The 71134-nt window shown below is 38.7% G+C and overlaps 6 protein-coding genes, 4 long non-coding RNA genes and 1 other non-coding gene across 11 annotated transcripts; 2 read left to right on the top strand and 9 right to left on the bottom strand.

The window, feature by feature from the left end:
• Positions 1-3254: 3254 nt before the first annotated feature.
• LOC112167268 lies at positions 3255-3938 on the top strand. The gene is made up of 2 exons (XM_024304273.1): positions 3255-3304; positions 3479-3938. The coding sequence occupies exons 1-2, from the start codon at positions 3255-3257 to the stop codon at positions 3936-3938; spliced, it is 510 nt and encodes a 169-aa protein (XP_024160041.1).
• A 10558-nt stretch (positions 3939-14496) lies between these two features.
• Positions 14497-15896, bottom strand: LOC121049427 (DNA repair protein RAD51 homolog 3-like). The gene is made up of 3 exons (XM_040506774.1): positions 15730-15896; positions 14982-15080; positions 14497-14624 (listed from the first exon to the last, which is right to left on the bottom strand). Exons 1-3 carry the CDS (start codon positions 15839-15841, stop codon positions 14497-14499), a joined length of 339 nt encoding a protein of 112 aa, XP_040362708.1. The 5' UTR covers positions 15842-15896.
• A 3100-nt stretch (positions 15897-18996) lies between these two features.
• On the bottom strand, positions 18997-19851 carry LOC121052517. The gene is made up of 3 exons (XR_005809309.1): positions 19739-19851; positions 19126-19225; positions 18997-19035 (listed from the first exon to the last, which is right to left on the bottom strand). It is a non-coding gene; the product is annotated as an uncharacterized LOC121052517 (long non-coding RNA).
• A 308-nt stretch (positions 19852-20159) lies between these two features.
• LOC112190501 (isocitrate dehydrogenase [NADP]) lies at positions 20160-22189 on the bottom strand. The gene is made up of 9 exons (XM_040517720.1): positions 22106-22189; positions 21914-22023; positions 21384-21421; positions 21173-21250; positions 21033-21086; positions 20859-20960; positions 20662-20753; positions 20449-20552; positions 20160-20280 (listed from the first exon to the last, which is right to left on the bottom strand). Exons 1-9 carry the CDS (start codon positions 22172-22174, stop codon positions 20187-20189), a joined length of 741 nt encoding a protein of 246 aa, XP_040373654.1. The 5' UTR covers positions 22175-22189; the 3' UTR covers positions 20160-20186.
• Positions 22190-22629: 440 nt separating this feature from the next.
• LOC112167252 (probable tRNA N6-adenosine threonylcarbamoyltransferase, mitochondrial) lies at positions 22630-29677 on the bottom strand. Its single transcript, XM_040506773.1, has 6 exons — positions 29528-29677; positions 28966-29041; positions 28764-28847; positions 24353-24508; positions 22886-22957; positions 22630-22737 (listed from the first exon to the last, which is right to left on the bottom strand). Exons 1-6 carry the CDS (start codon positions 29548-29550, stop codon positions 22630-22632), a joined length of 519 nt encoding a protein of 172 aa, XP_040362707.1. The 5' UTR covers positions 29551-29677.
• A 733-nt stretch (positions 29678-30410) lies between these two features.
• LOC121048957 lies at positions 30411-31364 on the bottom strand. The gene is made up of 3 exons (XR_005809320.1): positions 31269-31364; positions 30779-30849; positions 30411-30470 (listed from the first exon to the last, which is right to left on the bottom strand). It is a non-coding gene; the product is annotated as an uncharacterized LOC121048957 (long non-coding RNA).
• A 5972-nt stretch (positions 31365-37336) lies between these two features.
• Positions 37337-46981, top strand: LOC121052513. Its single transcript, XM_040517719.1, has 2 exons — positions 37337-39380; positions 46035-46981. The coding sequence occupies exons 1-2, from the start codon at positions 37629-37631 to the stop codon at positions 46035-46037; spliced, it is 1755 nt and encodes a 584-aa protein (XP_040373653.1). The 5' UTR covers positions 37337-37628; the 3' UTR covers positions 46038-46981.
• Positions 38112-38218, bottom strand: LOC112183171. The gene has a single exon (XR_002929762.1). It is a non-coding gene; the product is annotated as a small nucleolar RNA R71 (small nucleolar RNA).
• A 1927-nt stretch (positions 46982-48908) lies between the features above and the next one.
• On the bottom strand, positions 48909-50305 carry LOC121052516. The gene is made up of 4 exons (XR_005809304.1): positions 49906-50305; positions 49592-49664; positions 49238-49307; positions 48909-49063 (listed from the first exon to the last, which is right to left on the bottom strand). It is a non-coding gene; the product is annotated as an uncharacterized LOC121052516 (long non-coding RNA).
• Positions 50306-50342: 37 nt separating this feature from the next.
• On the bottom strand, positions 50343-51503 carry LOC121052519. Its single transcript, XR_005809323.1, has 3 exons — positions 51361-51503; positions 50946-51270; positions 50343-50508 (listed from the first exon to the last, which is right to left on the bottom strand). It is a non-coding gene; the product is annotated as an uncharacterized LOC121052519 (long non-coding RNA).
• Positions 51504-56524: 5021 nt separating this feature from the next.
• LOC112167241 (E3 ubiquitin-protein ligase SIS3-like) lies at positions 56525-56938 on the bottom strand. Its single transcript, XM_024304237.1, has one exon. It carries the CDS (start codon positions 56936-56938, stop codon positions 56525-56527), a length of 414 nt encoding a protein of 137 aa, XP_024160005.1.
• Positions 56939-71134: the final 14196 nt, after the last annotated feature.

Raw genomic sequence — 71134 nt, 5'->3', positions numbered from 1 at the left:
AGATGTTTCATTGGATGTGAACAACGGACGCGTCTGATTAATCACACCAATGTTATACTCATTCCTAAGGTAAAAGATATGGAGTTAGTAACTCAATTACGGCTGATATCGCTTTGCAATGTTATTTACAAGGTTGGTTCTAAGGTATTGGCAAATCGGTTGAAGCCTCTGCTAGACAATATTATTTCACCTTTTCAGAGTGCCTTCGTCCTGGGGAGGCTTATCTCTGATAATTCCCTTGTTGCTTTTGAACTTTCGCATTTTCTAAAGCGACGGCGGAGGGGGAACATGGGTTATGGAGCTTTAAAACTTGACATGAGTAAAGCATATGATAGAGTTGAATGGAGTTTTCTGAGATATGTGCTTCTGGGATTTGGCTTCAGCCTTGTTTGGACGCAGTGGATAATGTGTTGTGTGGAAACAGTATCTTACTCATTCATGCTTAATGGGGGGTCCAGAGGGCATCTCATTCCTTCTAGGGGTTTGAGACAAGGAGACTCAATTTCACCCTATCTTTTCCTGATTTGTGCGGAAGTGCTTACAAGACTTATTTTCCGAGCAGAGAGTGATGACTTATTACATGGAATCAAGATTTGCACAGGTGCGCCTTGTATTTCCCATCTTTTCTTCGCTGATGATTCATTTATGTTTTTCAAGGTAGAATTGAAGGATGCACTTGTGTTAAAAGATATTCTGGAAGTGTATGAGGGTTTGTCAGGTCAGAGGGTGAATTACCAAAAAAGTAGTATCGCTTTCAGCAAAAACGTGTGTAGTGATATGCAAGACCATATTGCTTTGCTTCTGCATGTGGAGCGGGTACAGAAGCATGACAAGTAGTCTTCCCATTGAAATCGGTTTTTCCAAAATGGAAGCTTTTAGTTTTCTAAATGAACGTATAAAGAAGAGGACTAAGGGTTGCGTGAAAAGATGCTTAGTGCAGCGGGCAAGGAGCTTCTTATTAAGGTCGTAGCTCAATCTATTCCTAGGGGTGGGTTCGGTTCGGTACCGGACATTCAAGACCAATACCATCTACCGTACCAGACACTCTTGGTACACAAAATAGGCTACCATTACCAGCCACAAAAGTCGGTATACCAACTTCTCGGTATCGGTTGGTATCGGTTGGTTGGGCCTCCAACCGAGTTTAAGATTGGGCCAGCTTTCAGCTATGGCCCAACTGAAATTATAAAGGCTCAAACCTGTCAGCAATTTCCAAACAAAGGCCCAACCATAAGCAAAAAACTGTCATACATAACTTCAGTTCATTAGTTCAGTTCATCTCATCAATCATTCATCACTTCATAGTTCATATAAATTATAATTCAATAATTCACAGTTCATCTCATCAATTCACAGTTCATCTCATCAATTCACAGTTCAATAATTCACAGTTCATGAAACCATGAAACCCGGAATAAATTGGTAAAGAAACTAAGAAACTAAGAAAGAGTCCCAACTCACAGGTTTAGAACTCACATATACAAGTAAATAATCAAGATTCCACTTCAAAGAGACTGATTCCACTTGAGATTAAGTGATTAACTGCAGCAAGATGCAAAAAAAGTAAAACCATTACAATTTTAGAGATTACTCAGTCTAGAATCCAAAGATTAACCAAAGAGAAAACTCAAATCTACCAAAAATTGATACGAGAGAGAAAACTCACCGGCCGTAGGCCATGAATCGAACGAATTGATACGAGATTTCTGGGTTTGAAGATTTGAATCGAATCGAACTTCAAAGAAGAGGTCGAGAGGCGAAGAGTTCTGGGTTAGAATCGAATCGAACTTCGGCCTTAGGCCATGAATCTCTGATTAGATACGAGATTTTCTGGGTTTGAAGCTTTGAATCGAATCGAACTTCAAGCCGTCGATGCCTCGAATCGAAGAGTTCTGGGTTTGAAGCTTTGAATCGAATCGAACTTCAAGCCTTCGAGGCCTCGAATGAAATCGAAGAGTTCTGGGTTTGAATCGATTCGAGAGGCGGAGAGGGTTTGAGTGATTGAGTCTGAGAGAAAGGGCTCGGTTCGAGCCTCAAGCCTTCGAGGCCTCGAGGGGCTGAGGGAAAGAGTGGCTGAGCAGTCTGGGACTCTGGTCTCTGGGTGGAGTGGTGGGTAGTAGTCGTATTACCCCTTCAGGGTTTGGAGAGTTTGAGTCTAATCAACGGTTATAATTTAATATGAAATAAAACTATTAATAATCAACGGTTTAGATCTATAGATATAAAATATATTTAAATATATAAATAATATATACAATATACGGTACGGTACGGTATACCGTATTTATCTTCAAATCAGTACCAGTACCGTACCAATATGTTCCTCTCGGTTCGGCACTACCGTACCAATACTTCGGTAGCCGACATTTTCGGTAACCAACATTTTTGGTTCGGTTGGTACTCGGTTGGTTGGTTTGTCTCGGGAGGATTTGCCAGCCCTATCTATTCCTACATACATTATGAGTTGTTTTGAAGTTCCGATCCACCTGTGTAATGAGATGCATAGCCTAATGGCTAAGTTTTGGTGGGGCTCTACCGAAGAGGACAAGAAGATACATTGGCTTTCATGGGACAGGTTGTGTTGCTCAAAAGCTGAAGGAGGTTTGGGCTTCCGTAATATGCATCATTTTAATCTTGCCCCGTTGGCAAAGCAAGGTTGGAGGCTTATTCAAAATCCTGATTCAATTATTTTGCATCTTCTAAAATCACGGTATTACCCCAACACTGATTTCATGCAGGCTTCAATTGCTGGGGATGTTTCGTTTACTTGGAGAAGCATTATTAAGGGTCAGGAGGTGCTAAGTAGGGGACTGCGATACCAAGTGGGGAATGGCAAGGCTATTAGGGTGTGGGATGACCCCTGGATTCCATTACCATTCAGTTTCAAAGCATACTCTTCCCCTATGGTTGGTCTAGAAGATATGCTTGTCGAAGAGCTAATTGATCAAGAGGAGAAAGAATGGGCAATCTCGTTTATGAATGAAATTTTCTATCCAAAGGAGGTGGGGATTATTGCCGGTATTCTGCTAAGTGTACGTGAGCCTAATCACAAATGGATGTGGCATTATAGTAAAAAAGGTGTCTATAGTGTCTGCAGTGGATATCATGTTTTCAGATGCACCGAAAACATGTCACGTCGGGCATCATCGTCTGGAAGTTTGGGTTTGGAAACTGAAAAGTACTGGAAGAGTATTTGGAAGGCCCGTATGCCACCCAAGGTTCGTACTTTCGTATAGAGTTTGCATAGGGGAATTATGCCGACCCAGGCTGCTCTGGCTAAGAAGTATGTGCCTGTGGATACAAGGTGAGTGTTATGTGACTCTTTTGTGGAGGATGATTTGCATTTATTTAGGAATTGTAAGGTGGTGGAAGAATTTTGGCTATCATGTCCATTAGCTATTAAGGTACGTACACATAATGCTATGAATGTTTCTGCATGGATAATGCATGTGTGTGAGCTCTTACCCAATCATCAAAGGGAGCTTTTCTACATGCTATTATGGGCCTTATGGGTGGAACACAATGCCACAGTCTGGAGGGGGTCTACTTTCAGACCTTTGAACACAGCGGCCTGGGCGTCGAAATTATTGAGTGACTATCAAGCAGTGCATCCGACTCATGTGAAGAGGAAGATGAGACAAAGGACCAAATGGCTGCTTCCACCGAGTGGGAGACTCAAACTGAATACGAATGGAGTGTACCATGGCTCAACTGGACAAGGAGGAATTGGTGCTGTTACCAGAGATGAGTTTGGTGTGTGTTTAGCTGCAATTGCACGGCCCTTTTCCCATGTTAGCTCGGCTTTCCAGATGGAGTTGGAGGCTATGAGAGCGTGTCTTCTACTAATTATTCACCAAGGCATGGATGGTGTGGACATTGAGACCGACTATGCCACGGTGGTTACAGCACTTAAAGGAAATATGGAAGATCTTTCATAGGTAGGTTGTATTGTGGAGGATTGCAAAGATTATATGAGTGCAATTCCCTCCTACACTTTACGATCTATTTACAGGGAAGCAAATGGTGTCGCTCATAGATTGGCGCACCTTGCTAGTGTTAATTATTTAGATGATTATTGGTTAGATGAGACTCTTGTGATTATCCAGGATGTACTCTATGAGGATTCTTGTACTAGTACTCGAGGTATAGGTATTACGTCCCCCTCGCTATACAATCATCCTTCTACTATTATTAATAATAACGGGCGTGAGGCTGAGCCTCCCGGTTAGGTTGGGTTCCAAACCCCTTTTCAAAAAAAATAAAAAATATTACAATGTTTTCCTTATATATCTTGATTGTGGGACGGCTAGCTATACTGACTTGCCTATCAAAATCATTTTCTTTGATTGGTTTTAGCAAGTAAATAAATGGGGCCTTTATATATTATCAGTGAGTATATATAATCAGCACGTTTGAAAAAAATGATGAAAGTAAGGTATTGTTTCACATACAATTGCTAGCTATTCATCTGTGCTAGGACGGGCTTCTGTTCTTATACGTAATCTATTTGATTATATCCAGTTCATGTTTTATGTGCTAATGCATTTGTTGCCTTCTCATGATCTACATATATTTATATATACATCATCGCAAATTGCGACGTTCCTTATTGATCTGATCATGATAGATCGATTTGACGATATAATAGCCAATTTTGGCACACAAATAGTTTAGCTGTGGGTGTTGTGAAATCATGATAAACTGGTGATTCACCAAGTCCTGCTCTCAATTGTTTTAAGATCAAGACCAGAAGATCTTGATTCCTATTATACCATGAGCTGGGAATATTGGAGGCCAATTCACTGAGAGACAGTGTAATGCTTATATGAGAGCGATAGCTTAATGCACCATGTAGAGTGTAGCTTAGTTTCCACAATACGGTATTTTATATATATATATATATATATATATATATATATATATATATATATACACAATTGTTGCAAGAGCATCTCAATTGAATTTTTTTTTTAATCATTTTTCAGTATTTTTACTGGGTAGTATAACTACTATATATACCATTTTCATATTGGCTTTTGTTATATAGATCTGATTATGTATCTCTGTTCCATATATTCGTTTTGTAAGTGTTCATAACACCCCTTATGTTTGATAATGATTTCTGAAACTTTCAGTAGATTTAGACATCTTGACCTTATTGCCTATTCAAGGACAGATCAATATTTGTGTGGGCATATATAGTACACTTTTTGTCAACAAAAACTATATCGATGTACCTATTTGATACTGTCGTATGCATATAAATTGTTTGCCTTTATAGTTTTGTGGGCAATTTGATGTCTGATATTGTATATATCGATTACTATGAATATATGCAGCTTATCTGTGGATGATCACCTAGTTTTCATATTTTTTTTTCTTATGGCAATCAAAACTTTTGCCAGAATGAGATTAACAATCTGGAATAACACTACTAAAAAAACATGATTTAAAGACATTGAAACTGTGTCCTTAAATACATGCAAGGACACTAGAAATGTGTCCTCTTATCTATACGAGGACACAGTTTATGTGTCCTAATAGCTTTGGACGTGGTGTCCTTATATCCATAAGAGGACACCTAAATTGCATCCTTATATTATCAAATAAGTGTCATCTTTTCTATACGAGGACACAGAAAGTGTGTCCTAATAGGTCTGGAGATGAAGTCCTTAAATTTATAAGAGGACACAAAAATTACTTTATATATGTGTCATCTTTTCCATACTAGGACACACAATTTGTATCCTAAAAAATCTGGAGATGGAGTCCTTTAGTCCATAAGAAGACACAAAGAGTACATTCCCATATGTGTCCTCTTTTCTATAAGAGGACACAAAGTATGTCCTCAAAGTTATGGAAATAGTCATCCAATAAATATCCAATATCCAAAATAAGTAATCTTCAAATACCACAAGTCCATCTCATTAAAGGAGAATAAAGATCCAAAATGTACTACAACTACTATTTTGACAAATTTAATTCAAAGTTGCTAGCTGCTACACTAAGTAGACTTCAAATTTATATAACTTCATAGTACCACAAATAAGAAATCTGCATATGCATGCTAATCTTGGATATATCCATCAATCCCTTCTTGAGTGTAAATCCCTTGAACTGAAATGATCAATAGATATATATCACATGCATTATAGTGGATATTACACTAAAAAAAGAAGCAGCCCAGTAAGCATGCACAACTAAGAAAAAATACTAGGGTAAAATCCTCATATAGTACCCGAATTATCACGAAATGCACTTTTTGGTACCTATAAATTTTGAAGGAGTCCAGTGATACCTGTACTATCCCTCCGTTAGCCCTTATAGTACATCCGTCTATTATTCCGTTAAAACTGCCTACGTGGCGGTCATGTGACACTCATGTGAGTAAAATAGTAAGGGTAAAATAGTCTTTTCATTCATATTTATAATTATAGAATTTAATTTATTGAATATCTATAATTAAAAAATATATTGATACATAATAATAATAATAATAATAATAATAATAATAATAATAATAATAATAATAATAATAATAATAATACCCAACTTATTCTCCACTACTATTGGGATACTTGGGTCAATTAAGTTAAGTATTTTTATTTTTTTATAGTTTTTTATTACTTTATGAAAATTTAATATATATTAAGTTAGCTAGACATAACTTTTTTCTCAAACAATTAATAGGATTGATCAATAGAGATGGTAGGTAAATCTAGATATTCACTAAATTCAATTATAGGTCTTTCTTTTAACCTAGTCTAATTTATTTTAATTTAGTTTAATCAAATTTGTAAAAGAAATATGAAAAATAGGTGTTTTACGATTTTACCCATACTTTAACGGAATAATTAACGGAAGTACTAAAACGGCTCACGGAGGGATAATACAAGTACCACTAGACTCTCTAAAAATTTGTAGGTACCAAAAAGTGCATTTCGTAATAGTTCAGGTACCATATAAAGATTTTACCCAAAATACTATTACATGTAATTGAGCCCAGTATTCATGTATTATGTATACATGTGTATCTAAATTTAATATGTTTATTTGAAAGATAAAACTTTCTAACATTTTCAGTCAAAATAATGTCACTTCATAGTTTTCGACCCTATAGACTCAACGTCTCAGAATTTCCAGCCCTCTCCTTCCCTTGCAACAAGATTGAACTTGAACCTCCCATCACCTTGCAATCATATAATACATCATCAGAAAGACAATCTCATAAACGAAGATTTAACAAATATATTCAACTCTAAACCTACTAACTAAAACACTAATATCATTTTGCAAGGGTAATCTACTAGTTGAGAAATTGACAAAACAATTGTAGTTTAAGTCAAGACACAAGCGTATGAGAAATCAATACAAGAAACTAACGATCTAACATACAAGCAAACTAACATAACTGAAAGTCTAAAACTAATATCCTAACCTGCAGAGTTCAAACATGTACGAACAAATCTCTAGTGCTCCTCCAGGCCTAAAGAAATGGAATTAAAAAAAAAAAATGCTTATTCCATATTTGCAAATGGATTGAGTTCTACAGGTCAAGTAAGAGAAAATGAATGAAGAAAAACCGGTAAAAGAACCAATAGATATCCAGCAGTCATTAGATATGTAACTACTATACTAATTTTCTCATTAGATATGTTCAATCAACCTTCAACATATCTAGAGTTGTAGGAACTCGAATGATTTGTCCTTGCCAAAATCAGAACCTAAACAAACAAGCCAATAAACAGAAATTTAGATAATTGATACAATGTATCTGCACTAAAAAACAAAAGCAGGATCGAGGTGCAAAACTAATAGTGCTAATCTACTACATTTCTAATATGCCACTACCAGCAATACTTATGTTTCCTTTCTCTACTGCAACCATAAAGGCATTGTACAGTTATGGGGGAATCTGAACTACAAAGTAGTTCTCAGATGAGTTCAATTCAATCATATCGGTATGTGTATCAAGTTTAAACTAATCAAGTCAACAAAATTATTTGGAAGGAATGAAAGATAACTGAGGAAAACTGATCAAAGGTCTCCCAAAATGACATGTCCATGAAAACAGCAATACTATATGATGCAGCCTCTGTATGAAAACAATCTCACTACTAATATTACGTGCAACCAATAACAAATAGCAAAAATCGATCAGTGGAAAAACATCTACAGTTTAAGACGATGCAGGGAGTAAAGCAATTACCTGCAGTAAAAAAATCCACAAGATAGTCAGTGTACTTAAACCAAAATCCTGCAACCAAAAAATAAAAAATTCAATCCTGCAACATGGAAATCAGTTACAAAAGCAGGCCATTGTAAGCAAAAATTAAATATATAACTCAATAGACAACACAAAATAAAACTAGGACTAGTCCCTATACCAATTTCCAACAGTAGCTCTTGAGGGGAAAAGCTCTGAATTTGATAAAAATAGAACATGCTTATTGCTTGATGATGCAAGAAAAGCAAGGTTTATGTCCCTAAAGGCTAGAAGTAAAAACATCTTACAGGGTTCCTTTGTAGAAGGGCATTGGTTTCACCCATTGCACGCAGATGTTTGATGAGATCCACAGCTATACCAAAATAAAAAATTGAAAAGAAGAAAAAAGAATCAAATTTAAAAGTTAGGCACGAGTTGGAAAATGAGATCATGTGTATTCTCCAATAAGCTAGACTTCAAGCATGTCAAGATCTAATTAAAAAGTTGTATGTCAAAACAGAATCAGACCCCCAGCGTGTGCAAGTGGTGTCATGGGTGAGGTCGATCGTCTATTGTTGATCCTAGTTATATACAAATCTGTGCATTATTAATAGTAGCCTATAAACCCATGACTTCACACAGATAAGTAATTACTGGAAAAAAAAAAAATCAAAGGGTCATCATTTCAAGATTCATGATTTGACTCAACAGTTCATATTGCTCTAAACAGACCACGAGGAGTTAGATCAAGTTTACATGCCACTTTAACTGCCACATAAATTAAATCAGGTCTAAAAATATGTAGTCTTATTTAGCATTCACTTAAATGGGATATAAGGATACCTACACCTATATGGTCTAATTGCTATATTAAAAACAAAATCAAGAAATCATTTATGCAGATTATATACCAAATAGAATGCAAGATTTAAACAATGCAAAACGATAAAAGTTAGAAAAACCTTTAACAATATGGTCGAGTCTAGAACTTGGTTCTATGTCCTTAAGACGAAATTGCCTCCTCGTTGGTGCTTGAAGGGTTTTAATGGCAAACGTCTCCCAGGATACAACGACCTTTGGCAGTAGCACTCCAAACCTCCAGAACAGCGAACTTAGATTGTGTATGAACTCTCTATTGAAAAGACTCAATTGATTTTCAAGACATTAGGAAAGACTCATATGTAAAGGAGAAGAGGAAAGGTGAATTCAAGAAGATATATACTGAATATGGTGTAGCAAGTGTTTTATAGATGTAAGGTGACTTTTGGAGGAGAGATGACTTTTCACTAAAAGTTATCTTTTGTGATCAGCCATGACTTCTCATTGCATAGTCATTTACATTTATTTAACTTCACACATTTTCACTATATTATTCATCCACAAATTATGGAAAATAAAATATTTAATATTAAATTTTCCAACAATCCCCCACATGGATGAAATAATCAGTTAGAAAGAAAAATTTCAAAAGACGACGCACGCGGACATATGAAAGAGTTTGGTTGAAAGGATACCGCATCGGGATAGGTAGCTTTTGGCCTTGAACCTTCCGTAGTGAAATACCATCGGATTTACTAGCTAATTAGTGAACGTGATGTCTTGAACTATTCAGTCATTTATGTAAACCAAGACTAGTATTCACACAATACCTTTTTATACACATCTAGTTCTACGGTTGTGTCGTTCCGGCCATGGACAACACCCGGTATTCATGAGTGCTTTAGAGAATTCAGCCTTCAAAATTCTCATAGAAACAGACTCGATCATTTCACACTCATATATGTGGCTTCCTATGAAGAGTATCCTTCTATACTCCACTTGAAAATTAAAGCTATATATAGGAACCATTAAAAGCAAAGCTTACCCTAACTCATTATGCATTGTTTCCACAATGCTACTTCAAAATCATCCACCATTTAGTTGTCCCTTTGAACCTAGATCTTGGGATCTCCAGTCAACTAGGTTGGGTATCCATGATGGCGACTTTATGTTTTAGGTTATATCTCATTCCTTTCGATGATCAACTTACTCTCTAGTTAAACTTCAATACAAGTAATTTGGGCCTACTTGTTTAATTATAACTCTATTGCAAATCAAATTCAATATATAAACTAATTTTATTGAGAGTAGTTGTTACCAACTCAAGTCTTCAATATACTAATCGAGACTTACTAATTACATCAACTAAAACAGAAAACGTTTAATTTAGACACCCCCACATTTAAAGGGCATTTAAAGGAAAGCCTCTAATATTTCCATACCTTACGATATGTTCCACTAGAAGAGAATAGGGCAAAGAATTCTATCATGGTGAGAATTCTATCATGGTGCTTCTGAAATCTTCGTTGATGCTTATAATCCTTATCACCAAATTATTCATCATCATTGTTCTTTTCTCCCATAAAGAAAAATTATATTCCTTCTTCTTTTTCTTCATTTAACTATATATACATGGGCTTGTACACTGAGTTGGGTACCAACCCCCAGATTCTCTCATAACCATACTTACAGGAACCCTGTATTTTCCCTTTGAATTGATCAAGAACACCATGACTCATGGTCATATCAACTTCATTTGTTCTTATCATGATTAACATTGTTGATGAAAAACTCATTTCGGTGATTCACTGACAGCACTTGTCACTTTCTTTGATCAAAGCTAGAGTAAATAATTGATCAACATAAATTTCTTTATAAGCGCTATTGCACAGTAAACATGTATATGTAGTCCTCGGTTCTGATAATGAATGAACCCAATTCAATAAAGTCAGAACTACAATGAAGGATTGTTAAACAGACTCAATCTCCTCCTTCAATCACTCCCAGAATCTCCTCCATTGATTAGTTTGTCTAAATAGTTTGTATACTATTGATTTACCGTTCCCTAGGATTATGCATCAGTTTTGATCCTATTGTTAACGTAATATTTGTAACTATCAAATACTCACAGCTATATAATACATAGAATGTAATAGCTTAAATTAACCAAGAGAATATCAATTTCTACATGGTATCAGCCTAGGTCTAGGATCCTTACCTCTCTCCTTTTTCTTCTATTTTGCCTCTTCGTGTCCAGTCACTCATTCTCTGGTTTCATGGCTTCCACCTCTTCAACCCCTCCCTCCCAAAACACTGCCCAATTTACCAAACTCACAGAAACAAACTACCTGGTTTGGCTTCGTCAGATCAAACCCTATCTTCATGGTGCCAAGCTTTGGGGCTATGTTGATGGATCAATTCCTCAACCGTCTCCCACCACCACAACTCCTGCCACGGAAGGCAAATCTACCACCACCGTCCCCAATCCTGAGTATGACAGTTGGTTTACCATCGACCAACAAATTGTCAGTATCCTCACCACCTCGCTCACTGAAAATGTGGCTCGTCTTACCATTGGGTTGGTCCCTAAGTCAATTGGATGTGAAGAAAGCTTTTCTTCATGGCATTCTCAAAGAAGATGTCTACATGGTTCAACCTCCAGGTTTCATTGATCCGGCACGGCCTTCTCATGTCTGCAAGCTCAACAAAGCTTTTTACGGACTGAAGCAGGCTCCCCGTGCCTGGTTTCATCGGATGAGTACCTTCCTTTTATCTGTTGGCTTCTTTCAAAGCCTTGTTGATCCCTCCTTGTTCATTTATCGTCACGGGCTTCACACAATATATTTTCTCCTCTATGTTGATGATATTGTGTTGATGAGTAGCAATGACCAGCTTCTCCAAACTTTTATTGATACTCTTGGACGTGGCTTTGATATCAAGGATTTAGGTCCTCTCCACTATTTTCTTGGCTTACAAGTCACACCTCACTCTCAAGGGCTGCATATCAATCAAATCAAGTATGCTCATGATCTTCTCTCCAAGCATGATCTCCTATTCAGCAAGCTTATGAGTACTCCTATGTCCGCTAAGTCTGACCTCAATGCCACTGATGGTGTCGCCCTTGAGAATCCTACATCATTTCGTGAAATTGTTGGGTCCTTGCAATATCTCACCATCACACGCCCTGACATCGTCTTTGCAGTAAACACAGTTTCACAGTTTATGAGCCACCCACGTGTATCTCATCTTGTTGCAGCCAAACGCATCCTCCGTTACATCAAATGCACTCTTGATCATGGTTTACTGTTCAGCAACATCGTCAACCGGTAACTCTATCTGCTTACTCTGATGCTGATTGGGTCGGCTGCCCCATTACTTGTCGCTCTACATCTGGCTATCTTGTCTACCTCGGTTCTAATCTCATCTCTTGATGTTCTAAAAAGCAGCCTACCATTGCTTGCTCTAGTGCCGAGTCCGAGTATCGCTATCTTGCCCACGCTAGTGTTGAAACAACTTGGTTGGGCTATTTACTATATGAGCTTGGTGCCCGGATTCAGTTCCCCATTTTGCTACATTGTGATAATTTGAGTGCCACCTATATGGCATCCAATCCTGTTTTCCATGCACGCACCAAGCATATTGAGCTTGATTACCACTACGTTCATGAGAAGGTTGCCCGTGGCAGTCATCGAGTCTGTTTCATTCCATCCAAGGATCAGCCGGCAGATTTACTCACTAAACCACTTCATAAATCTCGCCATATTCTCTTTTTCGGCAAACTTGTCCGTCCAGCACCGCCAAGTTCGAGGGGGCTGTTAAACAGACTCAATCTCCTCCTTCAATCACTCCCAGAATCTCCTCCATTGATTAGTTTGTCTAAATAGTTTCTCTACTGTTGATTTACCGTTCCCTAGGATTATGCATCAGTTTTGATCATGTTGTTAATGTAATACTTGTAACTGTCAGATACTCACAGTTATATAATACATAGAATGTAATAGCTTAAATTAACCAAGAGAATATCAATTTCTACAAGGATCATAAAACTTAACAATAAAAATATAAAACATTAGATCAAACACAGTAGTAGTTGCAGATATGCACATGACTTAATCGAACAAAACTAAAATGGCAGTTACAAGGCTTAATTATATTTGTACGAAGAAGCAGATATTGCATCTTTTAAGATTTACCAACCATTATGACTGTTCAGAAAGTCAAACCCAGGTTGTGTCTATTTGTATGATCAAATGCATATCTGTAAACATATTTAGCAGTTGACATTGATTGAATGAGTATATAAAATGCAGCAGTAACAGTTACATATCTTGTGGTCGAGACTACCATGAATGTCCAGAGAAGTAAACCATTCAATTTAAAAGACTACTGACATGTTTTCATGTAGACCATGCAATTCAAATCAGCATATAAAAAATTGCATATACATTAAAATCCTTTGAACTGCATATTCTATATCCACTTATATAACTGCAGATATCGAAACATAGATATAGCAAAAGACCAAACAAATAATTTCGTCTTAAGATTGTTGGACACCTATATGGTCTAATTGCTATATTAAAAACAAAATCAAGAAATCATTTATGCAGATTATATACCAAATAGAATGCAAGATTTAAACAATGCAAAACGATAAAAGTTAGAAAAACCTTTAACAATATGGTCGAGTCTAGAACTTGGTTCTATGTCCTTAAGACGAAATTGTCTCCTCATTGGTGCTTGAAGGGTTTTAATGGCAAATGTCTCCTAGGATACAACGACCTTCTTCTTGTGGTAGTAGCACTCCAAACCTCAAGAACAGCGAACTTAGATTGTGTATGAACTCTCTTGAAAAGACGCAATTGATTTTCAAGACATTAGGAAAGACTCATATGTAAAGGAGAAGAGGAAAGATGAATTCAAGAAGATATATACAGAGTATGGTGTAGCAAGTGTTTTATAGATGTAAGGTGACTTTTAGAGGAGAGATGACTTTTCACTAAAAGTTATCTTTTGTGATCAGCCATGACTTCTCATTGCATAGTCATTTACATTTATTTAACTTCACACATTTTCACTAATAATCCACAAATTATGGAAAATAAAATATTTAATATTAAATTTTCCAACAGCATTCACTTAAAAGTTTAGTTATTAACAACGCTCATCTCCTGACCAATAAAAGGACTCCTGCATAACATTTTATCAAAAGGAGTATGCATTCAATGCCCTGGAGAACAATAAAAGGAGTATACACATAGATTGGGAAAAAAAAAAACACCCATACCCAAGCTGTGTTTTACCAATGCCTGGAACTCCACCTAAAAATCAGGGGAAAAAAACAAAGAAAATCATCTCCTGACCAATTAAAAGCTTGCCACAGTTTTGTACTCATAAAAATGAAGACAAAGTACACAAATGTATTGCCCCAACATACAGCATACTCCAATAAATGATTAGGAATTGATAGACTAACCAATTTCAGTAACTTCTTTACAATTAATTCCCCCACCGAGAATTTTGTCTAGATCGGCACAAGATGTAGTAATGCGCGTTAACAACTTCTCCTCATTGAGGATATCCCAAGCAGTTTGTGCACCTACAGGAGACAGGATCAGAGTTACTTCTGATACTTTGCGCTCAAATGTAAGTCTTCCTCAGAGAGTGCGGTTAGTAGCAGAAAAATGTCGCATCTTCTTTTTGTGCCTATAGCATTGTGTTTACAACACATTGTACAAAGAAAGAAATTGTGTGGCCAGCTACTTAGCTGGGTTTTTTATTATGCATGTCAAGTGTTTGTACTTTCCCTCTAGTGAGCTTCCTACTGAAGTCATGCAAAGTCGATAAAAAGAGGACACTAGAATTTCACATTTTACATTATTCTGAACAAATGCATTTGATTTACAGAAATTCATATCATATGTTTACATATTGGTTAAACAAAGAATGTCATTACCATTGACAATGGCCGTATGTTTATCTGGCTGTTCCAACCCACAACCAAGTTTTGCAACCTTGAGCATTTCGAAAGCTTCACTCTCTGGAACTTTTAAATCTGTTAAACAATAAAGAATGCTACAAAAATTCAATCATCGTATCCCAAATTTTATCAGAATCAATATGGATTTCCTTGAGAAAACGGAGAAAATAACTTTAACATAAGATCCATAATGAAGGTAACAACAGTGAGATAAAAACCATTGTGGAGAAAAACCTACACAAACACATATTTATTTCATGTGCTGCAGTAACACTCAAAATCTTGTCATTGAAAGGTATCTAGAAACGGCCGACTCGAATACAACTTCATGTTGCAAAATGCAAACTCGGGTCACCCGAGCCATCATATCAGAGTTCCAACAACATCGAAAATACCTCCCAATTTCCTATCTTTTCCAATTGGTAAACCATCATTTGTTACAATTAGGACAGTCATGTGAAGAATCCTTCAATTACCCACAAACCAAGTCCTTTAATTTCTCAAGAATCCAGTTCTATTTCATCACTACTCTTGCAAGCTTTCTAAGAATGATATATAACCGTAAACCAAAATCAAATACCAAACCTAGCAAAACAAAGCTATGCAAACTGGAAAGCACTGAGAGTAATTACATCAGATATTTGGCGATTGATACATAAGTTATGAATTTGAGGGAAACCTAGCTGAGAAAAGTGAGAAAATGAGAGAGAAGAGCGATGATTACCTCGAGCGAGGTCGGAGGGAGAGATGGATGAGAGCGAAGCTAGAGTAGTATAGCCCGCTGATATGAGCTTGCCTCTGTGTGATGCTGAGAGCGGTAACCTGGCCACTTCCATTGTTGTGTTCTAGAGACCCAAGATGAGAGCGGCTTTGCTGCCTCTTCAATTTTGAGTGCAGATATGGATGCCAACAGGGTAACTGAAAAGTGGAGGGAAAAAATTTTGGGCACAATACTCATCACTATTTTCATGTTTTTGCAATTTACCCCCGACTTTTCAATTTTAATGAACTTCACCATATTTTTCTTAATTTTTGCAGATTTATCATCTGTCGGCAATTTTAATGAACTTCACCATTCTCAGCTCGTAAGAGCTCATGAGCAGTTTGTACCAAGTTACGGGACAATTCGAACTGAGTTGGATGAGAATATACTTTTATTAGTTTGTAAATTTCACATGCGAGAAGGTTTTGCATATTTTAGATTTTTAGATGGCGGAAAGGTTACGAGTTCGGACGAGCTAAAAACGTGCTGAATTCAATCCGAACTTGAACCGTGTCGAATGAATTACAACCCTCATTTTAAGTAAATTTACCGTAAAGTAAACCTGTAAATGGATCGGATTTGGATCGGATCAACTTAAATCCAAACCTGTTACTTAAAAAAAAATCGATCCAAACCCGCTCCGTTAACCCAGCGGATCATTGATTGCTTGATCCAAATCTGTACCGCCAGATTAACCGATACCCGATCCGCTAATCCGACCCGTTTATAATTTTTAATTATTTAAAAATTTTGAATAGTAATATTAAATTTATATCATGATACCTCATAAGATATTAATAAAATATTAAAACAACATGAAAAGTATCACCAAAAATAGAATTACATTATCAAAATTCTTAATGCTTCTTGGAATCTTAGGTGATGGACTTTCCCTTAGATTTATGCAAAAAATATGTATTAGAAATTCTTCATATTTTATATTTTATATTTTAAAATAATAATAATATATTAATATAAAAAATATATATTTTATTATTAAAAAAACGGGCCTGATCATTAACGGATCGGATCGACCTAAATCCGTATTTGATCCGTTAAATAAACGGGTTAACGGATTCGGATCAGTAACGGATCAACGGATCAAAATTTTCGATCCAAACCCGTCCAATAGCCATGGATTTAGAGCAGGTCCGAATCAAAATCTGGTCCATTTATAGGTCTACCGTTAAGTTCACCAAGCTCACTTTACGTGCCTTTCTTATTTTCCATTCCATTAAGATAACTGTGTATTTGACAATGATAAAACGTCCATAAACCATCCAGCTATCACATTGTTGAGATTAAATGAAATTTTTTTTTAATGGTTTAATCTCAACCATTAAATTTAAATCTCGAAATAGATGACCAAGTGAACGATACTCATATAACAACAATCGTTGTGTATTTAAGGAGAAAGTTATTATTCAAAAAGAAAAAGAAGAAGAAGAAAGTATTGGACCTATAGGTTTGACAGCATCTGCTAAAAATGTTTTAACACCCTTTTTATTACATGTACAAAATGAATAAGAATTAATTTGACACAATCTTCCATATATTACATGGGAAAGTTACGTACGTTCTCGCAAGGTTTTAAGCACCACATTGTATGGTATCCAGGGCAGCATTACACTGATCACAACATTCCTACAACATTTGCTTGATCCCAATCGTGTTGTTTAGCCAGTGCCATACTGGTGGTGACCAGGGAATCCAATATCTTCTTCTGATACATAATGAAGCATTAACGCATTTTTCAAATATCACTGGAGTGATGGCTTATGGTAATAACAAGGAACTAGGAAATATTAAGTTCTTTTCTTCCTATCAATGGCTTTTTCTTTTTGGTGGCAAAAGTAAGAAGTTGAAAATACCAAGCCACACTACAGCAAATGAAAGAAGGAAGTCTCAATCAGTGAGAGTTGCACAGGTAAAAATTAAATAAAAAGAGATCCGGATATAGTAAATAAACAACTGAAGAGAAACTTGATGAAAAGCAATCATAGGGATCAAAGTTTTTTAACAAACCTCAATATCTTCAGGTTCATCTGCAGGTGGTGGTGGATCAAATCTTCCCATACAAAAGTTCTCAATGCCAGTCCATGCCACCATTACACCTAGTCAGTTTAAAATCTAAGGATTAGTCTTCACTTTAGACAAGCAATAAATATGGGGATCTGTGTATATAAAGGGAAACATGTTAACATGTAGGAATTAGTCTTCACCAATAGGCACACTACTACAATAAGTTAATCAGACGACGGGTATTTGTAGTTGTGTGATGACCAGCCTCACTGTGGTCTAAACGAGTGTTGTGTGATTGAAAAATCAGACAACGGTGATTTCACCGTTGTGTGACAATACTTTGCTCAACAGAATATCTGTTTCCGTTGTGTGAATTATGCGCAGGCATGTGCCTAGCATGGCATGCACGGGGATGTGTCGGTACAATCAGACAACAGAAGAAGGAATTCACCGTTGTGTGAGATTCATAACACACAACAGATATAACTCATTCTTTGTTGTCTGAGGTTCATAACACACAACAGATATTACTCATTCTTTGTTGTCTGCGATATGTAACACACAGCAGATATTACTCATCCTTTGTTGTCTGATATTAATAACACACAACTGAAGTGAAATGATCTCCCTTGTCTGTTGATTACTCAGACAACAGAGATGATTTCATTTCTGTTGTGTGTTATGAATCTCACACAATAGAACTTTGTTTTCTTTTGTTGTTGGTTGTTAGTTCACACAACCAATATATTTGGTTAGCTGTGGTGTGAATATTGTAATAAGATTGGCTAATAGCCAATTACTGTTGTAGGAGAAGCCTTAATTTTAAACTCGTTTACAATCATACAATACATTGTTTTGTATTGTGTTGTATGAGATCAATGCTAGGTGAAATCATACAAAATCAATGCTAGAGATTATTACCAATGAACAATAATTTTATATTAATGCTAAAAGTAACTTAGATACATAAAAACAAACTCCAATCGATTCACTATATACAATTTTATAAGCATTTAAACATTTCATTGAACGAAGCCTTCCAATTTCATAAGTTATACAAGACTGTGTTCGATCCTCACCCACAAGCAATGTTGCAATACGAGCAATCCAATTTACATCTTGTGCAGCATATGTAGCATATGTTCGATCCTCCAAGAATGATCCTTCGCCTATCAAATTCAGGTAACCTCCCCGGCAAACTTGACTGCCGCACAAACAATCTAATGCTTCATATTCTTCCTTACTCTGTAAAAAAAAATAGACTTCAATTGTCAAATACAGTCATGTAAATTGCAATCGAGTAACACATGAGACCCATAGGCAAAAGAGTCAGACCTCCTTAATAGAGTTGTAGTCCAATGTGATCTCTTCACCGTATTGAATCTTACGTACAGTGTAGATTCCAATCTGGTAACGATCATCTACAGCAGTAACTCTGCATTAACGAAAGTGTAAATGTTTATAGAACTAGTAGTCAAAGTTTGGCCAGACTAAATTCTAGGATTAGGATGCCATTGATTACTATAGGTACTTGTGTATATATAAGACATAAAGAACTGCTAATAACACATATCTTGATAGCATACATCAATCTAATTTGTATTTCCGGCGTTCTTAACCACAGTGCTATAATACTTACTGAAATGGCAATCTAAAACTGCATATTCAAAAAATAAATATTCTAAAATGGAAAGTTGTTCTTACACCAAAGTATAAAATAATCTAAACATCATAAAGTATGAAAGCTCTAAGTACGTACAAGCCAAAAGGTAACCGTAAAACATAAGTAGCAACAAATAACTTTTAACTAGATGCAGCACCATATATCATGGGGATGTAACAATTACTAGTCAAAATCACAACTTCGTACTGCTCTGTAAAATTCCCTATATGCATGGTGGGACGAGGATGGTACGATGACTAACAGAACAAATTTAATAGAACTTACTTTGCTTCACAATTAGGTCGGCACGAGTGACAAATTCTACTTGCATAGGTTGCTTTATGCATGGCATCAACAACAACTAAATCATACCCATCAGCATCACCCTGCCAAACAACAATCAATGATAGGCACAAATCAGTAGAGCAAACAGTAACTACCTATGAACTTGGGCAACAATAAAGTACCTTGAACTCTTTAATCAAGCTTCAATCTCAAACCTTGAGCACTTGATTGAGCCCATGGATATGTCAATTTCAATCATATTTTCTTCCTCATTGATCTCAGCTAAGAACTCAAATAAAGTATGCTGTTGGAAAATGGCCTTCTGTGACAAACCTGACATTTTCTGTTGCAGACTAAAGATGGACTCTTCTTCCTTGTCATGGCCAACATAATATCCGTCAGGGAGGGATATTTCGATGAGGCTTCAAATCTGGATCTCCAATGAGTTTCATAAACTTCCTGGAAGATGTCCTTGAATCTTCATTATAATCCGAGTGTAAGAAAATGACATAAGCAAGAAAAAAGTTGTGTAGTGCAACATCCTACTGACCCATAATGTAACATAGGTAATTAGTTTTGTCTTGCATATGTAGGACTCTGCACTCCTATGCTAAGGTGCATGAGGGGTTTTAGTGGTTATTTTCCAATGGTAAAAAATAGGACAATAGATTACATAACAAAAGAAGAAAGGAAACACTGCACTGGCATACCTTCCATCATATTTCTTGAGAATAGTATTTTTAGTGCTAAGATAAAGTGGCCACTTTTTCTGGTAGGCAGTATTCATAGATGCATCCGCAAAGGATCGGATAGACTGCTCAGACAGATTAAAACATAAACAATAGCTATTAGAATTGTCTAGCAACTCATTTATGCCTGTAATAGACATTGGAGGAAAAAAAAAAAGAAGAGTAAGTTTCAACCTCATCAGTGTTATACATTGACAGAGCTACCCCTCCAGCACCAGTAAAGTTGAAAACCTCATATTCTTGCTTCTCATTGGACCCATCAGGTACTGCAAATCACGTAACCCATAAACACTAAATTTCAACTCCTTTGCAAGAAGTGTCAAAATCAAAACTCAGAAATTTTGAGCCTCTTAACGCAGATAATCTATTACCAAAAACTGATTTAAGTTTCCCAGGTCCTTTTATGATTGCATCAGTTGCTCGGTACTGATCACCGAAAGCATGCCTCCCAATGCATATTGGCCTCGTCCAACCTAAAAGAACACAAAACTATTAGCTTTTGCTTTGTTATGGAGGCAAATTTAGAGGAAAAGACTACAGCAAACCTGGAACAAGGCGGGGAACATTTCTGCAGATAATAGGTTCTCTAAAAACAGTACCTGAAAAGGACAGAAAATGCATTTGCTACTTAGAACTGATCAAACACACAACAAAGTTTGTTAATATTAGGGAAAAGTCTACTGACCATTTAAAATGTTCCGGATTGTCCCATTTGGACTCCTCCACATCTGTTTCAAGTTGAACTCCTTAACACGAGTTTCATCTATTGAGATCCCAATAAAATGATTCAGATCGTCAGAATAGTATGTTAGCCAATGATTGTCCATGGAGAAGGATATATATGTAAGTATATAGGCCCGTTCTAGAGAGGACCTCCTCAAACTTGAAGATCATACCAGGAGTTATAGTTGCACACTTGATTGCTACATTGTACCTACAATGACAAGAAACATAGAAAATAAATTATGCAAAGACGATTGATCAACATCTTTTCATGATAAAAAATTAGTTTAACGAATATGAAATGGTCATATAAAATTATGGCAATATCTGCCTTGGCAACCCATGAGCCCTGTCATTCTGGTCAAGTATAACAGAACATAGACAACAATGTCATGCTTAACATATTAGCACATGTCATACGCATGCCGTCTAACCAATTTTACATTGCAGTTTATTCAATTCAATACCAACTTACTTCAATATTTATGATAACCAGAACTACATAGTTCATACAGGAATAAGGTATTAAATGAAACAAGACCAAAATCGAAGCTTTATTTTGTGATTTCTTAAGCAGACTATATCAGTCAACATCAGAGAAAAAGAAAGAGAAAGAAATCAAAAGAAGATAGAGAACATTAGTTTTCTTCAACAGTACTGTAGTCTAGCAAAGGTAACATGAAGGCAGAATGATAAGGCATACTTAAGAGTAGCTTCTGCACTTTCAATTGTGACTCTATCACTGGTGGCATCACGATTAGGGAGGCCAAGATCAAAGTACTTGATATCCAGTTCCAGAAAGGGAAAAATAAGCTGTGAAACATGGAAACAAGTTGCAGATTCATTAAGAACATGAAATGATGAAATCACCTGATGCCATGAATATCACAATTACCTTATCTTTTATAGATTTCCAGAAAATTCGAGTCATTTCATCTCCTGAATCATGGAAACAATGCATCATTGCCACACAAGTAGACAGAGATAACAAGTCTGCCTCAGTTCTTAACTATATATAGATTAGCCATATTGTGATGGGCATTTCCATAATAAGCGTATACACTACCAACGCAGGCAAATGGTATACAATCTCAATTTGGATCTTCGGCCTAACTCCAAATGACGTGCTGGACACACATTCTGGTTTACATGAACAAAATAGGATCGAAACCATTTAAACATATTTGAAAAAAGGTCCAAGTTAAACACACCATAGCAGTGATAAGTAAAACTGGAAGATGCCCTTAAAGTAGCCTAACTGTGTAATAGCTAAAGTGATCAAATTTGGTTAAAGAAGTACGTTGACTTTGTGAATTGAACTCAAAGATACATACTTTTAACTTGATGAATGTCTGTTCAAGAAAAAGATATACACTCTTTCTGATTTTCAGATAATCTTGACAAGAGGACGTTCAATTTTCACTCTTTCTGCTTCTCTAAAGCAAAGAAGAGAGCAATTGCAAGCAAGTAAGGTAATTTTTCCCCCAACTGCAAAGCCAAAGCAAAACCTAATTGAGATCTGCAAACCTAAATTCCATAGAATCATTTAACTATGCACACACGCACACACTGTTCTCAAAGTAAATAAATTGAAAGGGTGCCAAGGACCAACCAGAGCTGTAGAGGCCATGGCCGACGAAGAAAATCAACCAAACAACAAGACGAATATAAATACCGCAATAGGGAATGAGATCTGGCGGTTCTGTTTCAGTGGAGCCCGTGCTTCACTGCCATTGCTAATCGATACCTGGAATTCAATCAGCTTCAATAGAAAGGAAAAAAAAAAAAGGGATTCATTCCCTATTGGATAGAGCGATGTGGTGGTCAGAGAATCAGAATCCATCAGTAAAGTAAAACATGAGTGAACCCAGGTGGAGGAGATGTGGGGATTTGGGTCGGTATATCGGGGAAGAAAGTGGAGTGAACCAGATGGAAGACTGAGAGAAAGGTTTCACGAGAGAGAGAGAGAGAGAGAGAGAGAGAGAGAGAGAGAGAGAGAGAGAGAGTGAGTGTGTCGAGAAACCATAGATTGCAGATTGATGATATCGAATACGCCATTGCTAAACCTCCAGGGAAAAACCTCTAACTGAACACTACCTTCAGAGAGAATGGGCTAGGATTGGGGGTTAGGGTTATGAGGTAGAAGGTCTTGGGGGACTGTTTGGGGGAGAGGTCGATTCTCGGAGAATGTATGGGATTTAGAGAAATTGAAGTTCTTTCGGGGCCAGATCCATGGTTGATTCAAGATAGGTCGAAGCTTTAGGGCCAAAGATCGAAAATTGTGGGGAGATTTGGAGAGAGAGAGAGAGAGAGAGAGAGAGAGAGAGAGAGGGACAGAAAGAGGGATATTAGGAACGGAAGAAAGATAGTAGAAGAAGAAGACGAATAAGAGGTGGCATAAGAAAGGTGGAGTGAACCTTGATCGAGAGTATTGATTTCAATAAAGGCTACATAAGTTGTTTAGCACTTTAGTGGGAGACTTCAAGTTTCTCCAACAACAGAAAATTAACGGACCGTTGTATGAGTATATGATTACAAAACAGGCTGAGAGGGAAAATTTTCCTCCTGTGACTCGTTTCATTTGAGTTAAATTAATTTTGCCGCGCTGTGCAATTTGCTTCCATGCTCAGACAACAGAACTATGACAATCTATTGTGTAAATTTGTGCAACTTGCACTAGGTGTACCTAGAGGATTTCTCAAGGTTCATGCAACATTCATTATACAACAGATATCAAAAAAACGGTTGTGTGAATAATTCAAATTGAGCTCCTTCTGGGAGGGAATTATGTGCTCATTTCCCTCCATCTAGGCCTCATATTCACACAACGGAAACTTCTTAACTCAGTTGTGCAATACCTTTCTAAGAAAAAAGTTTTCAATTTTCTTACATTCACACAACAGAAACATATTTGTACCGTTGTATGATAGAGTTTGTGTTAACACACAACAGCAAATTTTAGTTCTGTTGTGTGATGAGTGTTGTGTGTTTCGATTTTTGTAGTAGTGGCATTTTTCCACATCTTTTTGGTGATGGCCAACTACAGGTTAACATTTTCTTTTAATCCAAAGAATCCAGTCATTTCAGCTACAAATGATTAACATGCTCAGGCCCTTCTTTATCAATTTAGAATTCACATCACCAACACCACAAGTTGAGCCAAAACTAAATAAAATGAATTACCATTGTCTGTACAAAGACTGGGAGGAAGGCATACAAGTTGTAAGTTGTTTTTCTTGACAACCTGATCAAGTCGAGCTCGAACATATTGATTAGATGCAACACCACCAGACACAACCTGCACAGAAAGAATACAAATAGGCATCCATGCTCAGGTATATGAAGTAAGGGTGGGTTGTGTTAGAAAGTAGAGCAAAATTAGTTTGGTATAGCTGTCAACATTCAACACATTCATTCTGTATCATCACAATTAATTCTATATAATTAGGCATTAATAGGCCACGAATAGTTTTCCTTTTTGTATCCTAGAATCAAGCTATATCTTTGTATATGTGATATACAGATCAATACAACAATTATCACTTCCTGAAAATCTGTCTCTGTTGTTTTTCATGGTATCAGAGCAAGACGCATAATCCTGACTCTTCTCTAGTCTTCTCAACATCAAATTCACAAAGCCATAATCACAATGGCTGGTGATAACGTCCCACCATCACCATCCAATCCCAGCAAATCAGATAATTCAAAATCTGATGTCTCAAATCCATTCTTCACTCATCATTCAGACCACCCTGGATTGGTCCCAGTCTCCAAGCCTTTGAATGGAGACAACTACACAGGTTGGAAGAGGGCTATGACATTAGCTCTCAATTCTAAAAACAAGCTCGGGTATGTGAATGGTTCAATCAAAGCTCCATCAAGCGAAGCTAACCCAGAAGGATATGCAACTTGGTCAAGATGCAACGACATGGTCCATTCATGGATTGTTAACACAGTAAGTTCTGAAATTGCTGACAGTATCATCTATTATCCTACAGCCCATGAAGTATGGGAAGATTTATGTGAGTGTTTTTCACAAGGCAATGCACCTCGCATATTTGAAATTCAGCGAGATATCGCTTCACTCAGGCAAGAACAACAATAAGTTTTAGCATATTACACGAAATTGAAAAGTTTGTGGGATGAATTGACGTCTTATTCAGAAGCACCACAAGGAACACAGGCAGATCAACAAAAGCTCATGTAATTCATGATGGGACTCAATGAGACTTACAGTGCAACCCGTGGTCAAATCCTCTTGATGAATCCCCTTCCAAGTGTCAGACAAGCATATGCTGCCGTTGCACAAGAAGAAAAGCAGTGTTTCATTGTGTCTTCACATGCTGCGGTAGAGCCCAGTTCGAACGCCACCGCCATGGCTGTTCGGAGCGGTGGCCAGCCAAACCAGACTTGCAACAGAGGAAGTCGTGGTGACAGACCAACTTTTCAGACTAGTCGGGCTACGGAACGGAGCTTCACCACGCGTTGTGGTTCAGGTCAAGGAAGGGGAAGGCCGCATTGCACCTATTGTGGTGATCCAGGACATTAGGTCCAAACCTGTTTTCACTTGATTGGTTTTCCTCCTGGTCATCCCAAGGCAAAGCAAGGATCTGGAAATTTTCCCAAGCAGAACACTGCTGCAAACCAGGTTACTGCAACGGGCATGGTAGAAGAGGAGAATGGGCCAGCAATTACTTTATCTGAGGCCCAATTTAACAATTTTTAGCTGCAGTCCAACAAGCCCAAAAGCCCAATCCAAATACCGGCTCGAGTTCCAAAGCAAATGCAGTAACGCAGCCAGGTTTGTCTAAAGTCGCTTCCCGCAATTGGATAATTGATAGCGGGGCGACCGATCATATTACTTCGTCCTCTAAATTGTTGAATACAAATAAAAATTGTGCATTATCGCCTGTTTTGCTACCTAGTGGAGATAAAGTGCATATTGAAGCCATAGGTTCTTTGCCTCTGAGTAGCATATATTATTTACATGATGTGCTGTTTGTGCCAAAGTTTAAGGTTGATTTAATGTCGGTTAGCCGTTTGACAAGAGGTCTGAATTGTTCAGTGACATTCTATCCTTATTGGTGCGTTTTGCAGGATCTGGCTACGAAGAGGACGATTGGTTTGGGTAAAGAACGCAATGGGCTCTACTATTTGGTGGCACTAGCGACGGAGACAACCAGTTCTTCCAGATCATCTTGCAACCTCTCCATTTCCCCTACCAATCTTTGGCATAATCGCTTGGGCCATGTTTCCTCTCCATGTTTAAGTCACATAGCAAAGAATTTCCTACATTTTTCCATTTAGCCAAATAATGCTTGTCATGTATGTCCCTTGGCTAAGCAGAGTCGATTACCTTTCAGACATAGTTCTATTTCTTCTACAAGACCTTTTGAAATAATTCATTTTGATATTTGGGGTCGTTATCGACACCCTTCTCTTTCTGGTGCTTTTTATTTCCTTACTATTGTGGATGACTTCACCAGATTTACTTGGGGTTTCTTAATGCAGCACAAAGCTGAAACACAACCACTTTTGAAACGTTTCTTTGCTCACATTCTCACTCAATTTGACTCTCGTATTCAAACGTTTAGAAGTGACAATGGTAGTGAATTTATTTCACTTCGCTCTTTTTTTCAAGATCATGGCGTTGTCTTCCAACATTCTTGTGTTTACACGCCTCAACAAAATGGGGTTGTGGAGTCATCGTTACACTCCTGCCTACTCCTCTTTTGTTGCTCAGCTCAGTGCCGTCCATGAACCAAATTCCTATTCTGAGGCGGCTGTTGTCACTGAATGGCGGGATGCCATGAAAGCCGAGTTGGAGGCCTTGCAGGCCAACAGTACTTGGACCCTCACCACGCTGCCCCCTGGGAAGTCCCCAATTGGTTGTCGGTGGGTTTATAAAGTCAAGCACAGGTCTAATGGTTCCATTGAACGATACAAGGCCCGGTTGGTGGCCAAGGGCTTCACTTAGTTGGCAGGTATTGACTATCAGGACACTTTTTCTCCTACTGCTAAAATGGTTACAGTCCGTTGTCCACTTGCATTGGCTGCGTCCCATGGCTGGTCTCTTTCTCAGCTCTGTCAACAATGCCTTCCTCCATGGCAATCTGGATGAAGAGATTTACATGTCTCCACCGCTAGGGCTCCAAAGACAGGGGGAAGAGCATTTGGTTTATCGGTTGCATAAATCCTTGTATGGTCTAAAACAAGCTTCAAGGCAGTGGTTTTCTAGATTTTCAGAAGTTATTCGATCTGCTGGTTTTGTGCAATCTAGAGCGGACTACTCTCTTTTTACCAGAGGACAAGGCAAGTCTTTTACAGTCTTATTGATATATGTTGATGACATATTAATTACTGGCAATGATCCTGTGAGTATAGCTGATGTCAAGAATTTTTTGCATAAAACATTTCGTTTGAAAGATCTTGGCTGCGTAAAGTATTTTCTTGGCATTGAGGTTTCTACATCCAAGAGAGGAATTTTTATTTGTCAGTGCAAGTATGTGTTAGAAATTATAAAAGATGCAGGATTATTGGGCACTGCCCCTGTTGATACACCCATGGAACATGGTTTAAAGTTGTCAGATAAGACTGAGTTACTCAAAGATCCAGAGAAGTACAGGCATTTGGTTGGAAGATTGATCTATCTCACAATGTCAAGGCCAGATATTACATATCCTGTTCATATATTAAGCAGGTTTATGCATCAGCCTCGAAAAGCCGATTGGGAGACAGCCTTGCGAGTGGTACGCTACCTCAAGTCAGCTCCTGGTCAAGGCTTATTCTTTTCCTCAAATAGTGATCTTCGGCTACGAGCTTTTTGTGACTCAGATTGGGCCGGGTGTCCACTTACAAGAAGGTCTACTACAGGGTATTGTGTGTTCTTAGGACCTTCTTTAATCTCATGGAGGTCGAAACGTCAGAAAACAATCTCTCTTTCTTCAGCTGAAGCTGAGTATTTTGCTATGACAGGAGCTTGTTGTGAGTTGACTTGGCTACGTTATTTACTTCAAGACTTGGGGATTTTACACCAGGAAACTGCGTTGCTTTATTGTGACAGCAAGGCTGCTTTACATATAGCAGCAAATCCAGTGTTTCATGAACGTACAACACATATAGAGATGGATTGTCACTATATCAGGGATAAGATCCAAGATGGTTCAGTGGAGACACGGTTTGTGAGTTCTGGAAATCAATTGGCTGATGTTCTGACTAAAGCTCTTGGCAAGGAAGACTTCATGCTTATGATTCGCAAGTTGGGCGTGCAAGATATCCACTCTCCAACTTGAGGGGGAGTGTTAGAAAGTAAAGCAAAATTAGCTTGATATAGCTGTCAACATTCAACACATTCATTCTGTATCATCACAATTAATTCTATATAATTAGGCATTAATAGGCCACGAATAGTTTTCCTTTTTGTATCCTAGAATCAAGCTATATCTTTGTATATATGATATACAGATCAATACAACAATTATCACTTCCTGAAAATCTGCCTCTGTTGTTTTTCAGGTTGGAGCATACAGAATAAAAAATCGCAGTTTACACACCATATGTTTTACAGAAGGTTCAATCTTCAAAGCCCATTCAATTGCTCGTTCACACCTTTCTTCCAGATGTAATACTGCAACTCTCTGCACAAGGGACAACCTCAAAGTCACAGAAGTTATAGAATAGATAAAGTCGGAACCTGAACAAGGCAAACATTTGATCAAACTGACAAGAAGAAAGACACAGATATACACTAGTAACCTGAAAAGAGGCAGCAATATCAGCTTGAGACCTTCTATCTTCGCTAGTTGCTGAAGAAACAGGAATTGTAGCATTACTGCGCAACATAAGAAACATGGGGCCATAAGAAGAAAACTACGCTAACTAACATAAATCACTAGACAAGAGACATGGTTTGCAGTAACATCAATCGAGAATCAGTTGTTGTGCTTAACTGAACTCTATCAGTTACACAATCTGTGTGAGTGTGTGATCAAATAGCTAGATTATCTTTGGGAATGTGCAAACTGGAAAAGACGCATAACTCAATTTCCAAAATGATTGTCTATATCTACAGTTATACATACATATTTTTAGATTAATTGCCAGCCTCACTTGAGTCATCAGACCAGCGTACGAGAAGTTGCAATCTTTATGTTGTTTCATTGGAGTCTAGAGAAAAACAAAATGAGTACCAGATTTAGGATTCAGCTTCATGTTGCAGAAATCTCGGTGATGTGTTATACTTTATGACTTTATGTAGAACCAAACATGAAGGCTAAGGCAACCTTCTGGCAAAAACTGTTTTAAGAAGAAAGATTACCGAGAATTTGATTGATTTTGCATCACCCTCTCGGGCAAGCTCTTCTATAGCTGGCCCACCACTTCTCCTCAAGTCAAGACCAAGCCATTTTGCTATCTTGTCATATGCCTCACCAATAGCATCATCTATTGTGGTCCCAAGTTGTACATAATGACCAAGATCACGAGCAAGGATGAGTACACTGTGTCATCCTGAAGACAGATATTGCTTTAGACACATCATTTAGTGTATTAAAGTAACTAACGAATCGCAAATATTCATCAGACAAGTTACCCATGGACTTGACTCACTTGAGTATCGTCATTAGTTTTTTTTTTTAAAACATTAAATATTGTCATGTGGTACAAAAATGCGGATGGAAGTTGATAGAAATCTGTAAAACGACCTTATGCAGGAATGGTGTAGATTATCTTACCTGAAATAAGCAGGGCCATGAAAGGAAATTGTAGTTCTTGTTCAGTTAGCCTAGGACAAGAAATAGACAATTGTCATATGTACAAGAGTTCTCAAAACAATGTTGAAGTGCAGATATATGAGAGAGACAGAGAGACAGAAAGTTAGCATTAAGGAACCTGGCGACAAGAGCATGAGCCTCCTTGTGATGTACACCAGTAATCGGTAAGCTAAAAGTACCAGCAATTTTACGAGCTTTCCGCACACCAACTGCATAATTGAATGAAAAATTAGTCCTAAAGTACTCCTTCCTCACAATCATCCAGTGGTTGTTATACAGGGGCCAGATTAAGAGGGTACCAAACCCAACCAAATGGAATAACTGGTAATAAAATCTCGAGACAAACATACACCACTGAAATGGAAAAAAAGAAGTGATACTACTTAGTTTACCACGAAGACAAAGGCTTAAACCAGGACCAATGGTAACAGCAACTGCAGACAAATCTCTCTCGGTTAAATTAGCTTTGTCGAACGCTTCTTGCACAACCTGCAATCAACAATCACAAATTCAGGCCGAGCTTTAAACATTTTTAATTCACCAAAAACCAAAACAATATAGTAATTAATGAATCATTTGGATTACAAGCGATAATATGAAATAACTAAATCATCCAAAACTGACGTCAATAATAAATTATGACTGGCAAAGCAAGCGTAGCAAAAACAACTTAAATATAAGGATGGTGTCTACCAACACTAACATACGTATCAAATTATGTCTTAAGTAACAGATGTCAAATCATGTGACGGATCATCATACTAAGTTGAAAGATGACTGTAATGAAGAAACAATACCCGATCAATCACTTGCAAGTGCGCTTCTTCTGCCATTTTGGGAGCAACACCTCCATATTGAGCAAGCAAATCTGCCTTGACATGGTGAAGGCTCGAAATTAGATAAAAGTAACCAAGTAAAAACATAAAGTTACATACACACAAAGTCTATTACTTTTTCCTGTTCATCATATGTCAGGACGATTTTATCGCAATATACGGCATATAGTCCCGAATTAGTTTCAGAAAATGAGAATCTTTGAACATATCTTATGCATCATAGAAACTTCTTTATAGCAGATTTTCTCAAAATACCAGATAGCCTAATCGCCCTCTCAAACTTTACTGCCTAACATTTTGAAGCACAAACATATACTCTAAATGGCAAGAAACCATATAAAAACAAATATTGCACTTCACATGAGTAAAACCATATGCCTCAACTAGATTAAAAAATAAAAAAATAAAAATCATAGTCAAATTCTTTAACTTCCTTAATTGTGATATATACCCAGAACCAAAATGTGGAAGAGAGGGCCATTCTGAATAGAGATGAAGAATACTTGAGAGGAGATTTAGGCGCCAAATGTGGAAGAGAGGGCCATTCTGAATAGAGACGAAGAATATGGCGCACAGAGTGAGTCGGTTAATCGGAGGCTTTATTCCTCGAAACGGTTCTTTAGGACAGGAAAGAAACGTTTCTATCGGGATTAGCCCAACAAGGTCGGGTCAGGGTTAGGCCCGTTCTCTTCTTCTTGGACTCGAATTGATATTTTCTTTTACATCTTTTCCGTAAACTTAAAAAAATAAAATAAAATAAAAATAAAAAATAAAAAATAAAAAATCTTCTTCTCATATTCAAATGCAAACACTTTAGCTTAGTACCATTTGGTTTAGTGGCATAGTATCTCTTTCGCGTAAAATACAACATATAACAACGACCAGAATGATCAAAACCTTGTTGATGATTGATTCAATAACATCATAGGTAAGTGCCAGCTCTGATTCAGGCAAAAGGCTAGCACCATCTCCTTTACCTGCCACAGCAATATAAGAGGTGTTTTGGCTAGGATCATATAGGAAATCAATTGGTTATTTTAAATGTCTTTTCACATGCATAACGTTAATATGAATACTAATTAAGATTTTCATTAAGATGGGGCTGGAAGACTACTTGTAGAGGGGAGAGACACCAATCTGGAAGACCGAAATAAAATATGAGGAGCTCTGGAGCTGTGAGCAATGTATCACAATAGTAAGTGTTTAGAAGCTATGAAGCAATCATGTGACATGTCAAAGTTCTGTAATGTAGGTTTAACTGAATTAACAGTGTAATTTATGGAGAGCTAAATCATAGATTATGGGTAAGCTTTCACAAGTAGTATATAATCGATTATCCGTATCCATAAGATGAATATTCATATTAGAGGAAGTTAGTTTAGTGGATATATTAAGTAACTGGAATAAGCATAGTACAACAATTTCTTGAGTCATACCTGGCACTGTTGCAGCTGAGCAAGATAGCTTGGAGAAACTTTGTGTAGCCAGTAAATCAAATTACGGGGTGGTAGTAGTGGTACAAGTCACCTCATTTATTTGATATATATTTTTTTTCATAATTTCAAGTTGCTAGTTGAAATGCCGAAATTATAACCAACCGGCTTCCATATATAGTTCTTCAACTCCGTTTGTAAGACCACGCACATAGCAATTCAAAGCCACAGGACAATATAGAGGGGAAAAGCCCTGTAATTGCAAGCATCACATAGCTCCTGGAAAAAACTAGAGGTGTGATCATACATGTACAGGTGCAAATTTTAGTGGTAAACCAAGTACCAAAATCCAAGCCAACAAGTGCATAGGAAAGAGACAAGAGTACCGGCCTCCTGGCAGCAAAAGCAACCATTGACGAGATATGCACCAAGGAAGAATAAGAAACTGTTTGTAGTAACTAAAGCAATTAACAAACAGAAGAGATCCCTCTACGATTGTCCAAGAGAAGTATTGTCATGCTTTTGACAAGTTAAAAGTACTGCATTATTCAGATGAATTTTACTTAATTACCTCAAATCGATAGTAACAGAAACTAGAACAGAATTCGAAAGAAATTTTCTAGTTGGCAGGGATCTCTATTGTCAATGGCAGTGCGTCTACAATTAATTAAATCAGTTGTATCTAGCATGCTTGTGTATAGCTTTCAAGTTTATGAGTGGCCAGCTAGTTTACTACAAAAATTGGAGACTTCACTACTAGGATAAAGTTCATAGACATCAGTCCACAACTGATGTTAAAAAAAAAAATTCTGATGTCTTAATGGGCGATGTTAAAGATCGCCAAAACTAAGACATCGGTTCATAACTGATGTCTAGTTTCAACGAGACATCGGTTTAAGGTTCAAAATCGATGTAAAAACGTTAATGTGATCACCATTTTGGTGTGTTTAGCTATTGTCAAACCTTCATATTTTGGCATTAGATGCTTAATGAAATATAGGTCTAACAACACAATTATCCATTTTAACATTGTTATTGATTTAGAAACAATGTCTGATAATATTTTACACATCAGTTCCTAAAGAAGAACGATGTCCAATCCTATGTTAGACATTTCCTTGGTCGATATCGATGTCCATATTAATAATTGACATCGGTTTTTGTTTTCAAACTGATGTATTTTCTCTCTGTTGACATCAGTTCTTGTTTAATAACTGATGTATTTTCTAGTCCTTGACATCAGTTTTTGTTCTCAAATTGATGTACATTCTCTTTTCTGACATCAGTTTTTATTTAGTAACTAATGTACATTCTCTTTTCTGACATCAGTTCTTGTTTAGTAACTGATGTATTTTCTCTTACTTGACATCGGTTTTCGTTTTTAATCTGATGTAATATCTCTTTCCTGACATTAGTTTTGTCATTTTAAAACAAGTATTTGGTACTAGAAAGCTGATCCACAAATAACATGAAATTCAAATGTAGTTTAAATATTAGAGAATTGCATTAATTTCTATCCAACATGAAAGTTGTTAATAATTTGAAAAGTTTGGCAAAATAAACCCTAACCTACTTTAAGGCTAGTCCAGAAGATATACCACTACTGTAATAACTGCATGCAGTTTTGTTCCTAGTTGCTGCAATTAACTGCATGTAGTTTTGTTCCTAGTTGCTGCAATTACTACATCCACGACAGCCGTATCTATTTCTACAATTAGTGGTGGAACTGGTTTTGCATGCTAGTCTTGGTTTCTTTCAGCGATGATCAATCTAATCAATTGACTTCTCCAAATTCGATGAATTTGCCTCTTTATCACTTAATTGAGATCATTCACTGGTGCCCTGCAAAGCAGAACGCAGAAATTAAGTACTCATACGAACCATATATAGCAAAAGCTCATAATGTAATACTCTGAAAAAGGACAATCAAGTGATTTAAGGACTACATTGAGTATATTCAAAAGCATAGAAAATATAGTTGATATGATCATTATATTAACAAAAGATTAAGTCTATTTTAGAACAAAAGATGAAACAGATCATGTTCTAGTAAAGAATGCAGCAACAGAGTAGTACCTACGTCAACATGAGCGAACTTACCCTTCAATGTTTTGTTCCTCATAGAAGTTGCAGAAAGCAATGCAGCCATTTTTAACTCTTTGTGCACCAACAGTACTATCAAACAATAACAAAATTCACCACAGTCAGCTTTAGACCTTTTTGATGTCCTAGATCTGAAACTAGATTAAGGTTCTTTTACAATTTAATTTGAAGGGTGCAAATAGTGGACTTAACTTATAAGCAGTAGAAATTCACCAATATAAGTCAACATTGCACATAAGCAAGTGACAATCGTATTTGCATAAACTCATAATCATCAATAGGGATAATCCCAGATCTTAAAAATTGGTATTCACCCAAATCCTATGGACCAATACACACAATACTTTACAATTTTAATAGAAAGTATTACCACAATAGTTCACTACATATATGGACGAAATAAAGCTCAGGTGTTATTCTAAGTGAAAATACCTTTAGTGGAAGCACCATAAAGTTGTAAACTTGTAACATATTCAGAGCTAATATGACACTAGCAACAAAAGACATATAAACATCACTACCAGCTTGACCTTGAAACTGTGGTCAGAAGAGAGTCCCTACAAGCAAAATGAAATTAGCTTCAAGATCAGTAAAGATATTAATGAATGACCAGACTTTATTGGCTGGTTTTACTTCTATTTCCACACTACGTAGTATACAAATTATCACATTTCAATCAGAAACTGTGGACTCAAGTTCAAACATCTAATAGAAATATTAAACCCCACTTATGTGTAACAATTTACAATGAAAAAAATAAAAAGATGCATAGTTTGTAGTAGTACCTGAGAATCTGATAACCACTATGCCAAAAAATGCTTCAGACGACAGATATTAATAATATCTGTCATCTGATGAAGTAAAAATCTGTTGTCTAGGTGGCTGCTGATTACACGCATTTCTATGCATGTAATTGTATCTAAAACACTAGAAATTAGTTAATCCTTAAGTTAATTATAATGTAATTAATCTATTTTTATTTATTTTGTAGTAAATAAGCGGACTTGTGAATTTCGGATGAAATGGTGCGAAAATGAAGCTAATTAGGATTACCGACGAAAAGACGAAGTTGTCGACACGATCAACCATGGTCAATGCAAGTTTGAGAGCGAAACCCGACTAACCACTTGACAATATATATGGAAATATTCGAGATTGTGGATGAAGAGGAGTAGAAGAAAATTGCAGAAAAGAAATAAAAGGTTGTATTAATTAATCATTTGCTTGATTAATTAATAAGCACGTTGCCTCCAACCATTAGCATGCAGCACCTTACTTAATTAGACCTTAGTTTAATTAAACCTTACACTTGATTAAGCTTTGGTTTCAATTAAGCTTGTCTGCTGCCATCACGTGCCCATTTCTTCCTTCCTTCTTGGCCACTCCCATGATGCCACGTGGCTGTCCTATCTCCCTCCTCACTCTCAGTGATTTGCAGCCACAAACCTTAATTAATCCCACCATATATTCTCTCTTCCTCACACTGACCACGACCTAATTATCCATATATATACATTCACCGAACAGTAGCCGCAGCCCTCTTCCTCTCTCTCTCCTTCTCCATCACACCACTCCACCATTCCTTCGATTACCCATTATTCTCTCTACCATTACTCACTCTCCTCTCAACTATTCTTCATCATCACTCACCCAAAGTTCATCAATTCTTCATAATTCCAGATTTATAGGTACAAGAGAGAGTGTAATTCCAAGATAGTCATGCTCACTCTCTAGTGTTGTTGTGATTAGTGTTGGTCTCTCTCTTTTCTTTACTCTCTTCTTGCTTTAATTTCTAGTAATTGATGAATTTCTTTGTGGGTATGTTGATGGATTGTGAGTAGTTTCTTATTTGGGTCTAGGGCTTGATGCCCTAGCAATTTTTACCATGTAAAGACATTAATTTTTGGTGCTTAATGAAAGTGTGTTGTGGTTTTTGTTTATGACTTTGCGTAATTTTCGATGGGAATTTGTTATAGAAATTAGCCAATTTTATGACTAGTTCTTGCCCTCATCATGAAATTCATTTAATTAGTGGCTTAATTTTATGAATGAGTATGTTGTCATGAGCAAATTGTTAGTCTCTAAAAATTGACTTAATGCCATTTTACGCATGTTAGGAGCCCTAGTCCGGTCTTAATGTGTGTGTGATGAGAATGTGAATGCCCTATCCCGGATTTACATTATTTTTATACTATGAGAATGTGAATGCCCTAGTCCGGATTTGCATTATCACTCTAAGGCCCTAGTCCGGCTTAGAGTTAGGGATTGCGCCATTTCCCTTTTGTTGTGTGCCAAAATTGTGTTGTTACGGTAAATGATTGCTAGAGTGGATGCCTTAGTACCCAAATTTTGTCCATTGTTTTACAAACCTTTAAATTTCTAGCACTTTACTTTTTTGCAAATTTTAATTTCCTAGTTTTTAATTTCCAAAACCAAAAATTAATTCCCCCAAATATTTGCTCACATTTTTCATTGTAAGTACCATAAGGCCTTGAGCCTACCAATTTATTTGGTGAGTTCTTGGCTACTTTTTGGCTTCGGGAGACCTAAGCCGTGCATGTGTGAGACTTGGTGTCTCACTTAGCCATTTTACAATTTTTCTTTTAGTTTAGCAAGTGACTTTTGTGACCCATAAACCATTGGATTTGAGTTAGCTCAAGATCCCCGAGGTACGATATTTCCGGGTTTAAATATTTCCCAATTCTTTGATGACCGTGTCCTTGTTGCGCGTAAGTTGCATTTTAGGCATCAAATCAAATGGCGCCGTTGCCGGGGATTAGAGTGTAATATCTCTAATCCCTTGGTTTTAGGTGGTTAGGTCACTCGCATTATTTTGTTAGTCGTAGTTAAATTTTCTTTGTGTGTTTAGCCTAAAAAAAAAAAAAAAAAAAAATTGGTGATTGTTTGTTTTAGTTTGCTTATATTTGTTTCTTTTTACTTGTGTGATTTGTTTGTTGAGACATTGTGGTTATTTCTATCGAAGTGACGGGCCTTGTATTACTTTGTAGTACATGTAAGACATGAGCATTGATAGCGATCGTCACTTGGCTTGACTTGTTTGCTAGCTTTTTATTATATTTTCTAATTAGTTAGTTTCTTGAGTTGTTAGCTTTTCACTTATTCTTTGCTTTAATTTATTTTATTTTCTTGTTTAATTGTTGTCTTACCTTATCTCATTACATCCCCCATTCATTGTGAAGCGTGAAATTGGATTCAAGTTGCTTATTTTGTGAATTCTTGAGTATTCCTTACATGGTCATATTTTTGCGAGGTGCATGAGTGAAACTCCAAAGAGACAAAGAGGTCGTCCAAGAAAGCGAGCACCTCCTAGACCAAGAGTACATCCAAGAAGCCTTTCACCGAGTCCATTAAGATCACAACCTACAAACACCATGGGGGAGCGAAAGACAATGAGGGAATACACTAGTCCCACAATTGTTGATCATCCTTCTTGTATTGTGCTCCCTCCATGCGAGCATCATTTTGAGATCAAGCCAAGTACTTTGAGCATTCTACCCATATTCCATGGCGTGCCCTCAAATAATCCCTATGATCATATTGCGGAGTTTGAAGAAGTGTGTACTACCGTTCAACTACATGGTCTCAATCCCGATGGTTTGAAGCTTAGATTGTTCCCTTTCACACTCAAGGACTATGCGAGGAAGTGGTTAAGTAAGTTGCCTCCTAGATCCATACGCACATGGGTTGAGATGCAAGAAACTTTCTTGGGAAAATATTTTCCTCCTTCAAGAACTTCCAATGTTAGAGATGAGCTTGTTGCATTCCAACAACTCCCACAAGAAAGTTTTAATGAGTGTTGGGAGCGATTCAAGGACTTGGAGATGTCATGTCCTCACCATGGGTTAGAGAAGTGGTTCCTTGTGGACAAGTTCTATAGAGGATTGATGCCGGATCAAAGACAAAGGGTTGACACTTTTAGTGGTGGAACTATTGCAAGTAAACTCCCGGATGCCGCTTGGGACACATACGAGGAGCTTTCTCTCAATTCCCTTCAATGGGATGATCTTGATACAAGGAGACGGCAAGTGCATAACAAGGAGAGTATACCTAACCGAGGTGGTATTTATGAGGTTCAAGGGACATCAACCGGGCCTTCTATGCATGAATTCAAAAGGTTAGAAGGCAAGATTGACCAATTTCTAAATCAAGTTAACCGGAACCCTCCTCCAGCACAAGTCAAGATGGCGACTTCTACACCATGTTTGCTTTGTGAGAGCCTAGCACATTCCACTCAAGAGTGCCATTTATCTTCTCAATATCCGGAATTTATGGAGGAGCATGTTAACCAAGTGGGTAGTTTTGTGCCAAGGAACCCAAGAAATGATCCATACTCCAACACTTATAACCCCGGTTGGAGAAATCACCCAAATTTTTCTTGGAAAGATCAAGGTGGAGTTTCTAATATGCACCAAGGAGGAAAGCAAGGCTTTGGAGGCAACCAAGGCCAAGGATCATCCAATTTCATGCCCCATGGCAATGCGCACCAAGGAAACACTCATTTTATGCCTATTTCTTCACAAGGACAGCAAGCATGTATGCCTTATTCTCATGGTCAAGCCACTTTTTCACAAGGATTTCAAGCTCCAAATGTCTTTCCTGGGTTTACACAAGGTGTTGGCTATAGCGGTAGCAAGTTTCAAGGAAATTCTAGCTCATTTCAAGGTCCAAATCAAGGCGAGAGCTACAATTCCCCACCTATTCTTCAAGGCATGCCAATTCAAGCTCCAAGTGAACCAAAGAAGCCTAATTTTGAAGAATTGATGGGTGAGTTCCTCAAGGTTCAAACTTCTACCAATGTGGAGACCAAGCAAAACATCTCTTCACTAGCTCAAGGGTATCAAAGTCTACAACAAAGCATGACTAAATTAGAGATACAAATGGGCCAAATAGCCACCAATTTGAGTGAGAGACCAATGGGAGCTCTTCCTTCCACAACTGAGAAGAACCCGAAGCATGTAGCCAAGGCTATTACTACTCTTAGAAGCGGGAGGACATACGACAATAAGGTATATTTACCTTCATCTTCTCAATCCCCTTTGCATGTGAATGCCCCATTTAATGCTCCCTCTCCTACTATATCACCTTCTCTTGGTAATTGTGTTTCCCCTTCCACACATGTTCCCAACTCTACCTCTCTACATTCTAATGATGATTATGTGTTGGTTGAGGAATATGATAGTGATAATCGTGATATGCATGATGGTGCCACGAGGGAAGAAAATGTACCTCGTGGAAATTTGAATAATGATTATTTGCATGCTTTTAATTCAAAGGAGGATGGGAACCGGGGGGAAGAAAATGTACCCCCGGGAATTGGAGTGGGTGATGTGGCTTTGAATGCAAAAGGAAGAAATAAGGGGGTGGATAAGGTAGCCGGAGGGGAAGAAAATGTACCCTCCGGAGGAGTTTCTAATGTTGACAAGCCTCACACAAGCCAAGCTTCGGTTTCTCCCACTTTTATTCAAGACAAGACTACAAATCCTTCTATTGTGCAACCGATGGTTTCTAGTGATATTGTAGATCCTAAGAATGGGAATTCCATGGCTCTTGATAATTTGGGCGAGGCTATGAAGGCTAGGGACCCCAATGAAGCCGTGAGTAACCCTAGGGATCCATCAAGTGGTCAAGCATCTACTCAAGCTCAAAAGCCAAGAAAGGGTCCAATTTGTGTGCCTCCTCTAGATATGACGGATTATGAGATTCCATTGCCTTATCCTCAAGTGAAGCGGAAGCAAGAGTTAAAGAAGAAGCAAGAAGCACAAACGAAAGAGTTCATTGAGTTGTTCAAGAAAGTCAACATCAATATCCCTTTGTTGGAAGCCATAAAGCAAGTGCCTTCTTATGCTAAATTTCTAAAGGATGTGTGCACAAACAAAAGAGAATTCAAGGAGCATGAACAAGTTTGTCTAAGTGAGAGTGTATCGGCTATTCTTCAAGGAAAATTGCCTCCTAAACTTAAAGATCCCGGTAGTTTCACCGTGCCATGCACTATTGGGTCAAGATTCTTTGACAAGGCGATGTTGGACTTAGGAGCAAGTATTAATTTGATGCCATATGATATTTATCGAACACTTGGTCTTGATGATCTTAAGCCTTTAAAAATTTCATTGAAAATGGCGGATAGGAGTGTTGTCTACCCAAGAGGGATGCTAGAAGACGTGCTTGTGAAGATTGATTCTCTCTATGTGCCGGCGGATTTTGTTGTTCTTGACATGGCTAAGAGTATTGATGTTGAGGAGGATGAATCTCCTATATTGCTTGGTAGAGCATTTATGGCCACCGCCGATACCAACATTAGTGTAAAGATCGGGAATCTTGACGATGACCGTTTTTGATACTACTATTGGCTTCCGAATTTTTGATGCCATGAGAAGTCCTCTTCACTTAGGTGAGTGTTTTCGGGTAGATGTGGTTGATTCCATGGTGGAGAAGGCTTTCATTGAAACAAGTGCCAAGGATTCTTTAGTAACTTCTATTATGCATCATGGAGAAGAGTTCAACGACAAAAGTATTGAAGAAGATGATTCCACTATTGAAGTTGCTATGCCCACCTCTTCCTCACACACTCCTATTAGCATGCTTGATCTTCAACCGAAGTTGTTGCCCTCTATTATTTCTCCTCCTACACTTGAGCTAAAGCCTCTCCCATCTACTCTCAAGTATGCATTTTTGGGACCTAATGACACATTGCCGGTGGTTATCTCCTCCAAGCTTTGTGACGTTGATGAAGCCAAGTTATTGAAGGTGTTGAAAGAGCACAAAGGAGCTTTGGGGTGGACTATAACGGACATAAAGGGAATATGTGCTAGCAAGTGTATGCATCACATTTACATGGAGGAAGGTAGCAAGCCCTCTAGAGATGCTCAAAGAAGACTTAACCCTCCTATGATGGAAGTGGTCAAGAATGAGTTGACAAAGCTTCTAGATGCCGGTGTGATTTATCCTATTTCGGATTCAAAATGGGTTTCTCCTGTACAAGTTGTTCCTAAGAAAGGAGGAATGACAGTGGTGAAGAATGACAAAGGAGAAGATGTTCCTCAAAGGGTGCAAAATGGTTGGAGGGTATGCATAGATTACCGGAAGTTGAATAGTGCTACTAGAAAGGACCATTTCCCTCTACCTTTCATTGATCACATGTTGGAGAGATTGGCGGGACATTCCTATTTTTGCTTCCTAGATGGCTATAGTGGATATAATCAAATTGTGATTGCTCCCGAAGACCAAGAAAAGACGACTTTCACTTGTCCTTTTGGTACCTTTGCTTATAGGCGTATGCCCTTTGGCTTATGTAATGCTCCGGCAACCTTCCAAAGATGTATGATGGCTCTATTTCATGATATGACCGAAAAATTCATGGAAATCTTTATGGATGATTTTTCTGTTCATGGTAACACTTTCGATGATTGCCTACACCATTTGACCCTAGTCTTGAAGCGTTGTGAAGAAAGCAATTTGGTCTTGAATTGGGAGAAGTGCCATTTCATGGTGCAAGAGGGCATTGTCTTAGGTCATGTGGTTTCTAAGAGGGGAATTGAGGTGGACAAAGCAAAGATTGAAGTCATTGAAAAGCTACCTCCACCGGTGAACATCAAAGGTATAAGAAGCTTTTTGGGACATGCCGGCTTTTATCGAAGATTTATTCCAAATTTTTCCAAGATATCCAAGCCTCTATGTGATTTGTTAGCAAAAGATGCTCCTTGGGACTTCAATGAAGCTTGTCTCATTGCTTTCAATGAAATCAAGAGACTTTTGACTTGTGCTCCTATTATGTGTGCTCCCGATTGGTTACTCCCATTTGAGTTGATGTGTGATGCTTCCGATTTTGCCTTAGGGGCGGTGTTGGGACAAAAGCATGGGAGATTGATGCATGCTATCTATTATGCAAGTAGAACCTTGAATGAAGCTCAAGTGAATTACACAACAACGGAGAAAGAACTCTTGGCTATCATATTTGCCTTAGAAAAGTTTCGGAGTTATCTCTTGGGTTCTAAAGTGATTGTGCACACGGATCACTCGGCATTGAAGTATCTCTTAGCCAAGAAAGACTCCAAGCCAAGACTTATTAGATGGGTTTTGCTTCTACAAGAGTTTGACATAGAGATTCATGACAAAGCCGGCAAGGAAAATGTGGTAGCGGACCATTTGTCAAGACTTATTGATGGGGGAGATGATTGTACTATTCCTATTGTTGATTCATTTCCGGATGAGCAACTCTTTACCGTTACATCAAAGGAGCTTCCATGGTTTGTTCACATTGTCAATTATTGGGCAAGTGGTGGTACATTTATTCCGGAGGATTGGGACTATCAAACCAAGAGGAGATTTAGAAGAGATGCATGTCGGTTTGTATGGGATGACCCTATTTTATGGAAAGTTGGTCAAGACGAAGTTTTGAGAAGATGTGTGCCACAATGGGAAGTTCCTAATATTCTTGAGCATTGTCATTCCCACACTTGTGGTGGACATTTTGGTGGAAAGAAGACCGCTTTCAAGATCCTACAAGCAGGTTTCTTTTGGCCCACATTATTCAAAGATTCTCATGATTATGCCAAGAAGTGTGACCGATGTCAAAGAGTGGGGAGACTCACCTCTAGAGACCAAATGCCTTTGACTAACATCATTGAGGTGGAAATCTTTGACACATGGGGAATAGACTTTATGGGGCCCTTTCCTAATTCAAATGGGTTTGAGTACATTCTTGTTGCGGTGGACTACGTGTCAAAATGGGTAGAAGCGCAAGCAACTCGGACCAATGATGCTAAGGTAGTTCTCAAATTCCTCCAAGAGCACATCTTTACTAGATTTGGCACACCCAAGTTCATCATAAGTGATGGTGGTTCCCATTTTATCAACCGAGCATTTGCTTCACTTTTGAAGAAATATGGGGTTAAACACAAGGTCTCCACTCCCTACCACCCGCAAACAAGCGGGCAAGTTGAGATTTCCAATAGGGAAGTGAAGGGAATTCTAGAGAAGACGGTGAATAGCTCAAGGAAGGATTGGAGTACCAAACTTCATGATGCTTTGTGGGCATACCGTACCGCATATAAGACCCCTTTGGGCATGACTCCATTCCGACTTGTTTATGGCAAGGCTTGCCACTTACCCGTAGAGCTTGAGCACAAGGCATTTTGGGCAATAAAGCAATTAAATTTTGATCTAGACAAAGCGGGTGAGAAGCGAAAATTTGATCTCAATGAGTTGGAGGAAATAAGAAGGGCGGCTTATGATAGTACCAAATTGTTTAAGGAGAGGACAAAGGTAACACATGATAAAAGACTTGTTGAGAAGATCTTTGAGCCTCATCAAAAGGTGCTCCTATACAATTCTAAGCTTCATCTTTTTCCCGGAAAATTAAGATCTCGTTGGAGTGGACCGTATGAAGTGGTTGAGGTATTCCCACATGGAGCCATTGAAGTCAAGAACTTGAGGAATGGGGAAACATTCAAGGTCAATGGGCATCACCTAAGGCCTTACTTTGACCATACTTATGAGGCTTGTAAAGAGGTGCAATTCCTGGATGACGCCACCTTGAAGTGAGAAGCAATATGAGATAGACCGGCTTTGAGGTCTCTAAAAAGAAGCGCTAGTGGGGAGGCAACCCCACCAAATTTTGAGAGTTTGATTATCCTTTTTATAGAAGTAGTAGTTGAATAAGGCCTTTTTGGCCATGCTTTTGGAGGTTGGGAGGGTATGGAGATGGAGTTTGTTTTTGGGAGGAGCTTGCTACTCCTGTTGTGGAGGATTGGAAGCTCCAACGACCACATTCACTTGAAAATGGAAACTTGAACCATTTAAGCACCATGGAGCCTAACTTGGAGCATACGCAAAGGAAGTCAAGGCTTATGCCTTGAGGTTGGTGTCTATTGGTCTTCTCCGAAGGTCGTGAGCTATGGGATGTCTACAAAAGGGGGTTTTCGCATTTCTTCTCCGCATTTAGATTTTTTTTTTTTTTTTTTTTTTTTTTCGTTTTCATAGTTATCTTTTGTGCCTACGCCCGGACTTCACTCTCATGCCTAAATCCGACATGGATTTGGCTTTCGAGCTCACTTTGCAACATTGAGGACAATGTTGGTTTTAAGTGTGGGGGTGAGGGCTCGGGCGCCCTAAAAAAAAAAAATAATAATAATAAATTAGATTAGCTTTATGTAATTATATTTTAGTGGTTAATGCCTTTTCCAACCCCAATGACGAGACATGGACTTAACTTGTTATGATTGTGGATAGATTGAGCATGATCTAGGACTTTGAATTTGTTTTGTGATTGAGTGTATATGTGATCTATGCTTGATTATATGTGTGCACATAGCCTATGTTAGGTTCGTTCATCATAGTTAGAGAAGCATATAGATTATTCGATTAACTTGCATGCCTTATTTGTGAGATTTTGAGCCTAATATATATAGTGTATGCATCGTTCATTCACTTATTCTTTCATGTGTGTACAGTTTCATGACATTGCGTATCTAGAACTTGCTTGAGACCTCTCGAGGCTACTTTTAGCTTGCGACATGATAGAAAGGATGGAGGCATTAGGACTATATACCACCCTGGCCAAAGAAGCATGTGCCCAAAAATATTTACCACTAGATTGCCACTTTGAGCCTATTTATTTATTTAGCCTTTTTATTCATTTGCACCACAAATCCTACCTAACCTAAACACTTTTATCCAACCCTTCCATGGTAGTTGATGAAGCGATTCGAGAGAATGACTTTATGTTTGTGCTTCAAAAGAAAGAAAAAGTCAAAAGTGTGAGGTTACAAAAGAATAAGCGTGGGGTGAGTGATTTGTTTAGAAAATAAAGTTCTCCAAAAAAAAAAAAGAAGAAGAAATTGTGAAAATAGAAAGAAAGTTGAAGGAAAAGAAAAGTAGAAGAAAGAAAGAAAAAAAAAAAAAGTAAGTTGTGTGAAGAAAAAAAAAAAGTTATTATGTAGTATAATGTGTGTTGTACATTGGGATTAGAGTGAGTGAGTTAGCATTTGAAAGCAAAGTCATATATCTCTACAAGAGAGAGTGCTTCACCGATTTTCATGGACTTTGTCTTTCCCTATCCTTCATTTCTATTAGCCACTTACCCTTAGCCCCATTACAACCAAATAAAAGACCTCTTGATCTTGAATGTTGTGGGCTACCTAGTGGAGATGAGATCGAAGAGCAAGCATATGGTAGCGCATGTTGTGAAATGGCTTTTGAGTGAAACACATATAGCCCCTAAACACTTGAGCGGTAATATTTAGTGCACCTATGTGAGTTTAGTGGGTTATGTTGGGTCTTCTATATGCCTATTTGATTGTGGTGGATTGATTTGACACATGGTCAATACATGCATATACTTGAGTATCTATTACATGTGCATTTCAATTGCCTTACAAATTCAAAAAATCTTATGTTGTGCTTACATCTACTTTATGGTCATATACATAATTAGTTCTCCGAGGGTTATGGTTGGAAATGCTAATACTACACTTCTTTTATGTTTATGAGTTATTAGATTTTCGGATTATATTTCATTTAGTTTGCTTGAGGACAAGCAAAGTTCAAGTGTGGGGGTGTGATTACACGCATTTCTATGCATGTAATTGTATCTAAAACACTAGAAATTAGTTAATCCTTAAGTTAATTATAATGTAATTAATCTATTTTTATTTATTTTGTAGTAAATAAGCGGACTTGTGAATTTCGGATGAAATGGTGCGAAAATGAAGCTAATTAGGATTACCGACGAAAAGACGAAGTTGTCGACACGATCAACCATGGTCAATGCAAGTTTGAGAGCGAAACCCGACTAGCCACTTGACAATATATATGGAAATATTCGAGATTGTGGATGAAGAGGAGTAGAAGAAAATTGCAGAAAAGAAATAAAAGGTTGTATTAATTAATCATTTGCTTGATTAATTAATAAGCACGTTGCCTCCAACCATTAGCATGCAGCACCTTACTTAATTAGACCTTAGTTTAATTAAACCTTACACTTGATTAAGCTTTGGTTTCAATTAAGCTTGTCTGCTGCCATCACGTGCCCATTTCTTCCTTCCTTCTTGGCCACTCCCATGATGCCACGTGGCTGTCCTATCTCCCTCCTCACTCTCAGTGATTTGCAGCCACAAACCTTAATTAATCCCACCATATATTCTCTCTTCCTCACACTGACCACGACCTAATTATCCATATATATACATTCACCGAACAGTAGCCGCAGCCCTCTTCCTCTCTCTCTCCTTCTCCATCACACCACTCCACCATTCCTTCGATTACCCATTATTCTCTCTACCATTACTCACTCTCCTCTCAACTATTCTTCATCATCACTCACCCAAAGTTCATCAATTCTTCATAATTCCAGATTTATAGGTACAAGAGAGAGTGTAATTCCAAGATAGTCATGCTCACTCTCTAGTGTTGTTGTGATTAGTGTTGGTCTCTCTCTTTTCTTTACTCTCTTCTTGCTTTAATTTCTTGTAATTGATGAATTTCTTTGTGGGTATGTTGATGGATTGTGAGTAGTTTCTTATTTGGGTCTAGGGCTTGATGCCCTAGCAATTTTTACCATGTAATGACATTAATTTTTGGTGCTTAATGAAAGTGTGTTGTGGTTTTTGTTTATGACTTTGCGTAATTTTCGATGGGAATTTGTTATAGAAATTAGCCAATTTTATGACTAGTTCTTGCCCTCATCATGAAATTCATTTAATTAGTGGCTTAATTTTATGAATGAGTATGTTGTCATGAGCAAATTGTTAGTCTCTAAAAATTGACTTAATGCCATTTTACGCATGTTAGGAGCCCTAGTCCGGTCTTAATGTGTGTGTGATGAGAATGTGAATGCCCTATCCCGGATTTACATTATTTTTATACTATGAGAATGTGAATGCCCTAGTCCGGATTTGCATTATCACTCTAAGGCCCTAGTCCGGCTTAGAGTTAGGGATTGCGCCATTTCCCTTTTGTTGTGTGCCAAAATTGTGTTGTTACGGTAAATGATTGCTAGAGTGGATGCCTTAGTACCCAAATTTTGTCCATTGTTTTACAAACCTTTAAATTTCTAGCACTTTACTTTTTTGCAAATTTTAATTTCCTAGTTTTTAATTTCCAAAACCAAAAATTAATTCCCCCAAATATTTGCTCACATTTTTCATTGTAAGTACCATAAGGCCTTGAGCCTACCAATTTATTTGGTGAGTTCTTGGCTACTTTTGGCTTCGGGAGACCTAAGCCGTGCATGTGTGAGACTTGGTGTCTCACTTAGCCATTTTACAATTTTTCTTTTAGTTTAGCAAGTGACTTTTGTGACCCATAAACCATTGGATTTGAGTTAGCTCAAGATCCCCGAGGTACGATATTTCCGGGTTTAAATATTTCCCAATTCTTTGATGACCGTGTCCTTGTTGCGCGTAAGTTGCATTTTAGGCATCAAATCAGCTGCCGTCTCTAAGCCATTCAGACGACAGATATTCTCCGTCGTTGATAATGCACTCAGACGACAGTAATCTGTCGTCTGAAGTACCTAATATTGAAGAATCGGAGTCTATCTGTCGTCTGAAACACCATACAACTACATATTAATGTTGTTGGAAATTCACTTCATCAACGGATTCAAAAAATAACTGTCGATGTAGTTAATGTAAGATGACGGAGTTTTTGTTGTTTCTGTCGTTTGATTGAACTAATATTAAGCTTAGTTGATGCTTCTGTCGTCTGATTTGAAGAACAACGACAGTTATATGTTGACTGATTTCGTATGCAACAACATAATTCTGTTGTTTTAAGTTGGTAGAAACAACATATCAACCACCTACTTCTGTTGTCTGAGAGCTCTTTGAACTCTACTTTTCTGTTGTTTGAACGTGGTAGAAACAACATATCAACACCTACTTCTGTTGTCTGAGAGCTATTTGAACTCTACTTTTCTGTTGTTTGAACGTGGTAGAAACAACATATCAATCACCTTCTTCTGTTGTCTGAGAGCTCTTTGAACTCTACTTTTCTGTTGTTTGAATTTGGTAGAAACAACATATCAACCACCTATTTCTATTGTCTGAGAGCTCTTTGAACTCTACTTTTCTATTGTTTGAACTTGGTAGAAACAACAGATGATCATTTGTTTCTGTTGTTTCTATTTTCTTGATACAACATAAATTGTGCTGTATTTTCTTGATATAACATAAACCTTCATATATCTGTTGCCTTTCAACCATTTCAACATCAGTCATTTACAATCATCAAAACCATAAAATTGGACTAAAATCAGCATTGAAAATGATGGCTACGTTTCATTAATTGCATCAACATCATCCAAAATACAATCCATAGTTCCAACTCTAAACCTAGCCAACAGTTACATTATGATCGAGAGAACCAAAAAACCATCTTATCTCGATCATTTACCTAGTGCACCAAGTCAAAAACCTATAAGGTAAAGAAAGAGTAGCTAGACAGAGCAACTGCATGCATAATTTAAGTTCATCAACACTTTCCATCAGTTGTATATAAATGCACAAAAGCAGTTCTAAGTGCTACTCTTCTACCTTAAACAGAACCAAAGTTAGAACTGTATAACATGATTTGCCCATTCAGCTCGAACCACATCATGATGCCTTCTCTTCTTTTGAGCATTCTTTTGCAATTTCCTTAAGGCCTTGTTAGTTTGTTCATCAAAGATCGACTTCTTCATTGTTGAAACCATCTGTACATTCACAAATGGAAAGAAACAACGAATGACTTTTAGGAAATATATAACAAAAAAGGCCAACTCAGTTATAGGAAAAAGGAAACAAAACAAGAGTTAATCACCCAAAACAAGAGTTAGAAAAGAGCTTGAACTTGACACCAAAAGGACAGGGCTAAGAGAGAAAATTACTTTTCAGTATAAAAGAACCAAACAACCTTGGTAATCATAATCTTGTACAACATCATCATCCACTAGCCACCTGATGAAAAAGACAGAAGGCTAAGTATTTAAAATACATCATATCAAAGAACAAAGTCTATATGAAAGATGCAAGCTAATATTCAAAGGCCAATAATATATGCTCATTAAATATTCAACATGTGGGAAAATAGGTAGATAAAAAAGTTGGACAAAATTGATAAAATGCAAAAACTACACAAGTCAAATTGGAAACAACTAAGCTTTCCTACCTAAAATTAGAGAAAAAAAAATGGAGAAGATTGAAAAGATAAAGAGCTTGGCCCTTATGGCCAAAAGACTTACATTAAGGAAATTACGGATATCTGTGAAGATAAACAGCTTCACCATTTTATCCAGAAAGCTTCTTTAAGCAGACCTGCACATAGGGGAAAAAAGTATACTAAACTTGGAGAAAAATTGCAAAAAGAGAAATGGGAATGAATAATATTTTTCATGCTCAACAAATAGACGTATATCTGTTACCTATAGATAAGAGTTAAACAAGAAAGTTTAATGTAGTATACAAAACCAAAACATGAAGATGATGACAGCTGCCAAGGTACCAATTGCAATTAAACATGTATATTTAAATTAGAAAGTTGTATGAGCAGCAATACCTCTAAGAGTTGCAGAAATGATAATGATTTTACTAACTGAAACTCTAAGAACCTTGTGCTGAGAAAAAAATGAATAAAAGGATCAATTAAGACCTATACTTTAGGTGAAACTAGTAACTACCTTAAGTGAATATTCTAAACATAAAGTGCAAAATTGTAACAGTGCAGAAAAATATGCGAATGAAAGTTTGGCCTTATTCCCATGACTCACTCCCTTCTCACCTTCTATCATATACATTTGATCCCTCTGTTGCCAAGGCCGAATCCATCTCTCCACCAAGTACTACTCTTCTTGATTCTCTCTGCAGCCCTCAACTGAACACAGTAAGTCCAAATTGACCAGCTTTAAATTAAAAACACCAAGTACCAAAGGGGCAAACATAAACTAAACCAAAGAGAGATACATCAGTAATTCGGTAATTCCACTGTGAATTCAATTATAATAGATTGTATCAATCATTAGATCCAAACCCCTAAAGAAAAATTAAATCCTCTTATGTTTTCAATATTATGAATACACACCCTGAAAGAACATATTTAACAAATACCTGTACAAAATCAAGAATTTTCTCAAGTTGCTGCTCCATTTGCTCTAGCTGAAACCTGCCACGGAAACGACAGAAAACAAGTTTAGCAGATGTAGGTGTCTCAATTCATTCACATCACTGACCATGAACTTTTTCTCAACCAAAAACTTAAATCCCTAATTCAAAATCTGCAAACTCATTTAAAATAATATCTAAAATTTTTGAAGCACCAAAGCTCTCAAATCTGGTTGGATCCCAGATTAGTTTCTCTAGAAGATTCTTATCCCCATTCAAACCACTTCGCAGTTAGAACCAAAATAAAGCAAAAACGATATTGTAGATATCAATCAAACAAAATCAGTCACAAATCCAAAAAAGAGAATATAACCCTAGGAAAAAAAAATAACAACTCAGTAGTGACTTCACACAGATCGAAAGATTGCCAGAAAAGAAGAAAAAGAAAACATAAATCCTAGAAAGAGAAACGGCGGAGGGCGAGGGACAAGATCTTACCAGAAACAAACAAGGGATTTGGCAGCATGTGTGTGCAGAAGAGAAGATTTTATGCATACACGGAGATGACAAGGGGTTCGATGTTGAATGGTCGCTGATCTAGGATTCGGAGGTGATTTCATGAATATAGCTCTCACTCGATCGAGAGAGAGAACCGGAGAAGACGAAGTGGAGAGCAGAAGGGGTTCTTCTGTTTTCTTTGTTTATTTTGTTCACGTCTCAAAAGGAGAGAAGGCTTCTAAACATTTCTCATTATAGCCAAGGGCCGAGCTGTTCAAAATTTTAAGCGTCCTTATTAGGTTACAAGGACTCAAAATTTGGTTCCCTGTAAACTCAAAATTTGGATAAGTGTCACCACAAAACTAAAACAAAAAATCTGCAAGTGCACAGCCATAAATGTATTCTTAGCACCAACCTGTTCCAAATCAGAGGCTTCAAAGGTTGGAAGCCCCAATTCCTCCACAGCCACAAGGAAATTTCTGACGTTTTCGAAGTACTGAAATGCTGATAGAGCTGCCCCGTCAGGAATAGGCACAGAGTTACAAGGGCCTTCAACAACCTAACAACAAATAGGCAGTTATCTTCATCAAACCATTCAATAAACAAATAGGAACATATAAAAGAGCCTAAACAAAGACAAAATACTATAATTTTTACAACCCTAGCATAACTTATAGGTTTCTCACCCAACTTCCACTGTCAGGCTGATTCCACTTCTTGCATATGACACAAACATGTTTTGTCAACTGCAACAAACAAAAAAATAATAATATCGTCAAGTCTAATTTATCACTGCCTATCGTCAAGTCTAATTTATCATTGCCTATCGTCAAGTCTAATTTATCACTGATCATCTATAATCCATCTTCAAACTTCACAAAACTCAACACAAAGGATCATTGTGTTTCATGTTGCAAGTAAACCAACCGAGACCGAAACCAAAATCCAAGTCTAGTTACATCACCTTAGTTTGAAGCATATAGACAGACACTGCATCACAAACTCAAAAACATTAATCAAGATTTTCACCAACTATACATATATAAGTAGATACATGTACAGATATACGGTATACACATATATAAGAATAATGAGTATACGAATTTGAAAGGAGAAGAGTGGGTACTGACTCTCTTGGTCCAATTCAATGGCCTTGTACTGGACTCCCAATTTTAGAACAAAGAGCTGCTTCACGCAAACACAGTGAGGACAAAGCTTGTTGCTGCGAAACAAAATCTTATTGTCAAATTTCCAAATTGGTTCAAAACGATCGACAATTCTATATATATAGACACACAGAAGAAGATGAAGAGGTAGAGAGAACCTGAAGATGACTACCGGATTAGACGAGACGAGCTCCTTCACCTTGCCCAACGCCATTTCAAAAACGATGACTCTTTCGATTTCGAAACCCTAAATCCCCAAATCGCTCCCGATTCTGTGATCGCTGTTGGGTGTAGATCCGGACTCGCAGTCGGAAGCATGTGGTGCTGACTTTCGATATCGTTGGATGACGCAGCCTGGGTCAACTAATTGGAGGCCGAAGAGTCCATTGGTAGTGGCGATGTCGCCGGATGATGCTTGGAGGTAGAAGATGGAGAATTGAGAAACCAGATCTACTTTCTCTCTCTTCGTATTGTCTTCTCTCATCTCTACGCTTCAATTTCTAAAGAACTTGACTTGACCCGGCTTTGGTTGTTGGTTTGTAGACCGATATGGAAGACCAACGAGGGTGGAAGAGCATCGAAGAAGAGGTGCTGCTAGGTTTGGGTCTGGGAGATGGAAAATGAGTTTTCTGATTTTTTTTTCACCAAGTGTGGGAAAGCACGCGCGGGGGGGGGGGGGGGGGGGGGGTCGTCTAGGTCTATTAAAAGATAGATAAGTTTTAGTTCAGCCAAAAAGAGGTTTTTGTCCACACAAGAAGAAATAATTTCTTCATTTACTCAGACAACAGAATTCTGTTGTCTGAGTTTTCTAAATTACAACAAACTTGAAAAAAATTGATCTAGTATTGATTTTGATACTATTTAGACAACAGAAATAGTTAAAACTGTCGTCTAAAGACGTTCAAAAAAATCAGACAACAGAAAAAACCTCTTCTGTCGTCTGAGGGGTATGGTCTGAAGCATTTTTTGGCATAGTGCTACAATTACAATTGAGGCCATCAAGACATCAGAATCTTGGGCATGTGAGCATATCTGACCTTCCCATTTCTCTCTCTTAACAAACGATTCTCCAAGAAGTCCAATATTTGATACCCTCAAAAAATTTTACTCACTGAGATGCTGCACATAAAAAACAGGGCAAACATTACCCACTTTTTAATGACCAATGGTATTAAGATGCTGTTAACAATGAAATATAGATTCTGCCTGTACATGTATAATTCTTCATAAACAATACTGACAAGAATAAATTACAAAGGTTTAGCCATGTACATTTGAACCAATTTCCAAACTACATCTCTGTGACACAGTTTGAGCTCCTCGTTTTAATACTTGCAATCATAATATTTTTTGATAATATAAACAAGGATCAAGGAGCTACTGCAGAAACTTTAATATCTTTGATTGTATTCAAACAAACAAGCAAGTAGATATTCACATAATCACATGCAGGGTTTTACCAATAACTAGTGAAACTTGAGCACCACTTAACATATCAATGTAATGTCACTTTAAGGCAATATTTTAAAGATCATAAATTGGGATGTACAGAACGATCTGGTAGAAATGAGCTTCGAATTCTCTCAAATTGTCGAACTCTTCACCGCATTTTGGACATAGGTAATCTCATCAAGATTCAAAAGAGACCCTTTCCTACAGAATTTAAAGAAGGTTTCAGCTTCAACATACTCTTGTATCTACAAAGACCCAAGCACAACTAGATAAGTAACTTAACTAGGGATAACACTTAATCGACAAATTGGGAAACCAAAATGAAACCCAGAAACTACATAGAATCAAAATTAAAGAAAATCAACCTCCTTTCCACAGAGAGAGAGAGAGAGAGATGGAGGAGAGAGAAAGTGAATCTAGAAGACTTTTTCCTCTGTCATCGATCTCTGACTACCAAGGTGGACTCACCGCAGCCACCATCTTCTTCGCCTTCCTCCGACAAGTCAACGGTAGACTGCACATCCTCCGGCCACGACTAGAAGTAAGGTCACATAATTCCGTTCAGTCCACCTTCGAGATGAGCCACAAAGAAAATGGGTCAGTGGATGAGGTAGAGAGAGAGAGAGAGAGAGAGAGAGAGAGAGAGAGAGAGAGATAGGGTTTCGAGGAAGAGAAAGGACGGGGGTTTTGGGGGGAGAGATATAGAGTTTCGGGGAAGAGCAGTGAAAATGGGTCAGGTAAAATGGGAAACTGACTAAGTTCAATTTTTTGTTCCCCGCCTATACAAATTTTTTCAACTTAGTCTCTCTGTCATTTAAAAAAGTTTTGAACCAAAGTATAGACATCAGTCAACAGTAACAAACTGATGTTAAACATATAAATAGAAATCAGTTTTTTAGAAACTGATGTTAGAATAACTTTTTACATCGGGTGAAATCTGGACCGATTTAAATGACGTGATGTCTATTAGCATTATTCTAGTAGTGCTTGGTCACGCAATTTTTTGTGGTCAGGTTCAATTGATAAGAGGGGTGTGCCTCTAATTGCATGGAAGACTTGTTGCACTTCCTTGGAGGAGGGTGGCTTGGGGCTAAAGCGTTTGACTGTGTTAAATCAATCCTTTCTTCTTAAAAAAGTTGGGAAGCTCTTTCTTCCTCTTCGGAAGGCTGTAAATTTCTGCGTGGACGATTTATTCGGCATGTTAGGCCTCGGAGTTCTTACGCCATCTCATCTATTTGGCCAGGCTTGAAGAAGTTTTGGCCTCAAGTTATATCACATGGTAGGTGGCTCATTAGTTCTGGTTTCCAAATTTCTTTTTGGAATGACAATTTTATTGGTGTTTCTCTAAAGAATTTTTTTGGATCTTTTGAAGGGGTGGTTTGTTGGAGAGGAAAGATCCCACATTGGAAAAGTGACAAATAAAATATAACTTATAAGTGGGTGGATCTCACCCAATTGTACCGAGGTCTTTTGTGATTAAAACCCAACACCTAACGGGTGGTTAAGTTGGGACAGTATCGGTACAATGGTGGGCCACGGGCCACGCTTGTCGCTGTTTAACATGGTATCAGAGCAGGTCCTTCTCCAATTGCGTCTCCACGTAGGCACGTATCATGACCCCAAATTGGGGTTCCCTGTATTGCCATCGAAATTACCAAGTGTCCAATGTGGGCCTTGAATTGTATTGACCAAGTCTCTGATATTAGGCTTGTGTCCCAATTTCCAATGTGAAATTGGATTAATTAATTTCACGTGCAGACCTAGAGTAGGTTGCACGTGAGGGGGCGTGTTGGAGAGAAAAGATCCCACATTGGAAAAGTGACAAATAAAATATAACTTATAAGTGGGTGGATCTCACCCAATTGTACCGAGGCCTTTTGTGATTAAAACCCAACACCTAATGGGTGGTTAAGTTGGGACAGTATCTGTACAATGGTGGGCCACGGGCCACGCTTGTCGCTGTTTAACATGGTGGAGCAGATGGATGGATTTGTTAATGATTATATTCATGATGGCCAATGGGATCTCCCTCATCTTCTCCAATTGCATTTTCCGGATCTCTGTGATATTATTACCAGTATTCCAATTGCAATTAATCCACAGGAAGAAGACAAGTTAATTTGGTCAGCCTCTTCTTCTGGCACACTCACGGCAAGAGAGGCTTTTCATCTTGTAAGGCCTTCACGGTCAGGTTATGGTGGAGTTTTTCGTGATTTCCATGGGGAGGTTGTCAGTGCTTTTTCATCATCCCTTGACATTCCTAGTTCCATTGTTGGGGAGGTTATGGCAGTGATCAAGGCAATCGAGCTTGCATGAGTTCGTGATTGGAAGCACATTTGGCTTGAAGTTGACTCGTCCCTAATTCTGAATTTTCTCCGCTCTCCTCAAATGGTACCTTGGCACTTACAGGTGGCATGGAAAAATTGTATGCATCGCATTTCAATGATGCAATTTCGTTGTTCACATATTTTTCGTGAAGGAAACCAGGTGGCTGATGCTTTGGCCAATTTTGGCACTTCAGGTATGGGCTTTACTTGGTTTGATTCATTTTCAAGCTTCGTTAATCAATTTTGTTTAATAGATAAGTTGGGTCTCCCTAGTTTTCGTTTTAGATGAGTTCTTCTGTTTTGGAAGGCAGGATGTTGTCTGTCATTCCTCATTCGTAGTACTTTACATCTGGGAAGTGTAGGATATTGACTTATATTTCTCTTTATTTTTAATAAATCTTCTACCTCGCATTTGCGAGGTTTGATTCAAAAAAAAAAAAAAAAACTAGAAAGAGTTGTAATAAAAGAGCTTATACCAACAATACATGCATACAGTCCCGATCACCTAGCCAGTAACTGACCAGGTGATCGGGATCGTACATGCATCTACTCTTGAAAATCCAAATGCTTTGAAGAAATTAACTAATTTAACAGCCAAGTACATGGTCAACGGGACAACATCTACACGAGATGCTTATATTTTCATCATTTGCTTCGGTTCAATAATCTGGAAATGACGGTAGCAGTCAGCACACCAACCACAGACATCATGAGCATATATAGACCAATGCAGCCTCAATGGGGGCTTTGATGGCTCGCCCGCTTCCACAATTGGGGATCGGCACAAGGGACACCTGTAATTCGTCTTGAGCCACTGGACAATGCAATCTGCATGAAATGTATGTGCGCAGGGCAAGCGAGCAATCATATGAGGATGATCAGCCCCTTCTTCTGCAGCATCATAGTGATCAAGGCCCCCCATGCAAATACTACACGGCATCTGTTTAACAGCATCTTCCAAACTATCAAGTCTCACTTTCTCCAAACCCTTGAGGGATGATTCAGTTGCAGGAATAAGCTTGGGGGCATCTGAATACATGGCTTCCATTTGAAGCCTGTGATACAATCTTAGACGATGATCAACATATCTTCCATTGTACCATAAGGGGTAGGTCACAGACTCACATCCCCTATGCCAAGATTACTTGCACCGTCACCTCCCCAACCCAGGCAAGAATAGGCTTGCCAGGGATGGCCACTTCAGCCACACTAAATACACCTTCGATGATTGTGTCCTGCTCATGTAATGGGACACCAATGCTCGAAAGATTCTCGACTATAATCTTGGTGTAATAACGCCTTTTGGATGATTTTCTGACAGCAGAGAGAAGAACTGTAATTACTCTTTGAGCTACAAACTCCGGAGCTTCAAAAACCGTGGCATCTGGAGCCTCAATCCAGCTGCGTCCAAATACCTTGCAGAATCTGAAAATGATTTTTGTGTCTCCACCACTTGGGATTTTGACTCCGGGTTCTGTTCTTAAATCTCTTGGGTGAGTTTGCGCCACACAGCATGAAAAATAACGCCTCTCGGTGGACATGCTTAAATAACTGATATTAAGTGTATAATGAGGAGTATGAGTAATTTGATTAGGATCAAGGTGCTTATATAGATAACTTAAATCAATTAGAGACAAAGGCGGCACACTCAAACACAGAATTTGTCAACAAGGTTCAGGAAATAACCTAGCTAACCAATATTCCTATTATAGGCTATATGGTTGGCACTTGGGATTTCCCTGTAGTTTAAGGCATAAAATCATTACCCAGAGCCCTGAAAACCCTAGTCAATATGGAAATTCAAACTTAAAGAAAGCTGTGCACAAGCATTCCAACTAACATTGGGGAAGGGGAACCCAATTCTAACATTAGCTGCTGTCTATGAGAAGTGAATCTATAGCACACAACAAAAGATCAAACTTTCTTTCGCAGATTAGAGGTTGATGTTTAGCAAGTACTGCATGATTGGTCTTTCCCTTTACATAGCAGCCTAATATATACTCCGTTCATCCTCACATCACAGCCCATAATCCTAAACATCAAGATGTCTAGAGCTTATCTCTTCATAATAGCATAACTGATAATTGGTCTACAATCTATCCACCCCATACAAGAAGATACAACGCTAATTAAGAAATTAAGCAAATCATTAGACATGTTTGAGCTATACTTACATATGGAGCCAATTGTTTTCTTCGTGATAATACACAGACAACAGAGAGAGAGAGCGTTTGTTTCAGTTTCCGGGGACCGGAGAAAAAGCGCAAGCGTTTCATTGGGGCAGTCATTGTAGATTTGTAGCAACTGGGTCGGGGTCCAGCCCCAATCTTGCCCCACCTCCACTTTTGGATCAGGCCTTCCATGCACATATCGTATTTACTCATCTGGAACACAAGTGCAGTTATATTGACCTCACCTTCTGCATTACGATCTTCACTAAGATGCCAGAATTCTTTATTCAATTGGATTTTTCGGTTCAAGGCATGTTGTAGTCACGGCATGCTCTCTATCCAATTTACTTTCCCCAAAATGGTTTGTGCAAGTAATCTTTGACATAATCTCTGGCTTGCATTATTGCATGTATGAAAGGATCAACCCGACACATCAATTTCGATACTGAAGAAACCAAACAATCAATTTCGAGTTTTCAATGCCCTTCGATCTTCTCCAAAACACAAACCCAGAAGAAAAGACAACCATTAAAATATATTAATATAATCCCAGTAAACCAGTTTGATCTAATTTGAATCTCATCCAACAATTTGATCTAGTTTCTTCTCTTCTGAAATTTTTACCAGTAAAGGGAGCTTCCGCTGTAATACTGTAATTTGGATGGAAAATGACGTCAGAAATAAAAAACAGAAAAGAAAAAAAAAACCTTGTGTATGGGATACTAGCCACCAGGTGTGCTGAAGCCGTTCCCTGATACTTTGTCCCTGTAACTCAAAACGAATTGTCATAATTAAGTGAAGAGGTTCATACACTTACTAAACTCTTGAGGCTAGCTGAACTAATTTTTCTTAGCTTTCTATTTTATTATAAGCTTTCTAGGCCTCGCGTGTTCACAAAGAATATCCACATCAACAAGACTGAGAATCACTCATTTTATTCAGCAATTGAATTAGCTAGAGTAGCTGCAGTACTTTGCCAAACTTCGCTACCCCGATAATTAAGCGGGGGTAATTGTATAAATGAGGAGGCATAAGGATCAAGGATTTAATTTTGTGGTAGGCATGCTAATATTTAGGGAGTCTTGGCATGGTTGTAGACTTTCTTTTTGGAGCTGACAAATTGTGCCAAAAATGTTCTTTGCATATCGTCCCATGTGAGGATAGAACCTGGTTGTAATTGACTGTACCAAGTAAAAGCTGCTCCTTTTAGGGACTGAACAAACTGCCTTATTAACAATGCATCTGACTGTGATGTTTCTCCACAGGCTGAGAAGAAATGAGCCAAATGTTCATGGGGAGAGCCATCTACTCCATCGAACTTGTCAAAAGTTGGCTTGTGATAGCCCTTAAGGAATGGTAGTGCATCTTAATGAGCAGGGTAGGGTTTCAAGTGCCCAGAGAAATGTGGATTTGAGGAGGTGTATACTTCACGGATTCCTTCTGCAATTAGTGTCTTTATGTCTTCAAGACTTGCGATTATGGAACCATGTCCTCCAATGTTCTTTTCACGATCACTCTTTCCATCATTTTTATGATCGCTTATGTTGGCCATAGCAGCCAATTGAGAAGTCAGTGCTGCTATTTGAGCATCTTTTTCAGCTAGCCTTCTCATCATTTCTTCTAGCTGCTCTTCTATTGTTGATGCGTTTGTGACCATAACTGACATAGTCTCAGGCTTTGTGCCGTCATTTGTCTCAAACAATGCTTGAGTATGTTGACTAACAACAGGGACCATGATGGTCTTGATTCTGTGGAAGAGTCTGGGAAGGCCCTCTGAGGTACGTTAGCTAGAAATGCCCCCTGTGATTTATGTGCTTGGAATGCCCCCACTGGTATACGTGTTTTCTTGGACTTTCCAGTTGCAGAGGCTGTTTTGTTGACCACTGATAGATTCTATTGGTGGTGTGCCTTAACAACTTTGTCCTGTGTGCCAGATGAGCTGTCAGAGGTTGAGATGAACTTGACTTTCTGAGGTTTAGAAGCTATAGTAGCTGTCGCTGATTGTAGATGTACTTGTTGTGGGGACTCGAGGCACGGGGCTTCGGGTCTATGTTGTGTAACGACCAAACTGATTGGAATAGACCCGATCATTATCTAAGTACTGACAGGGGCATGGTTAGCAATGAGTGTAGCGGTCTTAATGACTCTAACATCATGGTTGAGCTTCTGAACACTACTTGTCAGTGGAACTTGATCAATGGTGAATGAGACATGATGTTCAGCTCGTGTTGCTTGTCCAGCCTTCGACCCAATACCTTTAAGCTCTTGGAAATACACTGTAACTTGTGGTGCCATCTTGTATCTTGTGGCAAACAAGTAATACATATAATTAGTCATATTACAAATGGAGATGAAAAGGAGAATGGGTCCCACTGGGCGTGCCAAAAATTATGTTGAGGAAAAATATGCACACTGTGAGCGTAAATGTCACCCAACATAATTTCACTCGAATTCATTTAGTGAACAAAGTTTTAATTATTTCGGGTTCGACCCATTCAAGGCAGAATGTGTCTCTTTATTAAAATCCCTTGTTACAGGGAAACACCCTTTGATTCCATTTATGAAGAAACCAATTGTGGATGTGTGTTTGTTTGTTTGTTTTTGAGGCTGCACCCGGATATTTGAATGGGTTGCCTACGTACCCTTGGAAAGGGATCAAGCCACTCGTAGTTCAAGAATTCCAATGGGTGAATGACACATTGGAAGGTATTGCTTTTTAGAATAGGAATAGTGTTTGGATGAATTTGGTGTAAGTGAACCAGAGATTCGATTTGTTTGGAAAGGTTGTGACGTTTCCTGGTATTTGGCGGAATTTGATTGATGAGGTCAGGGATTCGGATTGGATGAACCAGGGAGTCATGGATTTTATTTGGAAAGGTTGTGACGTTGCCTGGTGTTTGGCAGAATTTGACTTATGAGGTCAGGGATTCAGATTGGATGAACCAGGGAGTCATGGATTTTGTTTGGACTTGCGGTTGCATCTAGTGGGTCGCTAGATTGCCTACATACCTTGAAGAGGGATCAAACCGTTGCAGTTCTTGAGGAATTTGTATTTCTGGTGTTGGGAGAATTTGACTGGAGTCAGTGATTCAATTTAGGACTGGCTGAATTTGACTGGTGGAGTCAGGGATTCTATTTGAAATTGTGGTTGCATCTAGTGGGTCGCTAGATTGCCTACATACCCTGTAAAAGGGATCAAACCATTGTAGTTAAGAGGAATTGTATTTCTTGGTTTTGTACCAACTTTTGTGTTCAACGGATGTATATATATTTCTTGAATCCATCAGATGTATTTCTTTTGCGGACATTCGGATTGTAGAGTGTCTGCCGATTTGAGTACCCGATGTACTGAGGTTTGCAGTGGGCCTTGAGATTTGGAATGGGCTTTGGGCTGCAAATTAATCGGGCTCGAGCTTCCGAAGTAGACGGGCTCAAGTAAACAAAGTGATTTGGACACCCACTGCGAAGAGTTGAGTTCTAAACCGAGCCATCGCTTGTCATTTTGACGAGTCGGGTTTTCAATTTGGAACTCAAGATCTGAAGTGAACTTTCGTAGATTAGGGTTGCTTGGGATTTAGAGAATTTCATTTCTTTCTTCCTTTCATCGGGAACTCTTCACTTTCTTAAAATTCTGAAATTAATGATTGTATGTTTTATCAAATCATTAATTTATGTTGTGTCCACTTTGCCATCAGTCGGCTTCTTTTTAATTTCGGAGAAGCCTTGAACCCTAGTTCCGGAAGCCTCCTCACGTTCTTGCCTTTTGTTTAATGAGATCAATTATTTTGACTTGTGAGTTTGATCTCATTGGTCATGGAAGGTGCCATGGTGATGTGGTGCATATGAGCAGCAACGTTAAATAAGTAGGCCCAATTAATCTTGGCCTCACTTATATTGTTTTCACTTGCAGTTTGAGTGTGCATAGAAAGGAGGCTTAATTGATTAAGCATTTTGTTTCTTTCTTCAAGTCTGGCACATGAAGTGTGTAACAAATCCCAAACTCTTTTTAGTTCTTCTATTCACGTGCAAGCATCACTTGGAGAAGTTAAAAGAGACATTTCCGCTGCTTCAAAGGTAGTCTTGCAAATTGAATTAAGCTGCAACCATCACGAAGCAAAGGCTTTAGTCATGTTTCTCTTTGCTATTCATTCTCATTCCTCTGTGTGCAGAGACACAATTTTGAAGCTGACCGATACGATGACCTTTGCCATACATGGCGTTCAAGGAGGTAGAGCTGGCCATTTAGATTGTCAATCACAAAACTCCTCGAACATGCACCAATTATACACTTTCCATTGCCAGCTTGCAACAGCTTCTGTTGCTTCTTTTCAGTCTTATCACAGCTCCAGTCTCCAGAGTCATGTTAATAGACTTTCTCTCATTAAACGTGGCTGTTCATGAACAGCCATTGATCAATGCAATAAGCTTTAGAAAATATAGAATTTTGGCTGTTCATGAACAACTTCCATTCTAATAATTTGTTTTCTTGTTTGGAGAGCAACCACAGCAGGGCCATTTTTTATGGGGATTTCAGCATTGAAACGAAGCTGTTTATGAACAACCGTTTTGTTTCAATGCGTTAAGCATTTAAGAGCAGCGACGTCATTTCAACGGCTTTAGAGACACTCTAATAGTTATGGTCGTTCATGAACGGCCTATTAGAGTCTTGAAGGGCCACAAGACATATGAGGTAACTTGTACCAGAGAGAAGGCATACGTATACTTGTAGATTTTCTTCTTGTTTTCTCCGGCAGCGAGACTTGGACCTGTTCCCTTCCTCTCTTTATTTGCTGCGTATTTCTTCTGTATTTCTGCCCTGTAGCTTTTTCCCCTTTGCTGCGTCTTTCTCTTATGCCCTCTATAGTGTTTTTTTGTCCTCCTCCCCCCTTTGATGTAGAAGGCTCGATTTATAAGCCATGAAGAGGCTTAGGATTAGATCATATTTGAATTTGAACTAAACCAATCTAGAATAGCCTTCATTCAAAGTCAAAATTAATTCAACAGTCCTCCACCACGTCATTCATGTGCAGAATGAGCCAAACAACTTTGAAAGTTTAAAAGCTGCATTATCTATTTCAACTTTGACCGCAGTTGATCTTATCAGGTTCCTCATTTTTTTATTTGGATGTACCTGGCCTCTTCCTCGTCTTCCAATTGTGCTTCCAGTCCTCATTTCATGCAACTTGGATGCAAACTGATGCATATCTATTTTGTTCCCCAAGATGACAAGACGTCTTTTTTTTTTTTTTTTGGTTCAACACCAGCCAACCTCAATAGTGGAAATACAAGGCAAAAAAGCAGTGAATAGTTTTGACCGGTCAAGCTCAACGGGTGAACTTGCTCTGAGTATCAACGTTGTCATTCTGTGAAGAATTCAGGAAGAGGTACTAGACTCAAGACTGCTAAATGGGTGTTTCTCCCCAGAGGAAGACTCAAGATCAATTTTGATGGGGCCTTCCGGAGCAATGATGGGACTGGGGGATTGGGAGTAATGGCTCATGATGACACATGTAGCTTTCGCGGAGCATGGTCTCAGATGTAACCATCGTTAAGCTTAGCGCTACAGGCAAAGACTGAAGCGTGTAGAGCAGGGCTGCTCCTAGTCATACATCAAGGCTGGTGTGAGGTGGAGTTGGAGAGTGACCCCTGTAGACACCAAAAATTTAATGAAAATAAATTCATTAAATAATTCGGTCAACACTCAAAATTATGACTGAACAAATTTAGTCGGCATGTGGGTCCCACAAAATGTCCACGTGGCTTGTGAGTCAGCAAAATCACACAGACTCAGAGAATGACACTTGGCGACACATGAAAGGCCCGACGGCAATAAATGAATTTGCTCCGGCTAAATCAATTGATATTAAAGCGGATCAATCAAATTAAATAAATTGATTCCAAGTCAAATCAAGTATTAAATCTCGTCTGCTGATTAGATATCAATTTATAATCAAGACGACAATCAGTCATCAAATTAATTTGCTGATTCCTTAAATAGCCGTGATTAAACCAGCTAATTAACGCTGATTGGTTTGATTATGTTATTAAGGAAAATGTGATTAAAATCAGTCATTAAATTGATTGGCTAATTCCTTAATGATCGTGATTAAATCAGTTAGTTGACGTTGATTAATTTGATTACGTAATTAAGGAAAATACAATTAATTACGTGTCATCATGTCATTCCAAATTGAGAGAGACGCCGACACTATAAATACCCCTTCTCAAATCAAGAGAAGGACTCCGGCCAGAAAAGAGAAGGAAATACTCTCAAAATTCCTGAAGCCTCCCAAGCTCGTGTGAAGAACCCTCAAGCTGCCAAATAGCCGGTTCATCACCAACCTCAAGCCAAAGCACTAGTCACGTGTCGACTCTCGTGACCATATTCCAACTCAAGATCAAGCGTCAAGCCCTTGAGTGAAATTCATCGTCGGAGATCGAATCAGAGGATTACCAAAGATTGTAACCCGCACTTGAATTAATAAATATATTATTTTTTGTACACGTGTCTGTATCTTGTTTGCTTTCAGATTTTCGTGTTTACAAATTGGCACGCCCAGTGGGACCTCTTTGCCTCTCATCTCCTTCTCCGTAAGACAATTCCAAACAAATCTGTTCGAGCAATGGCTTCCAAGAACATCCAAGTCATCCCGAAGAACAAATCCAAGACAACGACCTCGAAATCGAGCAGCAGCTCATCTGGTCACGTCACTCGAAGCATGGCGAAGATTCAGCCTTCAACATTTATGGCTTTGCCATCTAAGCCTCGTCAACCAATCATCACCCTAGAAAGTCTAGGGGCAGGGAAGCATGTCCCTCGAAGTGAAGAGAGACAAGCTCCAAACACAAAACCAAGGGAACGATCATTCTCACCTGCATCAGATGATCACTCAAGCACCGGATCATACCATGGAAGTCCTAATGCTGAAGAAAATAACACTTTCGGAGAGCAGTCAGACGGTACGTCTCACCCTTCAGCAATGCAAGTCATGATGACTGGGGCATCCACGCTCGAGGAGCAGGTAGCTAATCTGATGGAGGCGGTACAAAAGCTCACCAATACCGTCGAAGAAAAGGATATGCAGATTGCTCAACTTTGGAGTAGGCTTGAGAAACAAAATGATGAGGATTCTGCTAGGATTCCGTACAAGGATGGCAAAGACAAACAAGAAGAAACATCAAAGGCAAATGACAAAGACAATGATGGTCAACTCGGTTCTTTGTCCGTCCAGCAGCTGCAGGACATGATCAACAACTCCATTAGAGCTCAATATGGAGGCACCTCTCGTGATTCCCTCACATATTCCAAGCCATACACAAAAAGGGTGGATAGCCTGAGGATGCCCTATGGGTACCAGCCGCCCAAGTTTCAGCAATTCGAGGGGAAGGGCAATCCAAAACAACATATTGCTCATTTCGTCGAGACTTGCAACAATGCAGGAACAGAGGGAGATCATCTTGTTAAGCAGTTTGTACGTTCATTAAAAGGCAACGCCTTCGAATGGTACACTGATCTGGAACCTGAATCAATCGACAGTTGGGATCAGATGGAGCGTGAGTTCCTGAATCGTTTCTATAGCATGAGACGTACAGTGAGCATGATGGAACTTACTAGCGCCAAGCAATGGAAGGATGAACGCGCAATTGATTACATCAACAGGTGGCGTTCGTTGAGCCTCGATTGCAAAGATCGACTGTCAGAAGTATCTGCGGTGGAAATGTGCATCCAAGGTATGCACTTTGATTTGCTATATATTTTACAGGGAATCAAGCCCCGTACGTTTGAAGAGCTAGCTACGCGAGCACACGACATGGAGTTGAGTATAGCTAGCCATAAAGGGAAGAAGGAGTCAATTGTTGACCAAAGAAAAGACAAGGTCTTCGGAAGCAAGTTTGACAAGGCACCGAAGAAACCTACAAAAGAATCGATGGCCGTCAACATTGCCCCAGTCAAAATCTCGACACGAGAAAAGGAGGCTAAGAAAGCTGAGCCAACTCGCACCTACGACAGAACAAAGCGTTCGTTGAAGGAATGGCAACAAAAGACATATCCTTTCCCGGATTCCGACGTGGCAGGCATGTTGGAAGATTTACTTGAGAAGAAGGTGATAGAGCTCCCAGAATGCAAGCGGCCCGAGGAAATGCATCATGTCAAGGACCCGAAATATTGCAAGTACCACCGGATCGTCAGTCACCCAGTGGAGAAATGCTTCGTTCTGAAAGATGTCATAATGAATCTCGCTAGGCAAGGAAGGATTGAGCTGGACGTCGATGATGTTGCTGAGGTAAACTGCACTACCATCGTGTTTGGGTCATTCGAGCCTGCTCCATTGCCTTCTCTTCCATTGAAAGCACCATATCAGGTCTCGAGGAAGCCATGCACGAAGTCAAAGTTAGAGAAAGTCAAGCCAATCCAGCAAGCGAGCTTCGCGCCTGTTACTACTCCTAAAGTTGACTCAGTTGTTGATGACGAGGGATGGATACTTGTCACTCGGAAGAAGGCACGCAAGAGCTCATTGCCATGTGTACCTATCATTCAAACAAAATACAAGCAGTCACAAGGAAATCGTCAATGTCTTGAGAAAGGTAAGACAAGATTTGTCAAGGAAAGGGGCAATCCTTTTGTTCGAAGACCCTATGGTGTGGCTTCGTCAACAAGAGCCTTTCCCAATAAAGGCAACAAACAAGAAAAAGTGAGAGCTGCCCACATGACCACAAGCTACGAATCTGGTTCGAAGGATTCTGCCAAGGCTGAGTCAAGCACAGTCAATATTAACCAAACGTCAAAGGAGAATGAAGTGTTGAAGCAGCTAGAAAACTTACCACTTCACTTTAGCATCCCTGATCTACTGCAACTACCAAAATCGACAAGAGGTGCTTTGGTACAGGTGTTGATTGACATGGGCAAGAACTCCACAGACATTAACAAGGTGAAACCGAAGGAATGCGTCATGTGTGTTGCAGATTGTGATGCCATTCACTTTACGGATGAAGACCTTCAGTTAGGCTCTAAGCCGCATAATAGACCTCTCTTCGTGTCAGGGTATGTGCGAGATCAAAAGATAAACCGCATGCTTGTAGACGGAGGGTCTGCTGTAAACATTATGCCTAGGTCGATCATGAAGCAGCTTGGCATCAATGTAGAAGAGTTATCTCGAAGTCGTCTCATGATTCAAGGCTTCAACCAAGGGGGGCAAAGAGCCATAGGCATAATCAGAGTAGACATGACAATTGGAGAAATGAAGTCGAACACTTTGTTCCATGTGATCGAAGCGAAGACCTCCTACAATTTGTTGTTAGGACGACCGTGGGTTCACGAAAATGGTGTCGTCCCCTCCACTCTTCATCAATGCTTCAAGTTTTATGATGGCGGAGTAAAAACGGTAGCAGGTGATACTAAGCCATTCACTGAAGCTGAATCTTACTTTGCGGATTCTAAGTTCTACATGGATGATGAAACAGTAAAGGAAGTTCTCCCAGTTGGAGTACCCTCTACAGGGAAGACTGCAGAGGTGCGTAATAAGGAAGTGGAATCCAACATGGCAAGAAATTCCACTGAGGAGCCACATAAAGTTTCGTCCGAAACTAAAGTGACAGCTTCAAAAAACAAAATCAGCTCCTCTGCTCCAGTTCTTCGTTACGTGCCAAGGTCTAGGCGAAAAGAAGGGGAATCTCCTTTTGTAGAGGCAAATGAGCAAGAACGTCCTCGAAAGCTAGATGAGAAGGACGTAGAATTGCTAAAAGAAACATCAACCATACCGTTGACGAAGTTGAGCAACGCAACACCCACCAAGCAGCCGCTAAAGGGATTTGTCAAACCGATTCAAGGCAAGGCAGAACATGGTACCCTTCCTGAGAAAAGGACGAAGGAAGGATTTGACCCTAACGCTTACAAGCTGCTAGCAAAGGCTGGATATGACTTCGGATCGTCAAGCAAGGAAGGTGATCAAGTCATCCCTGGTAAGAATGTGCATGAGCTTAATGAATCTCAAAGGAGGTTGAGAGAGCAAGGATGCACAACTGACTCTGCTAAAGCAGGTCTTGATTTTGTACCAAGCAAACCGATCAAAATATCAGGAAGAAGAAAAGTTGCAAAGGCAAGCACTCAACACATTAGTGTCGAAGTAATAGAAGAAGAGACTCGGGAATCTAAATCCACCTCTCGTATTTCTGCACTTGATCGTATTCGTCCTAATTCTCAAGCTGCGATGCCTGAACAAGTTGATGAGTTGGCACCTCGAGTTTCTGTATTTGATCGTGTTGATACGTCAACAAGCCGAGTCTCAGTTTTCAACCGCATCACCCAAACGACCACTCGAGCTTCCGTGTTCAATAGGTTGTCATCTTCCGATGAAGGAAATAAGAAATCTGAGTCAGTCCCTCGAAAGTCAGCACTTGAGAGGATACAAGCACCCAAAGAGCAGCAAAGGCGAAAGAGAAAGGAGATTGACGACCAAGGAAACAACAAAGAGATCCGAAGTCTCATTCCGTCACGCATGAAGCGACGCTCTATGTTAGAGGTGAGCTCAAGCGAACAACTCAAAGTGAAGGAGTACACCATCGTACTCACTGGCCAAGTCGGAACTAGTAATGTTGATGGCAATGATGAAGATGAGATTGTTCAGTCTGCCTATCATATCACAGTAGCAGAAGCAGAGGCTTTTGAAGAAAATGACCATGATCATTCTGAGGATGAAGTAGATGAAGCTCCTCCAGAACTCGAAGACGGGGGGCAAGCTACTGTCGACGAGCTTAAAGAGCTCAATTTGGGAACTGAGGAAGATCCAAGACCTATCTTCGTGAGCGCTTCGCTAAGTCCCGAAGAAGAAAAGGAATACTATGAACTTCTGCTTGAGTATAAAGACGTCTTTGCATGGACGTACAAAGAAATGCCTGGCCTTGACCCAAAAGTAGCGGTTCATCGACTCGCAGTTAAGCCTGAGGCTCGACCGATTAAGCAAACGCAACGACGCTTTCGGACAGAACTCCTTCCTCAAATTGAAGCTGAAGTTGATAAGTTGATTGCTGCAGGTTTCATTAGAGAGGTTCAATATCCTAAGTGGATTGCAAACATTGTTCCTGTCAAGAAAAAGAACGGACAACTCCGTGTCTGCGTGGACTTCCGCGACTTAAATGAGGCGTGTCCAAAAGATGACTTCCCTTTGCCCATCATTGAACTCATGGTGGATGCAACAACAGGGCATGAAGCTTTTTCCTTCATGGATGGGTCATCTGGGTACAATCAAATTAGGATGGCCTTAGAAGATGAAGAGCTTACTGCGTTCCGTACTCCCAAAGGCATTTATTGCTACAAAGTCATGCCATTCGGGTTGAAAAATGCTGGTGCAACATATCAACGTGCTATGCAAAAAATCTTCGGAGACATGCTTCACAAGTATGTGGAATGTTATGTCGACGATTTAGTGGTCAAATCAAAAAGGAGGACGGATCACTTCCAAGACCTAAGAAGGGTGTTTGATAGACTACGCAAGTATCAGCTCAAGATGAACCCCCTCAAATGTGCTTTCGGAGTTAGTTCAGGCAAGTTTCTTGGATTCATTGTGAAACATCGTGGCATTGAAGTGGACCAGTCAAAGATTAAGGCCATTCAAGACATGCCTGAGCCAAGAAATCTGCGTGAGTTAAAAAGTCTCCAAGGACGGCTTGCCTTTATTAGACGGTTTATATCAAACCTCGCAGGCCGTTGTCAGCCGTTTAGTCGACTTTTGAAGAAGGATGTGCCTTTCATATGGGATGAAGCTTGCCATAACGCCTTTGAAAGCATAAAGAAGTACTTGGCGAACCCTCCAGTGTTAGGTGCACCCATTCCTGGGAAGCCACTTATCCTCTACATTGCTGCTCAAGAGCGATCACTCGGGGCACTTCTAGCTCAAGAAAATGAAGCAAAGAAGGAGAGGGTGTTGTATTACTTGAGTCGAACTCTCACGGGACCGGAACTGAACTATCCACCGATAGAGAAAATATGTCTCGCACTCGTCTTCGCCATCCAAAAGTTAAGACATTACATGCAAGCTTACACAGTGCATCTAGTGGCGCGAGCTGACCCAGTCAAGTTTGTTATGTCACAACCCGTCTTGACAGGGCGAATGGCAAAATGGGCACTACTCCTCAATCAGTATGAGATCATCTACATACCGGCCAAAGCGGTTAAAGGACAAGCATTGGCTGACTTTCTAGCGGATCATCCTATTCCTGCGGATTGGGAGATTTCAGATGAGTTGCCTGATGAAGAAGTTTTTAATACAGAGGTCCTCCCTGCTTGGCAAATGTTCTTTGATGGGTCTTCACGAGCAGATGGGGCAGGAGCTGGTGTGGTCTTCATTTCTCCGTACAAGCAGATATTGCCTTACGCCTTTACTCTTGGTGAACTATGTTCCAATAATGTTGCTGAATACCAAGCGCTAATTATGGGACTACAAACCGCAGCTGAAATGAAAATCTCAAATTTAGAGGTGTATGGAGACTCGAAGTTAGTAGTTGATCAATTATTAACTGTCTATGAAGTGAAGAAAGAGGATTTAGTTCCTTATTTTCGGCTCGCCACACAACTCTTAAAGGGTTTTGATGTTGTCACACTAACGCATGTGCCAAGGAAAGAAAATCAAGTGGCAGACGCTTTGGCCAACTTAGCATCAACTTTGGCATTATCAGAGGATGAGATCATACACCTTCCAATCTGCCAACGGTGGGTCGTACCTACAATCTCTGAGCTTTGGCATGAATACTCCAATGTTGTCTCTGTTTACGTGATTGATGTGGATGACTGGAGGTACCCATTGATTGATTACCTTGAGCGAAATAAGTTGTCTGATGACCCAAAGCAACGCTCAGACATAAGACGAAGAGTATCACGCTTCTTCTACTATAAGGAGACTCTTTATCGACGATCATTCGATGGATTGCTTCTTAGATGTCTGGGGAAAGAGGAAGCTGCCAAGGCTATGGAGGAAGCTCATTCAGGAGTATGCGGAGCTCATCAGTCAGGTCCTAAGCTCCATTTTCAAGTGAAGAGGATGGGTTACTATTGGCCAACTATGGTTAAAGATTGCATG

Source organism: Rosa chinensis, chromosome 1 (assembly GCF_002994745.2).
Source record: "Rosa chinensis cultivar Old Blush chromosome 1, RchiOBHm-V2, whole genome shotgun sequence".
Taxonomy (NCBI): domain Eukaryota; kingdom Viridiplantae; phylum Streptophyta; class Magnoliopsida; order Rosales; family Rosaceae; genus Rosa; species Rosa chinensis.
The sequence above is the reverse complement of the archived record's forward strand: the minus strand, read 5'-3'. Positions and strand labels throughout refer to the sequence as shown.

Coding starts and splice junctions, on each gene's coding strand:
- LOC112167268 (XM_024304273.1), top strand. CDS start 3,255: ATGCCGACCCAGGCTGCTCTGGCTAAGAAGTATGTGCCTGTGGATACA. Junction 3,305..3,478: donor TATGTGCCTGTGGATACAAG/GTGAGTGTTATG, acceptor CAATCATCAAAG/GGAGCTTTTCTACATGCTAT.
- LOC121049427 (XM_040506774.1), bottom strand. CDS start 15,841: ATGGAAGTGGCCAGGTTACCGCTCTCAGCATCACACAGAGGCAAGCTC. Junction 15,081..15,729: donor TCCCTCCGACCTCGCTCGAG/GTAATCATCGCT, acceptor ATTGTTTAACAG/ATTTAAAAGTTCCAGAGAGT. Junction 14,625..14,981: donor ACATACGGCCATTGTCAATG/GTAATGACATTC, acceptor TGTCTCCTGTAG/GTGCACAAACTGCTTGGGAT.
- LOC112190501 (XM_040517720.1), bottom strand. CDS start 22,174: ATGATGCATTGTTTCCATGATTCAGGAGATGAAATGACTCGAATTTTC. Junction 21,251..21,383: donor GTGTGCAACTATAACTCCTG/GTATGATCTTCA, acceptor GGATCTCAATAG/ATGAAACTCGTGTTAAGGAG. Junction 20,281..20,448: donor CTCAAGAAATATGATGGAAG/GTATGCCAGTGC, acceptor ATGGGTCAGTAG/GATGTTGCACTACACAACTT.
- LOC112167252 (XM_040506773.1), bottom strand. CDS start 29,550: ATGCAAAATCAATCAAATTCTCG. Junction 22,958..24,352: donor TGGCTCAACTTGTGGTGTTG/GTGATGTGAATT, acceptor ATTGAATTCCAG/GTATCGATTAGCAATGGCAG. Junction 22,738..22,885: donor AGATCTCATTCCCTATTGCG/GTATTTATATTC, acceptor TATGGAATTTAG/GTTTGCAGATCTCAATTAGG.
- LOC121052513 (XM_040517719.1), top strand. CDS start 37,629: ATGAGTGAAACTCCAAAGAGACAAAGAGGTCGTCCAAGAAAGCGAGCA.
- LOC112167241 (XM_024304237.1), bottom strand. CDS start 56,938: ATGGAAGCCATGTATTCAGATGCCCCCAAGCTTATTCCTGCAACTGAA.